This window comes from Garra rufa, chromosome 13 (assembly GCF_049309525.1).
Source record: "Garra rufa chromosome 13, GarRuf1.0, whole genome shotgun sequence".
NCBI classification, from domain to species: Eukaryota; Metazoa; Chordata; class Actinopteri; order Cypriniformes; family Cyprinidae; genus Garra; species Garra rufa.
The window spans coordinates 32,830,673-32,889,102 of NC_133373.1; the positions used below are offsets into that span (position 1 = coordinate 32,830,673).

Sequence of the window (58,430 nt, forward strand, 5' to 3'; positions counted from 1 at the left end):
ATATTTAGAAAGGATGCTCGGGTTCGGGTCGGGCTCGGACCAGTCACATCAGCGCGATAGTGCGCCTGTGTTCTAACGGCGTTTTTTGCCCCGTGTGCACTGATGCGCTCATCTGTTGACATTTCCGGAAAGCGGGCTTGACCCATATTCACTGTCTATTAGACGTATACATGTAGCCGTTCAATGGTCTAACTGATGTCTAGTCTATTCTTGGGCTATGGTTAGACGTCTATTCAATTTTCACTGACAGCCCAAATTCAGTCTTGTTTTAGTCTAGACCCATATTCACTGTCTATTAGACGTATACATGTAGTCGTTCAATAGTCGTCTAACTGATGTCTAGTCTATTCTTGGGCTATGGTTAGACGTCTATTCAATTTTCACTGACAGCCCAAATTCAGTCTTGTTTTAGTCTAGACCCATATTCACTGTCTATTAGACGTATGTAGTCGTTCAATAATGGTCTAACTGATGTCTAGTCTATTCTTGGGCTATGGTTAGACGTCTATTCAATTTTCACTGACAGCCCAAATTCAGTCTTGTTTTAGTCTAGACCCATATTCACTGTCTATTAGACGTATGTAGTCGTTCAATAATGGTCTAACTGATGTCTAGTCTATTCTTGGGCTATGGTTAGACGTCTATTCAATTTTCACTGACAGCCCAAACTCAGTCTTGTTTTAGTCTAGACCCATATTCACTGTCTATTAGACGTATACATGTAGTCGTTCAATAATGGTCTAACTGATGTCTAGTCTATTCTTGGGCTATGGTTAGACTTCTATTAAATTTTCACTGACAGCCCAAATTCAGACTTATTTTAGTCTAGACCCATATTCACTGTCTATTAGACGTATACATGTAGTCGTTCGTGTAGTGTTTGAACGGCTAATAGGCGTCTTTTAAACGCAAAATTGCTTGCTGGGTTACATTTGAGAACGAAAAACATTGATCTAGCATTAAATACTGCCAAACAAACTATCTAGCTCTAAAGGAACACTAATCTCTACAACGGTACACTAATATGAAGCTAATAAATAATTTCCGTAACCTTTTTTATGTACAATTTGGGATATTGCATAAACACACTGGATGGAAGCACCAAGATGCGCATAAATTCTAAAAATGCTCGTAAAAACGTATGTGCCAAGTAGGATAAAATTCTTATCCGGTAAGAAAACATGCACATAAACTCGATGGAAACACTTTTACCTAATACATTCCTTGATGCGCATCAAAAATTTGACGTGACTTTGCGATGTGATAGCGTAACTAGACCAACCAACGGACCGATCTCATTGCACAGCATCTTAAATTCTAGTTCCATCATTTTAAAATGCTTGAGAAATGTCTCAAAGTGCTTCGTTATAATAAACTCCCAGAACTGTTTTCCCAAACAGCATGCAGGCTCTGAAATAATATAACATGACTGCATTTTGTCTGCGCGCTCTGAAGCTCGTAATTTATTGTATACAAGAATGATCATAGGCTATAGTAATTAACATATTATCAAACCAAATAAAAAAACTGTGCGACATGTCTACACTGAGTTCTGGTTCATTTAGTGACCGCGCAGCAAGCTCAAGGAAACAGAGAAGGCTGAAAGCCCACACTTTTTCTTTATTTTACGAAAGCTGTTTTTATAGTAAGTGCAAATAGAAGTTAACCTTTTACAGTTCGGAATAATGTCTTATTCTTATTTATGTGACCAAAAATGACATATTTTATGTTGGTTCCGCTATAAGGAAAAAAATCTAAGCGATCGCGCTGGAGCCTCTAGAAGTGGAAAATATTTGTATTCTTGCAGAAAGATGCATATATGCGTTTCAGTTTCTCTTTAAAATCGTATATGGTTAGACTTTTGTATGGTGTTTATAACGAATGCCATAATAATTTGTGATTTATTTCATAATGTTTATATATAAATTTGTACTATAATCTTGTAGCTGCTCATATTTTTTATGTTCTTCTGTCTGAATAGGCTACCATAAAATTTAAAGGATTTGTCGACAACAACTGTTTTTTTAATACAATACAATTTTGTCTGATATGTGTATAGCAGTTTTTTTTTTAATTCATGCAGTAAGTGTTTTAAAACTAGTAAGTACGTAAATACGTTTTTTAACTTTACATGCTTTTAAGGAACTTTTAACTATAACTTTCTGGGTAGTTTAATGTAAAATATTGTCATGAATTCGTTGAATTCAAGAATATTGTTTTAGCAAAGTATATAGTCGCATATAATATTATAGTGATGTATCGATAAATTTTAGACAGTGCATATGTTAACAGCCTACACGATTCCTTAAAAAAAATTATCCATTTGCTCAGCTGCGCAATTAGCAGACATGTCTGTGATCGGCTATTGTTGAATATATATATATATATATATATATATATATATATATATATATATATATATATATACATATATATAGTACGTCTAATGTCTGTTTATGATATCATAAAAAGTGTGCCCCCCTATGAAAACGAAATGCCCCCCCAATGAAAATTTTCTGGCGACGGCCCTGCCTGGGCGGATGTCATAACAAATGTCAGTAGACTGGGACGATTTTAAAACGAGCGGTTCATTGAAAATGTAAGCTTATGCCGCGTTCCAGGCAACCCGTTACCCTTGTTTTTCCAATTTTCTACCCGTGAAAGTGCACTGGAACGCACTGGAACTTGAACTTCTTTTTTTTTAATGCAGGAAAAAATACAGGAAAGAGTTGACAGATTGTTTGCACATAATATACAAAGAAACAAATATATGCATTATGTCAACTGAAATGACAGTGTTAAGAATGAACTCGCCTTTGACCGACGTCAAATAGCCCGCGAAACAACAATGACAGCCCCTACGGATGCGGTGTTTATGCACGGTGAAAAAATAGACTTTAGGACAATTTAACGTTGGCATCAAATTAATAATGATATAATAATAATAAATGCTCAAGCAGTTTGGCGTGACTTGCCTGGAACGCTACAAAGTCGTGAGTCGTGGTTTGAAGTCGTGATTAACGGGCTCAAAACCCTGCCTGGAATTAAACATTACCTTCAGGCTGTGGAAAAAGCGGAAGACAGAAGACGAGCGCTGTGCTGAAAAAGGGCGAGGCTACATAAGGTCTGTATACAACAATCCAACAAACATAGGGCTATTTCACAATATATATAAGTTAATATTGAGTAAGTTACATTTAAGACACAATATTGTGTGTATTTAAAGTCTTTTTTCTGTTTTGCCAACTAAAATAGTTTAGAAAAGGCCATAACAAAATTGTGTGCCTCAGAGCAACACTGATGTTTCGTTCCTGAATGAATCTCTTTGATGGAGTCAAGTGAGCTATTGATTCAGTGTTCTATTCATAAACACAGGGCCTTCGGCATAATGTGCAAACTATCCATCCTGATGTGTTAGTAATTTTCAATACTATTTAGGGAAGATAGGGAGGATAGTATGCATTTTGGGATGCAGGGAAGCACTTGCTTTTAAATGAATCTGTTTTGAATGAATGGTTCAATGAATGATTCAATGAATCACTCAATGAGACAGCAACTTCCCACCACATATTGGCGGCTTTAGTGTCATGTTTATTTATCCATGTCAAGGCCAAAATCAACCAAAGTATCATTTAATTATCTTTATTGATAGGATAAACAAATGTTCTATAGAGCAAAAGTTTTCAACTTTTAAGAAATGTTTTACTGGAATAAGAAGTTTTTACATTTTGTTTCCCCTCTATTATTTGTTTCTCCATACTGTAGTAATGTGTGACAAACCTTTTCCATCTCCAGCTTAAAAGTGGTGTAAATTTCCTTGCTTAACAACCACCTACAGTAGCACCGTCTTGGCAGTTTTCTCCAGAACATTTGAAATCCTATTGTTTAGATGTAATCTGCCTTTTACACATAAAGCTTTGCATTTCATTTGTATTAGTCATATGACTAAATGTCTTTGTGAAAAAGAACATTTTGTAGGATTGTCAGGAGCAAATGTTTATTGGAGGATACTGAGAAAGTATTACAAATGGAAAAAGTCCTTATTACACACAAACAACCAGAAAGTCATACTTATAGTAAACTTTATAGTAAAAGGAACCTGTCCTACGACCAGTCTGTCATCATCTGTATTAACTTCTAAGGCCACTTCACACTACACAGACAGACACAAACCAACGCTAACCGAGTACAGTAGACCTACTTCACTTGTCAGATGTTCCAAGACTCAAAAAATGCTGATTCAACATTCAGTTGGCAAAAAGATGCTGACAGAGGTAACACACTGATCAGACAAAATTTGACATGTCTGTTGCAATCAACAGTCACTTCACAGTCTAACTACACAAACAAACTGATCTAGAAATGATCCACAAAAAAAAAATCTCCTTTGGTAATGCATTTCAGCTTAGCTTTTATTCGGACCCTTTGCAGGACCTTTCTTTTTGGCTGAACCTTGTTTTTTAGGCGGAGCTTTGGTAGCCTTCGCTTTGGCCTCTTGGGATTTTGGAGCTTTAGGTTTTGTCGCTGGCACTTTGGCTTCCTCAGAGGCAGCTGCGGCTTTCTCAACATGCTCCTCTTTGAGGGCCTCTTGTTTGGGTGGCTCTGGTTTAACAGCTTCATCTTTGCTCTCTTCTTTCACGACAGGCTTTGGCTGCTCCTCTTTGAGGGGCTCTTGTTTGGGTGGCTCTTCTTCAGGTACCTCAGGTTTAACTGCTTCATCTTTTCTCTCTTCTTTCACAACAGGCTTCAGCTGCTCCTCTTTGAGGGGCTCTTGTTTGGGTGGAGTTGGTTGGGATATCTCAGGTTTAACAGCTTCATCTTTGCTCTCTTCTTTTACGACAGGCTTTGGCTGCTCCTCTTTGAGGGGCTTTTGTTTGGGTGGCTCTTCTTCAGGTACCTCAGGTTTAACTGCTTTATCTTTGCTCTCTTCTTTCACGACAGGCTTCAGCTGCTCCTCTTTGAGGGGCTTTTGTTTGGGTGGCTCTTCTTCAGGTACCTCAGGTTTAACTGCTTTATCTTTGCTCTCTTCTTTCACGACAGGCTTCAGCTGCTCCTCTTTGAGGAGCTCTTGTTTGGGTGGCTCTTCTTCAGGTACCTCAGGTTTAACTGCTTTATCTTTGCTCTCTTCTTTCACGACAGGCTTTGGCTGCTCCTCTTTGAGGGGCTCTTGTTTGGGCAGCTCTGGTTGGGATATCTCAGGTTTAACAGCTTCATCTTTGCTCTCTTCTTTTATGACAGGCTTTGGCTGAGTGGATTTCTGTTCAACCGTCTCTTCAGTTTTTGTCGCCTCTTTCTGGATTGGTTCTTGTTTGACTGTCTGTTGTTCAGTGATCTCTGGTTGTGATTTTGTCTCAGGATTTGTGGGAACTAATGGCTTCTCTTCATTTATGTTAACAACCTCTGGTTTGTTTTCTTCTTGTGTTGATTCTGGTTTCTCAGCTGGTTCGGTGGACTCAAGTTTGGGAGCCTCAGGAATCGCTGAAAGCTTTTGGGCCATCTCTTCTTCCTCACTTTCAGATTCTCCGGCTTCATCTGGTATGGAACTCACCAAGGATGCTGCAAACTCCTGCAGACGGATCTGCTCGTCTCTCAGCCTCTTCATCTCTGCGGTCAACATGGGGTTGGGAGCCAGCTTAGAAAGTTGGGTGAGGCCTGGAAGCTCATCTTCTTGGGGCAAGTCCAATGCAGGTGCTAGAGTCGCCTTTTCTGAGGACCGTATGTCTTTAATCTTCTCATATAAAATTTTTCTTTCATCCTGCAGTGCTCGGCACAGAGTTTCCAGACGGTCGATTTTCACAGTGAAGAGTTCAAACTCTTTGGCCTTTTCTGATCTCTGTTGGAGTGGAGTTAATCAGTTAGTAAGTGAAACGTTAATGGTCAAATACTGACGAGTCGTGTGTGTAAATTACCTCCTCAATCATGTCAACAAGAGCTTTGTTGCAGCTTTCGAACCGTGTTTTCCATATGCTTGACTCCTTTTCCAGCTTTTTCATCTTCTTTGTCATCTGTTCAAATAAAAAAAGTGATCAGCATAAGACTTATATGCCTTTAAACAGACAAAGGCATTTGTGACCCTGGACCACAAAAACACTCATAAGTTTATTCATTTATTCATCAGCTAAATAAATAAGCTTTCCATTTGATGTATGGTTTGTTAGGATAGGACAATATTTGAAAATTTGTAATCTGAGAGTGCAAAATAATCAAAATACTGAGAAAATCTTAGCAATGCATATTACTACTGAAAAACTTTGCTATATTTATGTTAGGAAATTTACAATATCTTCATGGAACATGATCTTTACCTAATATCCTAATGATTTTTGGCATAAAAGAAAAATCTATAATTTTGACTCATACTATGTATTTTTGACAATTGCTACAAATATTCCTGTGCTACTCAAGACTGGTTTTGTGGTCCAGAGTCACATTTCAAGTTGTTCACGGCAAAAAATGATATTCCTAACAAGTGTTTTTGTCTGGTTTTGCATTTAAAATATAAAAAAAATGGCAGATGTCAGCAAAAATATTGGCAGATTTGTCACTTGTTATAAGTATAAACAAGTTAAAATCAAGTGAAAAAAAAGTCAGACATTGCAAAATACATTTTTTAATATACACTGCCGTTCAAAAGTTTGGGATAATTTTTTTTTCCCTCTTAGGCTCATCAAAGTTCCATTTATTTGATTAAAAATACTGAAAAAAGTAATAAAATGAAATATTATTGCAATTTAATTTAATTTTGCAATTTAACAGTTTTCTATTTTAATATACTTTCAGATATTATTTATTTCTGTGATGCATTTTGTCTGAATTTCCATCAGCTATTACTCCAGTCTTCAGTGTCACATGATCCTTCAGAAATTAGTATAATATGCTAATTTATTATCAATATTGGAAAAAAAAGTTGTGCTACTTAATATTTTTTGGAACCTGTGATATTTTTTCAGGATTCTTTGTTAAATAAAAAGTTAAAAAGAACAGCATTTGTTCAAAATATAAATATTTTCTAACAATATAAGTCTTTACTATCACTTTTTTTTTTAATCAATTTAATACAATCTTGCTGAATAAAAGTATTAATTTCTTTCAAACAAAAAAAGAAAGAAAAAATTGACTGACCCCAAACTTTGAACAGTAGTGTACAGTCGTGGCCAAAAGTTTTGAGAATTACATAAATATTGGAAATTGGAAAAGTTGCAGCTTAAGTTTTTATAATAGCAATTTGCATATACTCCAGAATGTTATGAAGAGTGATCAGATGAATTGCATAGTCCTTCTTTGCCATGAAAATTAACTTAATCCCGAAAAAAACTTTCCACTGCATTTCATTGCTGTCATTAAAGGACCTGCTGAGATCATTTCAGTAATCGTCTTGTTAACTCAGATGAGAATGTTGACGAGCACAAGCCTGGAGATCATTATGTCAGACTTGACATGTTAAAAGGAGGGTGATGCTTGAAATCATTGTTCTTCCATTGTTAACCATGGTGACCTGCAAAGAAACGCGTGCAGCCATCATTGCGTTGCATAAAAATGGCTTCATAGGCAAGGATATTGTGGCTACTAAGATTGCACCTAAATCAACAATTTATAGGATCATCAAGAACTTCAAGGAAAGAGGCTCAATTCTTGTTAAGAAGGCTTCAGGGCGTCTAAGAAAGTCCAGCAAGCGCCAGGATCGTCTCCTAAAGAGGACTCAGCTGTGGGATCGGAGTGCCACCAGTGCAGAGCTTGCTCAGGAATGGCAGCAGGCAGGTGTGAGCGCATCTGCACGTACAGTGAGGCCAAGACTTTTGGAAGATGGCCTGGTGTCAAGAAGGGCAGCAAAGAAGCCACTTCTCTCCAAAAACAAAAACATCAGGGACAGATTGATCTTCTGCAAAAAGTATGGCTAATGGACTGCTGAGGAATGGGGCAAAGTCATATTCTCCGATGAAGCCTCTTTCCGATTTTTTGGGGCATCTGGAAAAAGGCTTGTCCAGAGAAGAAAAGGTAAGCGCTACCATCAGTCCTGTGTCATGCCAACAGTAAAGCATCCTGAGATCATTCATGTGTGGGGTTGCTTCTCATCCAAGGGAGTGGGCTCACTCACAGTTTTGCCCAAAAACACAGCCATGAATAAAGAATGGTACCAAAACACCCTCCAACAGCAACTTCTTCCAACAATCCAACAACAGTTTGGTGAAGAACAATACATTTTCCAGCACGATGGAGCACCGTGCCATAAGGCAAAAGTGATAACTAAGTGGCTCTGGGACCAAAACGTTGAAATTTTGGGTCCATGGCCTGGAAACTCCCCAGATCTTAATCCCATTGAGAACTTGTGGTCAATCCTCAAGAGGCGGATGGACAAACAAAAACCCACTAATTCTGACAAACTCCAAGAAGTGATTATGAAAGAATGGGTTGCTATCAGTCAGGATTTGGCCCAGAAGTTTACTGAGAGCATGCCCAGTCGAATTGCAGAGATCCTGAAAAAGAAGGGCCAACACTGCAAATACTGACTCTTTGCATAAATGTCATGTAATTGTCGATAAAAGCCTTTGAAACGTATGAAGTGCTTATAATTATATTTCAGTACATCACAGAAACAACTGAAACAAAGATCTAAAAGCAGTTTAGCAGCAAACTATGTGAAAACTAAGGCCATGTCCACACTAATACGTTTTCGTTTGAAAACGCATCTTTTTCTCTCCGTTTTGGCCTGTATAATTTTGGAGGCTTTACGCATGCGCAGTAAGGCGAATTCGATGTTTTCCTACATTTCAGTGTGGATGAGAAACTTTTGGAAAACGCTTGGAAACGCTAGTGTGGACAGAGAGCGTTTTAAAACGAAAACTCCATTTTCAAATGTATCCGGATTAATGTAGACGTAGCCTAATATTTGTGTCATTCTAAAAACTTTTGGCCACGACTGTATAGTATATATGGTCTTTTTTAACATTGTATTCATCAAAGAATCCTAAAAAAGTATTACAGGTTCCAAAAAAATATTAAGCAGCACAACTGTTTACAACATTGATAATAAATCAGATAATATTAGAAAATTTCTGAAGTATCATTTGACACTGAAGACTGGAGTAATGATGCTGAAAATTCAGATTTGTATCACAGAAATAAATTCTATTTTAAGGGATATTGAAATGAAAAACACTATTTTAAATAAAGAATAATTAAATAATATTTTACAATATTACTATATTTTTAATGGAAAAAAAGGCAGCTGCAGCCTTGATGAGCAGAAAAGACTTAAAAAAACATTAAATATCTTCCTTATCCCAAACTTTTGAACAACAGTTTACTTTATCTGAAAAAGTCTTCGCATGCAGTTCTCAAGTAAATTTATCTTTTAGATAAACGGTATTTTCCTTTTAACTTTCAGCTCAAGACTATAAAAATGTGCATAAAACAACAAACCTTCTCCATCTCCTGTTTGAAAGTGACGTAAATTTCATTGCTTTTTGACAACGTGTTCTGGAACTCATCAAACTTCTGGGAGTACAACACAAGCTGTAAGAAGAGACTTAGAGTTAGCGTCATTTAGAAAAACATTGTGAAATAATGCCTAGGAGTACAGTAAGGAAAAAGGAACAAATTATTTTTAAATACTTTCTTTACTATTTAATAAATAAATATTTATATAAAGAATAAAGAAATACATGAATTAAAAAATAAATAAATACATATTTTCTTTATTCATTCATACATCCATTAATTTACTTCATCATTCATTCTTCTATTTACATTATGAACCTGATGTAAAGATGAAAGAGTTAATCACTGATATTGCAGCTGCACTGTACACAATCCATCTGCAATTAGTCAAGGCAAATGTTCCATTCAAAAACACAAAGCGTAAAATAAGTGAACATTTTCTGCAATGACTCAGTATGTAATGTGAGTCTTATTATTTATAGCAGCAGCAGTGTAACTCATCCAGGTCGTATTTAGTGTTCATCACTTGTGGCACTTGTGAACGATAATAATTCATTGAAATGATACATTTCTGTTGGTGTTGTCACAATAGAGCCACGAGAGAGAGGAAGCTTTCATACAGCCATCAACATAATTAACTCATAGAGCTTCATCTTTATAGATTCAGAGACAGTGAGATGTTGTCACGTTCATTTCCTTAAATAATTAATCAGTGTCTACATGATTTATCTCCTCTAAGACAGAATGTTAATATTTCTAAATATGCACCACTTTTATGATGCTTTTACAGTTGAGGTCAATGGTTTACATACACACTGCAAAATTGAGGGACTCATATGCAACTATTACAGATAGTTCAAATGCTCACTGATGCTTCAGAAAGAAAAACAATGCATTAAGCCAGGGGGTGAAAACTTTTTGAATTTGAAGGTAAGGGTAAATTTAACTTAATTTGTCTACTGGGAAATAAGTATCTTCTGTAGCTTCTGAAGGGCAGTACTAAATGAAAAAAAAAAAAAAGATATTTAGAAAAATGTACACATCTTTATTCTGTTCAAAAGTTTTCACTCCCTCGGCTCGTAATGCATTGTGTTTCTTTCTGAAGCATCAGTGAGTGTTTGAACCTTCTGTAATAGTTGCAAGAGTCCCTCAGTGTGAAATGATGGATCTTAAAATCATACAGTCATTGTTGGATAGGGTTCCAATACACAAAAATGCTGAAAAACCAAAGAATCTGAGGGACCTAAAGGATTTTTCTGAAGAACAGTGGGCAGTTTAACTGTTCAGGACTTATAAACAACTGTGGATCATTCAGGTAACAACACAATATTAAGAATCAAGTGTATGTAAACTTTTGAACGAGATCATTTTTATAAATTCAACTTTTATTTTTTCTTGCGTATGTGTAATATCTTATTCAGGTCAGTACTAAATAAAAAAAAAGTAACATGCATTTTGTATGATCCTTTTTATTTTGGTAAAATAATGTGCAATGTGCAATATGTATATCCTTTTTGTAGCTGGAAACCTCCTTATTTACTGTAAATGCAATAGAAATGCCCAATATATTCTTCAAAATTGCTCCTTTTATGTTCCACTGAAGAAAAAAAGTCATCCAGGTTTGGAACAACATTAGGGTGAGTAAATAAAGACAGAATTTTCATTTTTTTTAGGCACTTAAAAGTCCCTTATAATGGTCTACACAGAACTGTAAAGCTCTAATGATTGATTTTCATAAACATCCGCCTGTAATTTATCTATCCATCTCAGCTGAAATGTATTCAGACAGTGCATTTAGTGCAGTTTCACCTAATGGCTCTGAATCATCACTGTAAATTGCCTTTTAAAGATTGATTGGTTTATGTGGTTTGTCACACAGCTCAGCGAGAGAAAAGCCACAGCTAGAGAGGAGAGAGAGAGTTGGATTGTGGGTAATGCCACAGCGGTAGATATTCACCTGGGCCTGCATGACAGTGTGCTGCTCTTTCAGCTCTTTAGCCTGTAGTTTCCACTCTGCAGCCTGAGTGAGTAACTGGTTAAACACAAGACACACACACACAAACAGGTGAGAAAGACCGAGAACTCGGCATTACCTGTTTCTTCATCTGCAACTCCTGCTCCCTCATTGCGTAGCATTTCTTTGTTTTTTCAATAGCCTCTTTAAGCAACTAACAACATAAATGGTGAGATGTTAACATTTGCCAATTTGCCAGATATTGAGATTCAGTGAAACATTTTTATAAACAGGGTCTAAAATGAACTTTTTGCCACTCTTGAGAAAATGTAAGTTAATTATATAGGTTATATATATTCATACCCCTGGCAAATTCTGATTTAAAGTTACTTTTATTCAACCAGCAAGTTTTTTTTTAACCGGAAATGACACAGGCTTCTCCCAAAAGATAATAAGATGATGTACAAGAGGCATCATTGTGGAAAAAAAAATATTATTCATCTTTAATTACATTTGAACAAAAAGTGGCATCTCCAAAATGATTCATACCCTTCTCAATAATCAATAGAAAAGCCTTTTTTGGCTATTACAGCAATCAATTGCTTCATATAATTTCTGACCAGCTTTTTGCATGTCTCCACTGGTATTTTTGCCCATTTATCTTTAGCGATGAGCTCCAACTCTTTCAGCTTGGAGGGTCTCCTTGCCATCACCCTGATCTTTAGCTCCCTCCACAGATTCTCAATTGGATTTAAGTCAGGACTCTGGCTGGGCCCCTGCAAAATGTTAATGTTTTGTCTGCTAACCATTTCTTCACCACTTTTGCTGTGTGTTTTGGGTCGTTGTCGTGCTGAAATGTCCACTGGTGCCCAAGGCCAAGTTTCTCTGCAGACTGCCTGATGTTGTTGTTGAGAATTTTGATGTATTGCTCCTTTTTCACTGTGATTAGGTTCCCTGGTCCGCTAGCTGAAAAACACCCCCAAAACATTAGGTTCTCACCGCCATGTTTGACAGTGGGGATGGTGTTCTTAGGGTTGAAGGCTTCTCCTTTTTTACGCCAAATGAAGGCTACATCATTGTGGCCAAACAATTAAATTTTTGTTTCATCTGACCGTAAAACAGAAGACCAGAAGTCTTCTTCTTTGTCCAGATGAGCATTTGCAAAGGCCAAGCGGGCTTTTGTGTGCCTTATCTGGAGAAGTGGTGTCCTCTTTGGTCTGCGTCCGTGGAACCCAGCGGTGTGCAGTGAACGTTGGACTGTCTGCCTTGAGATGTTGCCACCAGCAGAGCCCAGATTCATCAGGATGACCTTGGTGGTGATCCTTGGATTCTTTTTTACCTCTCTCACTATCCTCCTGGCCACCCAGGTGTCAGCTTTTGGCTTTCGACCACGTCCTCTGAGATTTTTCACAGTGCGGAATGTCTTGAATTTTTTAATAATACTTTGCACTGTAGCCACTGGAACTTCAAAACATTTATGGTCTTATAGCCCTTTCCTGACTTGCCTGACTTCCTGAGCAGCCACATTTCGCAGCCGCAGGTCCTCAGTTAGCTCCTTTGTCTTAGCCATGACTGTCCACAAACCAACAGCAGTTTTTCACCTGTTGAGTTGATTAAAACAGCTGTTTCCAATGAATCAGGGTAATTAGGATGCTTTAGAACAGTTTGGACTATTTGGAATGGTATAGAACAGTGGTTCTCAATCCTGGTCCTGGAGGACCCCTGCTCTGCACATTTTGCATGTCTCTCTTATTTAACACACCTGATTGAGATCTTCAGCTTGTTAGTTCAGTTCATGGATCTCTACTAATGAGCTGACGATCTCAATCAGGTGGGTTAAATAAGGGAGACATGCAAAATGTGCAGAGCAGGGGTCCCCCAGGACCAGGATTGAGAACCACTGGTATAGAACTTTGGATTTTCCCATAGACTGTCACAGTTTGCAAAGACTATGAATAATTTTGGAGATGCCACTTTTTGTTCAAATGTAAATAAAAGCTGAGAAATATTTTTTTTCCGCAATGATGCCTCTTGTACATCATCTAATTATCTTTTGGGAGAAGCCTGTGTCATTTCCGGTCAAAAAAAAAAGTTAGAATATGCCAGGGGTATGAATAATTTCGGGCTTGACTGTATATTATATATATATATATATGCATGTATGTATGTATGTATGTATAGCCAGTGACTTTGTATCGCAAAATATTTTACAAATAGTTTATACCTTTATGTAAGGAATATGGACTCTTAGGGACAAAACAAAGATCGAAGATACATTTTTGGTGGAAAAATTTCCACTGAGAAGACTTGCAAGTCATGCCAGATGTTTTCTTTAGCTGACAGCTTCATTTGAATGACACATTCTTCTCTTCACTTATCAGGAAATTCCAGATTATCATTCTTACAGATCAAATTAATATATTATGTTGCAGTTTCTTAAAAAATGACTATTGTTACTTGCATTTGGCACTTGATGAGTGTTAATTTTAGACCCTGCTTGTAAATAAATTAATTGTAAGCACATGCAAATAGGTTTGCCCGCCCTTCATTTTACTTGAGGCAAATCTGAAGAGCCAGAATAGATCTGTGTGTCTTACATATTCCTTCTCTCTCTTGTGCTTCTCTTCAGCTTGACTGAGGAGCATGTTGGCTTCTTCCAGCTTGGCATCAGACAGTTTCTGCTGTAGATCTCTGTGTTTGAAGATCTTCTCTAAACTCTGGATAAAAAAAAGGGGGGAATATTCAATTTGATGTATTTATTTTATTTTATTTTATTTTTCATTGTCCAAACTACTTGTCTTGTGTAGGGTCACAATGATTTTTAAGTTTTTTAATTTTATTTATGTGTTTGTTTGTTTTTATTTTTATTTATCTATTATCCAATCCACTTGTCTTGTGTAGGGTCACACGGATGTAAGGATATTTATTTTGTTTTATTTATTTTTTATTTTGATAAAAAAATGTTTTATTTAATTTTATTTTATTCTCCATTGTCTAAATTACTTATGTAGGGTCGCAAGGATGCTTTATTTTATGCTATATTTAATTTGATTTATTTAATTTAATTTTATTTGTTTTCCATTGTGCAAACTAATTGTCTTGTGTAGGGTCACAAGGATGCTTTTTTATTTGATTTAATTTTATTATTTGAAATTGTTCTTTTTATTTTTTTAATTGTTATTTTATTTTAATTTATTATGTTTAATTTATTTTAATTTAATGTCAATTTTATTTATTTATTTATTTGCCATTGTCCAAACCACTTGTTCGGTCGCAAGGATATTTTATTGCAAAGATGCTTTTTTTATAAATTTTTTTATTGTTATTATTTTATTTATTTTATTTTATTTTGTAAAAATATTTATTTTATTATTTTGTTTTTTATTTTATTTTATTTTATTTATTTGTTTTCCATTGTCCAAACTACTTGTCTTGTGTAGGGTCACAAGGATGCTTTTTTTTTAAATTCTTTTTATTTTTTTAATTGTTATTTTATTTTATTGATTATGTTTTATTCATTTTAATTTAATGTCAATTTTATTTATTTATTTATTTATTTGCCATTGTCCAAACCACTTGTACGGTCACAAGGATATTTTATTTTACTTTACTTTACTTTATTTTTATTTATTTATTTAATTTATTTTTTTATTTATAGTCCATTGTTTAAATTTATTTTCCCACTTGTCTTTTGTAAGATCGCATGGATGCTTTATTTTATTTTATTTTGTTTTATTTTGTAAATTGTTATTTTTTTTTTTTTTCCACTGTCCCAACCACTTGTGTAAGATTGCAAGGATTCTTTATTTTTAATTTAATTTAATTTATTTATTTATTTTTATTTTTCCATTACCTAAACCACTTGTCTTGTGTAGGGTCGCAAAGATGCTTTATTTTATTTTATTTTATTTTATTTTATTTGTTTTTCATTGTCCAAACCACTTGTCCTTTGCAGGGTCGCAAAGATGCTGGATTTTATTTTATTTTTGTTGTTTGTTTTTCCAGCTCTAGTCAGTTCTTGGAACAACATTTAATGCAGCACAACATTTTAACACTGAACACTTGTTTGTCTCTATACACCACACAGTGTGATTATTCACAAGCAGAACATGTTCCAGGATCAACATCCTTTGTTGTTCTTGGAACCGCTTTCATATCAATCATGCCTTTACACCTAAAATCAGAGGGCGTGATTGGTCAATAGGGATGTTGCTCTGGGAACATGTTCTTCTTGTGTAAATCACATTAAGCATGATGCAATTCCCTCATATGGTGCGTATCTCTTCCGCAGCCAGCAGAGGGCAGTAGAGACACATGGCACAATTCGATCTCGAGTCAGTTAAATTCTTGGGGTGTTTTAGCCTAGCACACAGATGCGTGTAAGCAGTCTCTGTGGTACCCATCAGCATGACAGATTGAGCTAAACTTCCCCTCACATCAGGCATGTCATTCCACCGGTCGATCCTCGTGTGATTAGATACAGAATACAAGAGTGTTCTACGAGGTGCAATATTCACTGTCAAACCGAGCGTGAATCACTGAGTCAAAGTCAAAAATACAAGTATCTGCTGTGCATATAGCAGCTTTAGAAAGTGTGAGGGTGTAGTTTCCTCCGCCTTGTGTTGTGAAATTACAGCTCTGGCAGACTCCAGCTCTAAAAGCCGCATATGTTTTTATGCATAGTGATTGTAAAGATTGCTCATGTGAACAATAAGTCAAAAGTTGGGATAATTTTTTAATGTCTTGGAAAGTCGCTTGTGCTCACCAAGGCTGCATCAAAAATACTGTAAAAACAGTAATATTGTAAACTATTACTGTTGTAATATAATGTAAAATGTCATTTATTTTTGAGATAGCAAAGCTGAATTTTCAGCAGCCATTACTCCAGTCTTCAGTGTCACATGATCCTTCAGAATTAATTCTGTGCTGATAATAATTCTATGCTTGATAATAATTGAGCACTAAATCAGCTTATTAGAATCATTTGATGTCATTGTTAAATAATTATAATACTATTAATATTAAAATATTTGAGTTAGTGTTTTCATTCATTGAAATAAAAGAAAATCTAAATATTCAATGAATGGCCTATCCAAAAACGACTAAAATGACTAAAAACAGCAAAAATTACATTAAAGCTAAATAGTAATATATATATTTTAAATATTGAAAACTACAAATAAATGAATAAAAATTGTATTAATATTAAAATGTTTTAATTAGTGTTTTCGTTAATTAAAATAAAATTGAAATAAAATAAATATTCAATTAAGTACTTAAACAAAAAAACACTAAAGAATTACTAAAAACAAAAATAAAAAATACATTTAAGCTAAATAGAAATATTTTAAAATAATAATAAAAATATTATTAATATTAAAATATTTTAATTAGTGTGTTCATTATTTGAAATAAAGCTAAAATTAAAATAAAATATAAATATTTAATGAAGAACCTAAACAAATAATACTAAAATGACTAAAAACGAAAATAAAAAATACAATAATAAAAATATTACTAATATTCAAATATTTTAATTAGTGTTTCCGTTGTTTGAAATAAAGATGAAATAAAATAAATATTCAATGAAGTACCTAAACAAAAAACACTAAAGAATTACTAAAAACAAAAATGAAAAATACATTAAGGCTAAATAGAAATATTTTAAAATAATTATAAAAAATATTATTAATATTAAAATATTTTAATTAGTGTGTTCATTATTTGAAATAAAGCTAAAATTAAAATAAAATATAAATATTTAATGAAGAACCTAAACAAATAATTCTAAAATGACTAAAAATGAAAATGAAAAATACAACAATAAAAATATTATTAATATTCAAATATTTTAATTAGTGTTTTCGTTGTTTGAAATAAAGATGAAATAAAATAAATATTCAATGAAGTACCTAAACAAAAAACACTAAAGAATTACTAAAAACAAAAATGAAAAATACATTAAAGCTAAATAGAAATATTTTAAAATAATTATAAAAAATATTATTAATATTAAAATATTTTAATTAGTGTGTTCATTATTTGAAATAAAGCTAAAATTAAAATAAAATATAAATATTTAATGAAGAACCTAAACAAATAATTCTAAAATGACTAAAAATGAAAATGAAAATGAAAAATACAATAATAAAAATATTATTAATATTCAAATATTTTAATTAGTGTTTTCGTTGTTTGAAATAAAGATGAAATAAAATAAATTAGAAATACTAAATGAAGTGCCTAAACAAAAAATACAAAAATTACTAAAAACAAAAATAAAAAATAGAAATATTTTTAAATTCTAATAAAAATAAAATAATAAAAATATTATTCATATTCAAATATTTAGTGTTTTTGTTATTTGAAATAAAGCAATATATTCAATGTAAAACCTAAACAAAAATACTAAAATGACTAAAAACATAAAAATACATTAAACCTAAATAGAAATATTTACAAATAATAATAATAATAATAATAAATACAAAAAGCACATAATAAAATTACAGAAAATTAAACCAAATTAGCATATTAAAATAATTTTTTATTTTTTATTTTTTTTCACTCATAACGTTGCACATTTTCAATCATGCTCTTTAATTAGAGTGTTGTCTGTTGTTAAGTCGTTGTTAAATAAGTCTAAAATAATTAAAAATATTATTAATATCAAAATATTTTAATTAGTGTTTTCATTAATAGAAATAAAGCTGAAAAAAATGCATAAAAGCTAAATAGAAATATTTTAAAATAATAAAAAAATACAATAAGCATATAATAAAATAATTTTTTTTTTTAACTAAATCAGTACATTAGAATTATTTAATATTTCACAAAAATTACTGTTTTTACTGTATTTTTAATCAAATAAATCCAGCCTTGGTACGCATAAGAGACTTGACATAAAAAAAAGAATATATAATATTATTCAGAACTTTTGACTGTAGTTTGAGTTTAAAATGAGTTTGTACATCCAATAATGGCTCATTAAAGTTTTTAGATGGACCAGAGTAAAAAAAAAATCTAATTTGATGCATTATCAAATATATCACAATCACTTATGGTGCCCACTTACTTGTACCAAAACCTAATCTCGACTGTGCCTTGGGGTGCAGCTTTAAATGGATTTGTGACTGAATCGCTTTGACAGATGTGTTAGATACTGGGGTGTTTGAAATACTCAATTCATTTAGCTGGCTTTCACTGCACAGGTCTTCAGTCTGCTTCACACCACAAGCACATATTTATTTTAGGGCCCATATTAACAGGTTACAGTCTTCACACTGCCCACATAAACAGCACAGTGCTGTGTAGCTGAAAATACCTTTCTGTGAAAGGTGGCCTGCTGTAGCTCTGCTTATGTGTGGATTTAATGCATTTCAAATCTAGATGCTATTTGTATAGACTTAATGTAATGTGTGTGTTGATTTCTCAGTCAGTACCACTTCTCTCCGCTCATATTGCTCTATGATGGTCTTGAGTTTGCTGGCCAACTCGCTGTTCTCTTGGCACAGCTTGTTGTTGCGGTTACTGTGCTGCTCGATCTGGTTCTGAATGTCCACCAGCGTGCTCTGGAAATGAGCGGTGATCTCCTTCCGCTTCATTTCATCCTCCCGCAGCCTTTGCAGACTCTCCTCCTGCGGGGAGAAAGAGGAAAGGAAACGTGTGGGAAATCTGGAAATAGGCAGCCTTAAGTGATGAAAGCAATCTAGATCTAGTATTACGTGAGGGTGTGAGATGGAGCTGTGATTAGATGGTAAAAGTCAAATAATGTATTGTGTTTGATGGCATTTTGAGGTAGAAATGGCAGTGATGGGAATTACACTACCAGTCGAAGGTTTTTGAACAGTAAGATTTGTCATGTTTTTTTAAAGAAGTCTCTTCTGCTCACCAAGCCTGCATTTATTTGATCCAAAGTACAGCAAAAACAGTACAATTTTGAAATATTTTTACTATTAAAAATAACTGTTTTCTATTTGAATATATTTGAAAATGTAATTTATTCTTGCGATTTCAAAGCTGATTTTTTAGCATCATTACTCTAGTCACATGATCCCTCAGAAATCATTCTAATATTCTGATTTGCTGCTCAAAAAACAACACACCTTGGGTGTGCATTATTTTATGATAATTCAATGGGCCGAAGTCAATTATTTGTTAAGTATGTGACATTTTGATTGATCACAAGTGATATTCAGCTTGATTAATTAAAATAAATCTGAAATAAAATAAAATATAAATATTAGATAAAAAACCTAAACTTAAAAACACTTAAATGAAAATGAGAAATGTTGCATTGTCAACTATTTGAACTAAATTGAAGTACTAAAATGACTAAAACTAAAACTGATATAAAATGTATGAAAGCTAAGTAAATAAAAATATTAAGAACCAATAAAAAAAAAAAAAAAAAAACATTATATTTTTATGAAGAAAAAAAAATATCACTGGTTACTGCACTATTTTATTAAACTTTATTAGTGGCATATACATTTTTATTTTTTATCGTATGAAAATGATTGATAAATGCACAATGGTTAATGTTTTTCATTTCTTTTTAGATTCTAAAAAATACATTATATACATATTAAATTCACCACCTTGGATGTGCATTATTTTATAATAATTAAACGGACCATATTCAATTATTTATTAAGTGTGGCATTTTGATTGATCACAATTGATATTCATCTTAATTAATTAAAATACATCTGAAATAACATAAAATAAAATATAAATATTAGATTAAAACCTTAACTTAAAAACACCTAAATGAAAATGAGAAATGTTGCACTGTCAACTAAGTTAACTAAGTTGAAGTCCTAAAAGGACTAAAAATAAAACTGATATAAAATGCATTAAAGCTAAATAAATATAAATATTAAGAACCAATAAAAAACATAACATAAAATAAATTAAAAATATTAATAAATACCACAATAGCATAGGAATAGCATTAAATATCACTGGTTACTGCACTATTTTATTAACTTTATTAGTGGCATATACATTTTTATTATTTATAAATGCACATTAATTCATGTTTTTCATCTCTTTTTAGATAAAAAAAACATTATAAACATATTAAATAGCATATTATATAATTCTAATATTTACATGATGGATTTTTGTATTTCACATAAACACAAATTGAAAATCTGTGTCTGGAATTATTTAAAATAAAATACATAAAAGGCATTTGAGAAGTAACCGAGTTTTAAAGAGAGCTTAATTCAAATTTAAATGTATTATTTTTAATAAAGTAGTACGTGAGTAAAGGACAACTTTTTGCAAGGGGCTTTTATTATATATAGCAAAAAGTGAAAGGAAATTGAGAATATAGAGGGAATGGACATGTTATAGACCAGACTTGAACCTGAGTGACCCACATACTACACAACTACACTGTTTCTACCTTACAAGGTCTAAACGGTGAGCATATGAGCATTTAATCAAACGTTGTTAATGACGTATTAAGCTATATGAGATCTATATTTGTGCCACTAAATAAATAATATCTCTTTTTTTAGTATCTGCGATTGGACGTGTGAATGCTAAGCAGGCCTGCCATCCAATGTGTGTGCTTTGTAAACATGAGCTCCTGTTTCAGAGGCGCCAGTTTCCTGACTCAGCTAATCGTAAGGAACCCGAGCATGGAGCGTTCTCCAGGGCTGAATCTGTTTGCTAGCCTGTGTTTACACATATCATGAGTCTCAAGCTCCCATCTGGGAAAGGTGAAGCTGTATTACCACTACGCAAGCTCATCAGGGAGGTGAATCACTCACATAAGCGCAAAGGAAATGACCCCAGATTAAATCTAATTTACCGTCCTCATAGCTGAGCGTCGCACCTCCACACGGGGCTTAGATGTTCAGCTCTGACCCGCTCATTAATGGCTTCCATAATACTTGAATAAAATTGATTGGGGAGTGAACAAGGTCAAAGCCAGCCTCTAGGGAAGGATAGCATTGACTTCCAAAGACATGGAGAGTTCATATTAGAGCAAGAGTTTAATATCTCCAATGCCTGGAGGAGAACAAAACAACACAAACGTGATTAGAAAGCTCCTCTGAGTCACCTTACAGACCAAGAGAAAAAAGCATGTGTGTGGATGCTGGGACAGAAACCGCTAGGTTTTGTTACAAAGTCCTCCAGCACCTGTTCAGTGAATAGTACAAATGGACTGAAATCAGTTGCTGAGAAAATGGCTCCAGGTGCTTTGCGCAAGATTCATAACATCTTTCATATTATGTACACATTCACCGAATGGAGGTGAAATTGTCTCTTGGAAGGCAACGTAATTGTTTGGCAGAGTGAAAGAAATGAGTGGACCGCTATATCCGACAGCTGGAAACATTTCAAGTGCTGCATAACATTGTAAAATTACAAATATGGCAGCTCAGTTCAGAGAGGCATTCACAAATTAGGTTGCAGTTTTTAATATTCAGAACCGTTTACATGAATCAAAAACATGCAGCACGACCAGTGAAGTCCAATTATTTGGTAATGACTCTTATGAGTCAGTTCTTTTTATTTAATCAAACACATAAAGCGCGACTGGTCAAGGTGTTGATGGGAGAAACAAAGCTTTTTTTTAAACCCTGAATCATTTGCTTTGCAAAATGATTCATTGTTTCAATTCTGTCAAACACCACAGAACGGAGGCACCTGCTGGTCAAAATAGTGTAAATGCAATGACAACTCATCCTGAACATGTATAATGGCACCTTTTACAAATGTGACCCTGGATCACAAAACTTAAGAACTCAGAATATTAAGTAGCACGGGTATATTTGCAACAATAGACAAAAATGCATTGTATAGGTTAAAATTATCGATTTTCCTTCCTATATTAGGATATTAAGTAAAGATGTTCCATGAAGATTTATATAACTTAATTTTTGATTAGTAATATGCATTGCTAAGAACTTCATTTGAACAACTTTAAAGGCAACTTTCTCAATATTTAGGTTTTTTGCACCCTCAAATTCCGGATATTCAAATAGTTGTATCTCAACCAAATATTGTCCTATCCTAACAAACTATACATTAATGAAAAAGCTTATTTATTCATTACGATTAAAAAAAAAAACCCTGACACTTATGACTGGTTTTGTGGCTTTTGTATAACTCACACATGTTAAAATTCATTACACTTAAAAATGAGCCTACATTATCAAACTGACCTAATATCAGTTAAAACCATCTTTCGTTGTTCGGTTCATGAAATGTGACAAACTATAAGAATTTTGAAATGTTTCAAAACTAAGGCTTGAAATCAGGGTAGATTGTTTTTAAAATGAGAGTGGGAACACTGTTTAATATAAGCTATTTCTGAAAAAACAATACCTTTATGATGTAATATATAAAGATATGTAATTTTCCAAAGCAAACTTGATCATTTTGTGTTCTTGTTTTTGTGTTTTTGCTATATTTGTCATAAGAACACTAAATATTTGTGGCACTATTTTGTGGTAGTTTTCTATTTAAATATATTTTAAAATGTAACTTATTCCTGTGATTTCAAAGCTGAATTTTTAGAGTTGACAGAGTTTATTTTTTTCAGGTTTATTTGATGAATAGGAAGTTTAGAAGAACAGCATTAAACAGAAATCATTTGTAACATTATAAATGTCTTTATCATCACTTTTGATCACTTTAAAGCATCCTTGCTAAATAAAACTATTAAAAAGTATCAAAAAAATATACTGACTTCAAGCTTTTGAATGGTATAATGTATAATGTTACTTTTTATTTTCAGATAAACGCTGATCTTTGGATCTTTCTATTCAATACACTGTTTTACTCAACTGTTTTAAATATTAATAATAATAATAATAATAATACAAATGTTTCTTGAACAGCAGATCAGAATATTAGAATGATTCCTGAAGGATCATTACAGACTGAAAATGATAATGAAAATTTAGCTTTGATCACAGGAATAAATTACATTTAAAAATCTAAAAGAAAGCAGCTGTTTTAAATAGTAAAATATTTCACAATATTACTGCTTTTGCTGTATTTTGGATCAAATAAATGCAGGCTTAGTGAGCAGAAGAGAATTATTAAAAAACATTAAAAATCTTACTGTTCAAAAACTTTTGACTGGTAGTGTATCTAGATAAAAATCACAATAAGAAGTTGTTTTTAGCTGGTCACATGATCTTAGTATGATAAATGTAAAATCTCATGTAACTGTACTATTAATTTCTTTATGTGTGTAAATCGTTTTAAGGAGTTGCTTAGGTAAATCCATTATGCAGATTTAACCTTGGAATTACCATGGAAAATACAAAAACCTCTACAGATACTCTCTGGGGTGTAGATGTAGTCACTGTAGCACCAACAGAACGCAAGTACAGGAGGCCACGGCCTCTGCAGTGATTTGAGCCAGTGAGACATTCTCTTTGACTTTTGATTTATAAAAGAAGGGCAAATGTCACTGAAGCTCGGTAACACTATCCCTCTTGTCATAGTGACCTGTCAGCAGCGCTTTGAGTCTGAGAAGTCAGTGTCTCATCGAGGCAGAGACGCAGAGTCACTGCAGTAATGTCCCACTGGGCTCAAAGACGCCGTCTCCTCAGAAGGAAGTTGAATCGACTCAATCTCAGCAATCAAAATACTGACACGGGTAACAGGATAACAGGAAAACAAGTCTGACGCTCAAAACTCTCCACATGTCAAACAAGAAGTTGCTGTAAGGTCTGTTATCGTTGTCTTGCTCTATCTATTTCAGCTAAATGTACTCCTGAAGGGCACATAAAAACACAACCCTGATCGCTTTACATGTCATTCAGACAGCTCTTCTTTCTAAGCAATATTTTTAGGGCTGTGACGATAAATCGATGCATAACGATTCATAGAACGATTCTGATTGCAATTCTTTCGTTTTTAACAGCAGATGGTGCTCTAATCACCTCTAAACCTACTTCTCACAAAAAAAAAATGTACAAAATAATACTGTTAATTCAACACTATCTCACGATCAATTTGCATATATTTTACGAGGTGGCTAATTCGTACAAATTTGTATGACGTGCCTTGTACGAATTTGTACATTTTGTGAAAAATCATACGTGTTTTACAAAGTGGCAAATTTGTAGGAATTCGTTAAAATGACTACCACTAAACCCACCTCTAACAGAAAACATACATAATAATACTGTTTATTCAATGCTACAGTGAGGGAAAAATTATTTGATCCCCTGCTGATTTTGTACATTTGCCCACTGACAATAAAATGATCAATCTATAATTTTAATGGTTTATTTTAACAGTGAGAGACAGAATAACCACAAATAATCCAGAAAAACACATTTAAGAAAGAAACAAAAATTGATTTGCATTTTAATGAGTGAAATAAGTATTTGATCCCCTATCAATCAGCAAGATTTCTGGCTCCCAGGTGTCTTTTATACAGGTAACGAGCGAAGATTAGGAGCACTCTCCTAAAGGGAGTGCTCCTGATCTAAGCTTGTTACCTGTATAAAAGACACCTGTCCACAGAAGCAATCAGTTAATCAGATTCCAATCTCTCCACCATGGCCAAGACCAAAGAGCTGTCCAAGGATGCAAAGGACAAGATTGTAGACCTACACAAGGCTGGAATGGGCTACAAGACCATCGCCAAGCAGCTTGGTGAGAAGCTGACAAACACCGAAACACAAAACAACTGTCAATCTCCCTCGGTCTGGGGCTCCATGCAAGATTTCACCTTGTGGAGCTTCAATGATCATGAGAATGGTGTGGAATCAGCCCAGAACTACACAGGAGGATCTTGTCAATGATCTCAAGGCAGCTAAGACCATAGTCACCAAGAAAACAATTGGTAACACACTATGCCATGAAGGACTGAAATCCTGCAGCGCCAGCAAGGTCCCCCTGCTCAAGAAAGCACATACATGCCCGTCTGAAGTTTGCTAATGTACATCTGAATGATTCAGAGGAGAACTGGGTGAAAGTGTTGTGGTCAGATGAGACCAAAATGGAGCTCTTTGGCATCAACTCAACTCGCCGTGTTTGGAGGAGGAGGAATGCTGTCTATGACCCCAAGAACACCATCCTCACCATCAAACACGGAGGTGGAAACATTATGTCTTGGGGTGTCTTTCTGCTAAGGGGACAGGACAACTGTACCACATCAAAGGGACGATGTACGATTGTACCATCAAATCTTGGGTGAGAACCTCCTTCCCTCAGCCAGGGCATTGAAAATGGGTCGTGGATGGGTATTACAGTATGACAATGACCCAAAACACACGGCCAAGGCAACAGAGAATTGGCCTAGCCAGTCTCCAGAGCTTAATCCTATAGAAAATCTGTAGAGAGAGCTAAAGGTTTGAGTTGCCAAACATCAGCCTGGATACCCTAATGACTTGGAGAGGATCTGCAAAGAGGAGTGGGACAAAATCCCTCCTGAGATGTGTGCAAACCTGGTGGCCAACTACAAGAAATGTTTGACCTCTGTGGTTGCCAACAAGCGTTTTGCCACCAAGTACTAAGTCATGTTTTGATAAGGGGTCAAATACTTATTTCACTCATTAAAATGCAAATCAATTTATAACTTTTTTGAAATGCATTTTTCTGGATTTTTTGTAGCTATTCTGTTCTTTAACTGTTCAAATAAACCTACCATTAACATTATAGACTGATCATTTCTTTGTCAGTGGGCAAATGTACAAAATCAGCAGGGGAACATTTCTTATTATTTTCAGTGTTAAAATTATAATGTTTTTGTAGAAGTCAATATTTTTTAAGACTGTTTTAATGAATAAAAATGTTAAAAGAGTAGCTGACTCCAACTGACCCTAAACATTTGAATGGCAAAAGAAAACAGGCATGTTTATTTTAAAGAGAATGTATTCAGACCAAATAAATACTGTAATTTCTTATCCTAAATACATACAAACATACCCAATAAACCTATCATAGCTTCTTTCACATCTCAGTCTCTTAGTCAGTAGATCGTGTTCTCACCTTCAGTGTCCTGTTATGTCTCTGAAGCTCCCTGCAGAGCATCTCCAGCTTGCTGCGGGCCAGGATGGCACGACTGTGCTCGAACTGAAGCTGATCTCTCTGCTTGACCAGAAAACCCTGTCTCTGCTGAAGCTGCTCCAGCTGTTTCTTGTCAGTCCTGTGTTCCTCCACCTGCACCATATGCACAAAACACACACAGGTGTGATCCATACATCATCTTATACATTGCTTTAACACCTCTAAAGCTGCTTTAGATAATGTCTGTCTGGTTGTTCCTCGAGAAGATTTTGGAATGGCAGACTTTTGCAGTTTCCCACATAAACAGAGCCCTTAGATTGTATATTTCTGAGGTTTTGTCAGAACTGGGAGAATTACTTGTAGTCTTCTGTCATATGTTCCTCTCTATGTGCCCCTGACATTATCTCTGTGTTCTGAAATTGAAGCAAGTGTTGTGGCTTTCTTGTGTGGCATATGGCCTTGTGTTCAGACTAGGCTTATTCAGCCCAGGGCGTTGAATATTTAGGTCATCGCAGTATCAGTGAAACCGCTCTTAACATTACACCAGGCATTCTTTTATTTTCTCTCCGTGTCAATCCGGTTTGTGTTCTATTTGTTTCCTCTTAACTGTCCTCCATACATTGTTGTTGCCGGCGGTGAAAACTGTTCAGAGAGCGGCATCTCTCATGGGTCTGGATACTCACCAGCTCAGTGTATTTCTTCAACACCATTTCCACTTTCTCTTCTGGTGAGCCGAGCTTGTTCAGGCTTTGCAATAAGGATGCGGCCTCTTTACCTACGAGACAAGCGTTTTCCGTTCAGATCAGAGAATGAAAAGATAAAGAAGATGAACTGAAGCCCACAAGGGAGAGTTCTGCATGCACGCTTCAAAATAAATCAACGAGAGAAGTGGTGAAATCACAGCGTGATAGCGTTTACTACGATAAAATAGTTGAGAGAAGCAAACAAGGCACAAGACACATACTCAGCCTTAAGGGGATGGTTCATCCAAAAATGAAAACTCTGTCATTATTTATTCACCCTCTTGTCATTCCAAACCTTTAAGTTGTCTTTTTACATTAGAAATCTCCAAAAAGCAGCACTTTAAAAGTGTTTCATAACATTTTTGTCCTATATTCCAAATCTTCAGAAGCTTTAAGACAGCTTTGTGTAAGGAACAAACTGACAAGCAGTGTTTTATTCATTGATCGTAAAATGAATTGTTGAGCTAGTTCACAGAACCGGTCTGAATGATTTGTTCACAATTTAGACTGGTCTAGTTTTTCAGTTCAGCAATTTGACCCATTGAATAACTTGGCTGCAGTAGCTACCAGCCAAATTTATCTGTGACTATTCTTATACAAAACTATTTATATTATGTCAGAAGACTTGAACTATAGTGCATGAGTCATATGGACCACTTTTATGATACACTTGATCCTTTTTTTATGTGTTTTTTTATCTTAAAGGGGACATTGGATGCAAAATTCACTTTTACATGGTGTTTGCATATACATGTGTCTTGCACATATTTTTTTTTTTTTTGGAAACAACAACCCTACAGTGATAAAAATCTATTCACTCCCTTTTTTAATCTCCAGTAATCTCAGCAACCCAATAAGAATAATTTCTTTTAACCCCATTTAAACAAACAAAAACAAGCCATTTTGATTTTCTGAGCATTATGACATCATAATGCTCAGGCCCCGCCCATGGCTACTGATGGACCATCCCATATTAGCATATTTCCTCCCTCAGCCAGTTGTAATGTCTCATACGCAATGCAGGTGTTTTGTAGTTGGATGTAAATTTGAACATAAGAGGCTTCATTTTATCCCGACATCAGAGCCACAGAGGACGCAGTGGATTAGTTTTGTTTTTGATGGTAATGCACTACTGAACACACAAAAAACAGAATAGGGGGTGGGGTGAGCAGTAGCTCATTATCATTTAAAGAGCCATGCACCGAAACAGCTCGCTGTGAACAGAGCTGTTTTTGATAAAAATGTCAAAAAAGTGTTGTTTTACATGACCATTGAGGAATTTTAACCAAAGTGTATTATAGATATTTCATGAAGACCCTAAAGAATCATACCAACTTGTGGAAAATGGGCATCTGATGTCCCCTTTAAAAGCTCCAACAACCATTCATTGTAATTAAATTGAAATGAGTGACCGGTACTTTATACATTTTTTATTCCACAGGGGGAAGTCATGCAGGTTTGCAACAACATGAGGGTAAGTAAATGATGACAGAATTTTCATTCCTGTGTAAAAATTTCCTTTAAACCCAGATTGTGTCAAAAAAAAAAAAAAAGACTAAGTCAAGCACTATAGCGGTCCACATTTGCTGATGGTGAAGTGGGCTTTAGTATTGACATAAGGATTCTTTCCTTGAGAATGGAAATTTTCCAAACAGTTGATTACTACACTCATGGCACTCGACCATCCTGCTGCTAGAAAAACCCAATCACTGTTTATGGCTCCATCTGTACGATTGAGAGGTGCTACATACGGCATTATTTTTCAAACATAAAACAGTAATCAGTTTTCTCTCTGAAATCTCTGCTCTGTGGGTCATTTAACAAAATGGATGTCATTTGTGTCACCCATTCATACATTACTGCTCAAATATTTGGGGTAAGCAAGATTTTTTGTTCAAGAGAAATTAACACTGTTGTTTATTTAGGATGCATTAAACTGATCAAATATGACAGTGAAGACAATATAAGCTCCTTTCACACATAAATTACCAGTAAATTACCATTAAAAGATTGTGTGTGAACAGGATGATCTAAAAAATACCGGTAAATTCGTTCTGGCAATTTACCGGTATGAGAAGTTGTAACATTACTGGTAAATTGTGAACGCAGAACACCCTGACGCAAGCATCTACTCTGGGCCGATCATAACGTTCTGACACAGATGACGCATTTACTCTACACTGTGTAGTTTGATTTGAAGTTATCTAATACAATGTCTCTGGGCCAAAAACAGCTCCATGAGTGTGAACGTTTGACACAAAAGTTACAACTGAACCCCATGAGCCGAAGGCATTTCTGGTTAATGATGTCATAGAATTTACCGGTATTTTGAAGCTGATGTGCGAATGATGTTTTACCGGTAAAAAGATGGAACGTCGTTGCCTGTGTGAACAGTGCATTTTTAACGATAAAGTTGGTAATTTTGGCAATTGACTGGTATTACTGTGTGAAAGGGGCTAATGTTACAACAAAATTAATTTCAAATTGTTAACGCTGTTCTTTTGAACTTTCTACTTATCAATGAATCCTGACAATGATGTATACATCATAGGAATATTACCACAAAATATTAAGCAGTTGTTTTCAACATTAATAATAATAAAAAAATGTTTTTTAAGCACCAAATCAGCATATCATAATAATTTCTGAAGGATGTGACAATGAAGTCTGGCGTAATGGCTGCTGAAAATTCAGCTTTGCATCACAGAAACATTAAAATACTAAAAATATTAGGTCACACTTTATATTAGGTGGCCTTAATTATTATGTACTTAAAGTCCAATGTACTTAATGTGGTCATATTGCATTGCAAAACACTTTTGCTTCTATTAAGGTGGGATATGGGTAAGGTTAAGGGCAGGTTTGGTGGTATGAGTAGGTTTCAGGGTGGGTTAGGGTGTAAGGGTTGGTTCAACAGTGGTAATTACAGAAATTAATTACAAATGTAATTACATATAGGTTTTTAAAAATATATAAATACAATGTAAAAACATGTATGTACACAATAAGTACACTGTACCAAATTATTAATTTAAATGTAAGTACATAGTTGTTAAGGCCACCTAATGTAAAGTGGGACCAAATATTAAAATAGAAAACAGTCATTTTACAGTCAACAGTCAGACTGTTTTACTGTATTTCTGATTAACTTGATATGGAAGTTCACTTCCAGAACAAAAATTTACAGAGAATTTACTCACCCCCTTGTCATCCAAGATGTTTATTTTGTTTCTTCAGTCATAAAGAAATTATGTTTTTTAAGGAACACATTTCAGGATTTCTCTCCATATGGTGGACTTTGAATTTCCAAAATGCAGTATAAATGCAGCTTCAAAGGTCTCTAAACAATCCCACCTAGGGAAGAAAGATCTTATCTAGCGGAACGATTGGTTATTTTCTAAAAAAAAAAAAAAAAAAAAAAAATTTATATACTTTTTAACCTCAAATGCTCATCTTGTCTAGCTCTACGATGTGCATGCGTACTCCGTAAACTAGACAAGATGGGTATTTGAGGTTAAAAAGTATATAAATTGTCAATTTTTTTAGAAAATACCTGATTGTTTCGCTAGATAAGACCATCCTTGAGATCTTTGAAGCTGCATTTAAACTGCATTTTGGAAGTTCAAACTCGCGGGACCATAGAAGTCCACTATATGGAGATAATTCCTGAAATGTTTTCCTTAAAAAACATAATTTCTTTACGACTGAAGAAAGAAAGACATAAACATCTTGGATGACAAGGGGGTGAGTCAATTATCTGTACATTTTTGTTCTGAAAGTGAACTTCTCCTTTTAAATGACACCTATGTCATAGAATGACCCATGTTCTTCACTAATTATTGACTGATTTTTGCTGTATAGAGTTTTATGATACTGAGCAAAATGAAAATTCTCTTTGTGAGGTTTAGTTTTTTACTTTGCTTACTCCCAAGGCATTTCTGTTGTTAATTAAACGAACAGAAGAAAGGCAGATTCCTCACCCAGGCCCTTGAGGAGTTTCTTATCAGCTATCTGCTCCTTCTCTGGACTGGCACCAGCTTTTTGTGGGTCAGCCTCTTCATCAGCCTTTGCCTCTTCTTCCTTTTTCTCCTCCTCTTCTTTTTGCTCCTCAGACTCCAGGATGGAGATCTGCTCCTGCATCAGGCTGGATGCTGTTCCATACGTGTTGATTATATCCTCTAGCTGCCGGCTGAAGTCCTCCATTGGGTCCACTGGCTGCTCCTCGGGGCCAATGACTTGTTCATTGGTGTTCTGGTCACTGCCCTCCATCGTCTGCTGCAAAAATCAAGTTAAATATATCATAAAAAAGTGCTTCGTAAGAAGGCAGATTGATTAGCAGAGGTAGAACAGCCAATTCCTTGATTACACTCTTGGCTTGATGCTGAAATGAGACTGTTGAAATTAATGAGAAGTGATTATGCATTACTTGTAGAGAGGTTTGATATGACTCCCTGAAATCACCAGCCACTAAAGTGAAGACGGATGGCTTTTGGCCAGTTTGTGGTATGTTTGCATAAATAGAGGGAATTTATGTTTGAAATGCATGAGGTTGTTTGTAAGAAACGGGAATTTAAATTCAAGGAAATGAAAGAACATTTGATTAATGTATTTGCCTCAGGCAGAAACAATACGGATAATAGAGAAGTGACCTTGAAAAATAAATATTTGCAGAAACTTAAAACGGAGAATTGGAAAATACGGAAATACGAAACGATTTGTCTATGTAATAACGATGGCCAGTAATTTAATTAGTTCTGTCTGTTTATTTGTCTTGTTGATACTGTTGCCTACTAATATTTTATATATATATATTAATAGCAGTTCAAACTTTTGGAATCAGTAAGATTGGTAATGTTTTTGAAGAAGTCTCTTAAGCTCATTAAAGATCCATTTATTTGATGAAAAAACATTATGACAATAATATTGTAATCTAAAATAACAGTTTTCTATTTTAATATACTTTCAAATATAATTTATTTCTGTGATGCAAAGCTGAATTTTTATCAAAATAATTCTAATATGCTAATTTGTTATCAATGCTGAAAAAAGTTAATATTTTTTTGTAACCTGTGATATTTTTTCAGGGTTATTTGAACAGCATTTATTCAAAATAGAATCTTTACTATCACTTTTTATCAATTTAACACATCCTTGCTGAATAACAGCATAATTTCTTTCAAAGAAAAAAGAAAGAAAAAAAAAATGTTCTGACCCCAAACCTTGAACAGTAGTGTTCATTGTTATAAAAGATCTCTATTTTAAATAAATGCTGTTCTTTTTAACATTTTATCCATTCAAGAATCTAACTAAAATTATCACAGGTTACAAAAAAATATTAAGCAGCAAAACCATTTACAACATTGATAATAAATCATCATATTAGAATGATTTCTAAAGGATCATATGACACTGAAAACTAGAGTAATGATGCTGAAAATTCAGCTTTGCATCACAGGAATAAATTCTATTTTAAGGTATATTAAATTAAAAAAACACTATTTTAAATTGCAATAATATTTCACAATATTACTGTTTTTTCTGTATTTTTAATCAAATAAATGCATCCTTGACCTATGACTTATGCTGCATTTGTTCGAAAGTACTGTACAGTAAAAATTGTGAAATATTGTTACAATTTAACAAATATATTATTTTCTATTTTAATATATTTCAAAATGTATTCCTGTGATGGTAAACCTGAATTTTCAGCAGTCTTCAGTATAATATGATCCTTCAAAAATCATTCTAATATTCTGATTTGGTGCTGATTTCTTATGCCCTATTTTATTTTATCTGTACAAGATACAGAACTGGCTACAGATTTTTTTCTATTTATTGAGTTATTGATCTACTCAGTGCTAGATGGATAAATGCAAGCCATAGATAAAGTGTTACATCTGATCGCTAAGCTGCCTCTACGTCTGGTGGACATCTGAAGAGTGGCAAGGAGCCGCTTGTGACACGAGGCTAGAGGGGGGGGGTGCGGAGAAAATAGCACAAATCACAGTGGCAGAGTATCGTTGAGCCTCTAAATCTGATGTGTCACAGATAGCGCCAGGCCCGAAGCCCTTCAGCTCTACACAGCTGATTTCATGTGGAATGAACTCTGAGATTCCAGAGCTTGTTTATGTCCTAGCTCGGTTGCTTATCAGGTTAAAATTATAGCCCCCATTCCAACCCCCATGTGCATGTATCCACCCCTCCTTCTCCTCTTCCATCACCCCTCCTCCTTCAGCAACATGGCACCTGTTGTGAAGCCACACGCTATTTTTGGACCCTCTAAATATGGACAAGCTATTTCTTAGTCTAGCCACGTACACTCTGATGTCAATGGTGGCAGTTTTACGCAAAGTGGAAAAAACAATGACTATTCTAAACATCGGTTTACATCTAAACACGACTCAGAACAAAGCATATAAGACTAATGTTGGCACGTTTTAAATTTGGCAAAAATCTGAGTTTAAAACTGAATTATTGCATTGGAATTGGCTTCATCTTCATATTACTTAATCATAATGCTAAAACCAAACTAGAATGACTGAAATGAAATGTACACTAAAATACATCCAACCAACTCAAATGTTTCTCAAACACACACTGGTGGCATTCAGCTCAACATCAGATACAGTTAAATAAAATAGAGAAGCTTAAGACTTACCCCACACGTGTCTGTTCGGGTTCAAATAGAAAAGGAGGACAATGAACCAGTCAGTCCACAGTTTTATCAGAGTGAAAGAGAGAAGTGAGGAGGGTCCAGAAGGACTCAAGACAACAGCTGACAGCACGAGCCCCTCAAAATAACCTCCACGGGAACACCAATGGAAGCGTTGTCCAAACACTCTGAATGAAACGGCCTGTCGTCGAGAAAGATCTTTTCTCAGGCTTTTCAGGAAGACAGCTGAGGAGCTAATTTTGTAGAATCCTTTGAAAGGCTTCAGACTTGTTATTGTAGATAGTTATCATAGATCTACTAATATAACATTCATTCTGGTTTAGCACTAGAAGTAAAAGAAAATGTTGATTTGTTATTTTAACCCTGTAAAGCCTGATATATCATGTAATATATATACAGTATATATATGTTTGATAGTGAGAATATGGAGCTTTTACTTGAGAAGGTAGAAAATCTCAATTGATGCTGATATTAATATGGCCAAAATAAATCTGAAATTCGGATAGCTTGTAATATAATCAATGAGATATTTATAACAGTATAGCGGACTACTTATAAAAAAGCATTTAAATATCACTTGTCCTCCTATATCTCCTAATAATAATGTCTTAGATAATATTTAAATTCTTAGTTGTAGGATCAAAACTCTGTAGTTATATAGTGTTTCACATTTACTATAGACTATCAAATGTCATAGTAATCAAGGAGTAGGATAACTTACGTATATTGTACGTAAATGTTATAGTAATCAAGGAGGAGAGTACAAAAACTGTCCGAGGAACAAAAGGCATTTGTGGTTGGCCAAACTGAACCAGGACTTCCATGGCAAGAATCTTGACAACATTCGTGTTTGTTCTTAACATTTCCGGTCAGGTAGGAAATATTAGGCTAATATCTTACGAATATCGTACGTATCTTTACCACCTATTAACTTTAGTTTGTCAAAATACTGCGCCCTTTCCTGCTTATTAAGTCCTTCTCTATGATTTATCAGCTTCCGCACGTTTTTCCGTGGTTTAGACAATATAAATTAGCAGAACAACATATTCAGTAGTACATTAACCTTGCAATCCATGCTGTAGTTTACATCCGATTATCGCAGCGTGCTGCATCCAGGTAACTGAACAAATCGTGACCTTTGGCTTAATTCTCAAAAGTGTAATGTATCATATTTGATTTTAACACGATTTTTCTAAAAAGTCATGTATGGATAATTAAGTAAACCTAAGTTGCTTTAGGCACTAAATGTTAGATCGCGATCTCAATTCAAACACCCACATGATCTTATTTCTAAATGACAACGATTCTATTAATTCAACCAGTCTATTAAACCTTTGACAAATTCATATCGGAGCATTCGAATCTGTGTTCACAAGGTAAGAAATAGCTTCACAACACAAACTTTTAACCACATAGTATTATTTATGTCTCGTGTCTAAGTACTGGGATTAAAGTTTATAGTTCAGATATAAACACTGATGTCTATGGTAGCGATCAAAATCTGTAGGAAGTAAAGTAAATTTTTGCTTCAAATTGCCGGTTCAAATTACGTTTGTTGATTACAGTGTTGATTACATTGTGACTTAAAAAATGTATTTGTTATTGAATCATACATTTAAAAGATTCGTTAAAAACCAATCAGTGCAAATTAGGTATTTATGAGTGAGAAATTGAATCGTTCATTAAAACAATTTTATAAAAATAATTCATTCAGATCAATTAAACATTTATGAATAGAATGAGGCAATTAGGATTTTGTCACAGCCTCTAGTAAATTACATGATATTTTGCTTGGTTCAGAATCGTTATTTTCAATTTATCCAGAATCGTGCGGCTTTAATTATTCTTACGTTTACTTTATAAAAGTCAGTAAAGATTTAGATGTAAAATCACATATGTACCACAACCTGAAGGTGGAGGTTGCTATCAATCAGCCGACAGAAGGCATGTAAGTTGTGTACAACAGTTTTTTTCAGCCAAATTTTAATTATATAGAGGATTTGCACTTACATCATGGTTTGGTCAGTTACCCAGATGCGTGGCCATATTGGAGATGTAAACAGCAGCATTGATTGCAAGATTAATGTACTACTAAACTTGTTGCTCTGCTAATTTATGCTGTCTAAACCAGAAAAAAAACATGTGGAAGCTTGGTAAGTAGGAAAGGGCGCAATAGTTTGACAAACTAAAGTTAATAGGTGGTAAAGATGCGTACAAGCAGTATTAATTAAGATATTAGCCTAATATTTCACCTACCTGACTGGAAATGATAAAAACAAACACGAATGTCATCAAGATAATTGCTCTAGAAAATCCTGGTTCAGTTTAATCAACCACAAATGCCTTTTGTTCCTCAGACAGTTTTTTTTTGCAGTCTTCTCCTTGATTTGTTATAACTTTTGTCAGTCGTTAGCACTCCAAATGTTTTTCCTAGTTCGACCGATTACAGCCCAAAACATGACAATAATTGACCATTTTCAGCAGTAATAATCAGCCAAATATGCGAGTTTTGTTGAGTTCAGTGGCGCCAATATGGATGATTGATGACGTGTTCTGAAAACACTCTATTCATAATGTAGACCTCTTCAAAATTTGCATATTAAATGTGACACACGTGGCTTTATAGGGTTAACATGCAAATCTGGGCGGCCCTCTCAGTTATTGACTTGTGTACTGAATGCCTGAGGACCAATTTCTTGTAACAATCTGCTTAGCATTGGGTTTTCACAGCTCCTATTAGCATTTATTATCACATTTGTCCACCATAATTCCAGTCAATTGCACTCTAATCACTTCAAATCATGCAAATGGAGAATTGTGAAGTGATTAGCATCTCCAATGCAACTCACTCCATAACAGCGTTTTGTTGGCACATTTCTAAATATTTAAAAATATTTGGCACGCAACTGTGAAATCCAGCCACCCATCCATTCATCAAACAATGCCATGGGGTCTTTAATGTTTGACCTATGTAGTGTGGTTTTAAATGCTGATATTATCAAATTTGGTCATTAGAATCATCATTTTGCTATTTGCAATAGCTCTCTAGAAGCACAAATGAGTCAAATGTTTTTGAGGGTCATGTTAAGGATTTGTAAAGAGTGGTGGGCGATAGTCTTTAGCGCGGATCGTCTCTCGGATAATCCTCACCCTCTTTGGCTTTTATTAGGGAATCTTTTTAATCACCAGATAGAAATGATTCTGACATTGGCTCCAGGCTTAATTATTTCTCTCAGCCCCTGCATCTCAATTAATGATTGTAACGTCCTTGTTCTTTGAGAGTTCTTTTGCTTGGATGTTTTTATAAATGTCTCTTTAACCTTGAGGCGCATTTCGCCGCAACTGTCAATGTTTCTGGCCTTGTAGGTTTTGCTGTTACAGGCACATATGAGCTGGTAAGAATGAGCGATACTTCTTCAGATTGCTCTTTTCCTGTTTTCCATGGCATAGGAGTCTTATGACAAAGTCATAACAGAATCTTGCCCAGTTTTTTTTATTATTTATTTTTGGCTTGAGAGCTCCTCTAAATGAGCTGCTGACTCATGCAGTCAAATTAAGTCAGATCTGTCCACGTCTCCTCCTGCCTCGCTTTCCCTTCTCTCCAGGTGCTGTCAAAAGCACTCTGATCCTTGGACTGTTTTGCACAGACAGGAACATCCATATATCCTGCACATAATTTGCCCTGTCACACATTGTATTTAATGGTTGATAATGAGGCTTGCAGTATTCTAGTCTGCCATTTTTAAATTACAGATTTGTTGTTAAAATAAATAGCAGATGGTGAATAGTAAAAATAAATCTTACAGTCACAAAATATTTTTTTAATTACATTTTTTTTAATTGACATCCCTTTCAGAATCTGCAAAATGTTATGACCAAAAGAAGAGGTCATAGATCATACAAGATCATACAAAATACATGTTATTGTTTATTTAGTACTGACTTGAATAAGATATTTCACATAAAAGATGTTTATATTTAGTCCACAAGAGAAAATACTAGTTGAATTTATAAAAATGACCCAGTTCAAAAGTTTACATGCCCTTGATTATTAATACTGTGTTCTTGCCTGAATGATCCACAGCTGTTTTTTGTTTAGTGATAGTTGTTTATGAGTCCCTTGTTTGTCCTAAACAGTTAAACTGCCTGCTGTTTTAGAAAAATCCTTCAGGTCCCACAAATTTATTTGGTTTTTCAGCATTTCAGTGTATTTTGAACCCTTTCCAACAATGACTGTATGCTTTTGAGATCCTTTTTTTCACACTGAGGACAACTGAGGGACTCATATGCAACTCACTCACAGCTCACTGATGCTCCAGAAGGAAAAACCATGTATATCACATTACTGTATATCACAAATTTGGTTACCCTACAACATAATTAGATCAGTTTTTTAAAACTTTTAGAGAAAAATTTAAAGGAATACCATTAGAAAAATGGAGCTGAAATACAGATATCTCTGAGTAAAGTGAATATCTTATTTTTTAGCTTGTGTTTTATTCACTGGGCAGAGATGGAGCAGCATTTGATGGGAAGATGTGTCATACATGCATGAGGCACAAGCTAACAGAGAAGATTTCTCCTCACGCTCTCAAGAAGACACAATCCTGCAGTTCTCCTGACATTGTATGTCACTGACTTGTTTGTAGGCTACAGTTTCTCCTTGGAATGCAGGCTGGAGGAGGTGTCTGGATTCACAGTAACAGAGACTGGAAAGCACAGGGGGGCTCAGAGCTGACTGTTAGGGATGAGCACAACCAATATTCCCACAGTGAAGGCAATTATAACAGTCAACATCCCTCTGCGTTGACTTTAATGCAATTTGCACCCAGTCCTCCAAGAGCAAAGGAATGTGGTATGTACAGAAGCCGAATCTGGACATTTTATCCAAGAGGCGGGATTCGATCAACTGCACCATATGTCGGCTCACTGCCTCCAAGGCTATTGGCGCCGACACATCTCGCACTTCTTACTTTTTTCTCACAATTGCGTGTTCTAAAGTCAGAATTGTGAGATATAAACTTGCAATTCTGAGAAATAAAGTCGCAATTTTGATTGCGAGATAAAATCAGAATTGCAATTACAAACTCACATTTGCAACTTTATTCCTCAGAGTTTATTTTACAATTCTGAGGAAAATAGTTAGAATTGTGACTTTTTTCAGAATTGCGTGATACCAACTCACCGTACTATTCTGACCTTTTTCTCAGAATTGTGAGTTATAAATATATATATGGAAACGCAGCTAGTAAAAAAAAATTTTTGGCTCGCATGAGGTGGTTTTTCAGGCAATTCAAAAAAGGAATATTTTGCGAAACAGCAATGGAAACGTTTTTTTTTTTTTTTACATTTACAGGTCACATTCGGTTAAATATAGCCAAAATCCCACAAAAATCCATTGCCATGACTGCTGAAAAAATATGCTTCAGTCGCATAACATCGGTTAGTGGAAACGCCGCCATTTCGCAATATTTTTTAATCGACAATTATAAAGTAGCCCCAAATTTTTTTGCACAAATCTGTAATTCTCTGGCTATGAGCTCTGGTTTAATTGCAGACTTTGAATACAATGCGTGACAATTGTGAGTTCTCAACACTAGATGGAGAAAGATGAATAAGGGTTAATCGGATAGTTTACCAAAAAATGAAAATTCTGTCATTAATTACTCACCTTCATGTTGTTCCAAACCAAGACCTTTGTTCATCTTCAGAACACAAATTAAGATATTTTTGATGAAATACGAAAGCTTTTTGACCTGGAATATACAGCAATGCAACTGACATGTTAAAATAGTCCATTTGACATCAGTGGCTCAACCTTAATTTTATGAAGCTATGAGAATACTTTTGTGCAAAACAAAAATAACGACATAAAGCTTCAAAAGCTCTGGGATTTCATCAAAAATATCTTAATTTGTGTTCCGAAGATCAATGAAGGTCTTGGTTTGAAATGACATGAGGGTGAGTAATTAATGACAGAATTTTCATTTTTGGGTGAACTATCCCTTTAAGGCAGTCTCAATTTGCTCTCCATTTAATATCATTGCTGACCAGGACCAGACATATCAAAGAGATCTCATTTGTGATTTTTCTTTCATGGGTGATGTCAACTGGGTCTCCTATTGCGCTTCCCTTTTTTCTTCTTTTCTTGATCTTTTCACAAAAAAATCCAGCCCTATTCATTTGCTGGCTCACAAGAACTATTTCCTTTAGGAAAAGGCAAATGGGGAAAAGAATTACTCTCCAACATAAGTGCTTATCTAAGCAAGCAAAAAGGAACAATTACACGTCTCAGAGGAAGATATCAACAGCAGCCATGGCTATGAAGCCTTATTAAATGAAAAAATACCTCTTTAGCCTCTAAAATGGCGTGATCACAGACATGACAGCCGTGTCATGTTAATGGATACTGTATGTTGATAGGGCCCATGTAAGTGTCCAATGCTCTTTCATGCAGTGCAGTGACAGCATCTGCAGTGCATTAAGCTGTAAAAACATGATGTTGTGAAACTCACCTCTCAGCAGCAGGGCAGAACCTCCACTGACAGACTGCTATAATGGATCTCACTTAGTATATTAAACAATGTCACAATCCAGATCAGTGTCATCTAGCGTTTGCCTGTTTACAGAGTGGTGTACACACTGATTTAGTGTCATGACTGTGTTAGCAGGATGATTGATAGCCTACTGTATAACAAAAGAACACCCTGATCTCATGATGAAAATGTACCTGTGGGAAACTTTTTGCACGACGCGAAATATGTATTAATAAGTACATATCACTGCAGATTTCAACAGAAATGAACGCTAGAGGCAGTGAAACAGCAAACACTTGTAATCATTTTCATACAGTTATGATTACAGCTCTATATGTTTTGCTTTTCAGACATTACAAGCTTGCTCAGTAGCTCAGTTGGCACGATGCTTGTGATTGCGTTTTTACTTTTACATTTGCTTTTGTTCATACTATAGGGTAGGTTTCCCTGCTGAAAAAAAACAGCATATGCTGGTTAGGTATGTTTTGGTACTGGGATGCTGGTTTTAGCTGGTATATGCTGGTCGTTTGCTGGTTTATGCTGGTTTATGCTTATTTTAAAACGTCAGGAAGCATTAGAGTTATAGCGCCACTCAACGGACATTTCCAGTCAGAAATGTGGTGACAAGTACAAAACCAATGTAACATAAAGCGTACCATAGTACGTCTCATTCTCTCCGAACAATCTTTTAGCGCCACTCAGTGGACATTTCATATCGAATATGTCACAAAACGTAGGCCTACATGGATGTGCATATTTCGCGTCTTGTTTCGCGAAAAAGTGCCCACAGGTTTCGTCAGGAGATCAAACAAAAATAATATTTTAGAACATGATCAAGAGCAAAAGGTCAAAGTTTTGACAAGTTACTTACCAGGTCTAGATGTTATAACTTTACCATTTGGTTTGAATTTTTTTTTTAGAATTGCGAGTTATAAAGTTAGAATTGTAAGATATAAACTGGCAATTCTGAGAAAGTAAGTCAGAAGTGCGTGATATAAACTCGCAATTGCATGTTGTAAAGTCAGAATTGCAAGACATAAACTTGCAGTTCTGATAAATAAAGTTGTAATTCTGACTTTGTAACATGCAATTGCAAGTCATTATGTCAGATTTGAGATATAAACTCGCAATTCTGAGAGCAGCTTTCTTCCCTCAAAATTGGATTTGGACTGGAAAAAAGTCAGAATTGCAAGATAAACTTGCAATTGCGAGGAAAAAGTCAGAATTGCGAAATACAAACTCGCATTTGCGAGAGTTTATCTTGCTATTCTGACTTTATTTCTCGCAATTGTGATTTTATAGCACGTAATTCTGAGAAAAAAAGATAGAATTGTTAGTTTACATCTCACACTTCTGACTTTTTTCTCAAAATGGCATAATACAGAATTGTGAGTTATACAGACATAATTGTGAGATAAAAACGAAGTTTTGACAAGTTACTAACCAGGTCTAGATATGTTATAACTTTACCATTTGGTTTTAAAAAAAATCACCTGTTTACATAAACAAACAACCATTTAAAAACAGTAAACAGTATATGTGACAATAATTTTATATGTATACTATGATTAAGTATGATTAACTATGATTAAGGTAGGTAAGATTATTTAAATGTTTTTGAAAGAAGTCTCTTATGTTCACCAAGGCTGCATTTATTTGATCATAAAATACAGTAAAGCTGTAATTTTGTAAAATATTTTATAATTTGAAATAACTATTATAATATCATTTAAAATGTAATTTTTTCCTGTGATGGCGAGGCTGAATTTTCAGTCTTCAGTGCACATGATCCTTCTAATATTCTAATATGCTGATTTGGTACTCAAAAAACTATTTTTAATATTTTGGTGGAAACCTTCATGTATATATTTTTAGGTTTCTATGATGAATAGAAAGTTTAAAAAAATCAGCATGTATTTGTAACTTTATAAATGTCTTTAATTGGGCTACTTTCATACTATTGCCGGGGGTTGTTTTTCATGTCCGCGGGTTGAAGGGACCCCAATAACGTAATATTTAGCCCCTGGAATGCTAATTTTACCAGAGGAACCCCACCACAAAACTTGTATTTTACCCCCTGGAACACTATCAAAATGCAATTGGGCTACTTTTAGGCTAGTTTTGAGTAGTAACTGGGCGGGTTTTGTTGTGAAAACCTGGCAACCCTGGTGATGAGCCATCCTGTTTATTTTAGCCGCATTTAGCCCAAAACTTAATAACTAGCACATTATTAGGAAAGGCGATTTGCAAACAATGGCGGTCTGACTGTTCACAGCTCAGTCAGGGCGGGTCTAAGGTAAGACGGCCTTGTCAATCAACTATATTGGGATCGGCTTTGGTCTGTGTGACGTCACACAGTCAAGAAGCTGAGAATGGCTTGATTTGAAAAGTGGGATATTATTTATAGGGATTTAAAAAATACCACTGGGTGGATTTTTATCATTATAGGTGTCATAGTTCTGTCTGTTTGTAGTCTTGGTTTATCCCATTGTCTCCCCCTGTTGTTCTATGGACTTTGGTTTCTTCCTGATTGTGTTCACCTGTCTGTAATTATTAGTCTGTCTTTGAGTTCAGTTTACTGTCGGTCTTTGCTTAATGTTTTACGTTTGGTGTGTGGAAGTTCTTCGTGTTCCTGATCAGTCTGTTCCTTGGATTATATTAAAAGACTTTGTGTTTGTGAAATCGTGTTCTCCTCTCGTCAGTCCAGCACTGCACCGTAACAATAGGGTGGTAGTGTACACACACTGCCAACACACATTTATGTTCAAACAACTTGTAAAAGTGAGTATGCACCCAATGACAACTTGTAAAAGTGAGTATGCACCCAATTACATTTAAAAAAGCCCCTAACTTTTTTAAATGTAGTTATTTTTTTTGTTTGTTTTGTTTTGGTGGTGGATTTGGTATTGTGTGTTCCAGTGTGATTAGTCACATGACATTTACAGCTCACGTGTTTTGCTCAGAAAGTTCAGTGGTCCCATTGGTGCAAAGATCTCCTGGAAAAGTCTGTTTTAGTACTATATAGTTTTACTCTATTTAAAGGTTAAGTGTCTCTATCAGTGAAATATGCATGTAATAGTTTAAATTTATATGCTACAGATCATTGATTACATGCAATCGTTGATTAAATTTGTGAGCAGAGTATATCTGACACAGTCAAATTATTTCCCCAAAATGGATTTCGTATTGAAGACAGACATTCACTGGAGCATTTGGCATTCCACTTCCATTCCTCCTTTCTCAATAGCGATGCCTATGTGTTTCCATAATTACCATTCTTACTTATCTCTGCCCTGCTCTGTAAATGTAATTTCCCTCGTCGCAAATAAGATGGTTTTTATTCTCCTCCACTTCCACCAGTCTGTCTCGGTTTTTTTATTGTTTTTTTTTTCAACTAATTCTGAATGAAGTGGCAGAATTTGAAGTTCTGCCAAAAATCTGAAGGACAGCAGACCTTGAGGAGGAGCGTGTGCCCGCATATTCTCTGCAAAATTCCTCAGGGAGTCTTCTGACATTTCCGTTTTATTAGTCTCAATTATTGATATAAGCTGTGTTTAAAACTCTTTTCAAATTAACTTGCTGTAATGGATACATAATGGTGCTCTGAATAATTGCCTTTGCAAGAACTAATGAATGAAGGAACTTGAGAACTTTGCCATCAAGCACACACAGTTTGACTCCACAGGCTTTTCACCTGAAGGTCTGCTTCACATTTAGCAGGGGAGCAAGAGGTTTTTGATACCCTGTTGGTTTCTGCTATTAAAAATGGCATTACAGAAACATCCATTATAAGTCAATATCACCACAGGGAACCACTGGAACTAGAATTAAAGGGCCATCGTTTGAGAAAAACGGAACATAAATAATTCACTAAGGGACTTAAGATGAAAATGAGTGGTTCATTTTTGTAGTATTTATATTGAGAAAGATTTTTAAAAAGTTTTTAAATTATACTTTGACAAAATGTTTAAATCTTTAATCTGGATTTTTTGGGTAAAAATTTAAAAAATGTAGAAAAAATACACTACCAGTCAAAAGTTTTTGAACAGTAAGATTTGTAATGTTTTTTAAAGAAGTCTCTTCTGCTCACCAAGCTTGCATTTATTTGATCCAAAGTACAACAAAAACAGTAAAAACTTTGAAATATTTTTATTATTTAAAATAACTGCTTTCTATTTGAATATATTTTAAAATGTAATTTATTCCTGTGATCAAAGCTACATTTTCAGCATCATTACTCCAGTCTTCAGTGTCACATGATCCTTCAGAAATCAGTCTAATATGCTGATTTGCTGTTCAAGAGACATTTTTTAATTATTATTATTATTGTCAATATTTATAACAGTTTAAAAGTTTTTTGGGGGGAAGAAATTATAGAAATTAATACTTTTACTAAGCAAGGATGCTTTAAATTGATCAAAAGTGATGATAAAGACATTTATAATATTACAAAAGATTTCTATTTCAGATAAATACTGTTCTTCTAAACTTTCTATTCATCAAAGAAACCTGATTCCTTGAAACCTGTTTTCAACATAATAATAAATGTTTTTTTGAGCAGCATAATATTAGAGAATATTAAAATGATTTCTAAATGATCAAGTGACTGGAGTAATGATGCTAAAAATTCAGCTTTGAAATCACAGGAATAAAGTACATTTTAAAAATTTACAGTAGAAAACAGATATTTTAAATAGTACAAATATTTCACAGTTTCACAGGTTTGGCTGTACTTTGGATCAAATAAATGTAGGCTTGGTGAGCAGAAGAGACTTTAAAAAAAAAAACATTAAACATCTTACTGTTCAAAAACTTTTGACTGGTAGTGTATGTACTGTTAATGAAAGCTACTTGTTCTTAATATAATGCTGTCATCATTTAATCATCCTTACGTCATTCTAAACCCGCAAAATTTTGGTTAACACAAATTAAAATATATTTAATTAAATGTTCCTCCATTGAATATTCAGAAAACCAAAACTTAGAAGACACAAAAAGATCATATGCAGTGTTAAATGAATTCATATGAATCTAATGGTTTCATCGTAAAGCGTCCATTTAATAAATTAAATCTAAATAATCATATAAAGCAAACTCATCTCTTTCTAACACTTAAAAATCGCTCAATTCATATGGATTCGTTTTTTAATGCTTTTTTTTTTAGTTACCAGAGACAGAAACCTCTTAGGTTTCATTAAAATGTCTTAATTTGTGTTTTGAAATTTAACTAAAGAAAAGGGTGACTGAATGTAGCAATTTTTGGGTTAACTATCTCTTTTAAAACAAAAATCTAGACATTTTAGGCATGACTAAACCACTAGGACTTTTATTACGTCAGCATTTAAAGTTTCTAGTGCAGACTGAATTTTAGAATCATTTGCATAATCATATTTGCATTACATATAACTGTAGAAGAACATTTTGAGATCATTGTTAAATACAGTTCTGGGTGAGGATGAGCTCTTATTTCCCACTTTGGTATATCTTGAATTCCAAATTATGCTAATGCTCAGTCTAGCAGCCCTTGATGGTTTTTTTAGACTGTGCTTGGCACTAGTAAGCTGACAACTCTGAGAAGCTTCAATTTCACTGCAGGACAAACTCTGCTGAATGCTACCTATTTGCATGATAATTATTCATGCGGTGAAACTGGACGCTTTACCCAGCACTTGGTCTTGCATTTTAATACACATCTACAGTGGGCTATTTTAAATGTGCATAATTTTTTTTTTACCACAACAAGACATGGACAAGCTGCCTGAAGTGTCACGTGACTTCATTTAAAGAGAGGACTATAAAAGGAGGATTCTCTTGCTTGATATTTATGTTCACTTTGAATTAAATGTTAATTAAGAACCAATTAGACTCATTGCATATACAGATTAATGAGGTTACAACAAAAACACTGTATTGTGTTGATTAGAACAGAACTTTAATTGTAAAACTGACATGAATAGAACATCATCATTCAAATTCGGAATCATAAATGATGCTGACACCCAAAAAAACAGGGCATTGACTTCAGTAATGAGCCTCTGCTGCTTTATTCATGTTTGCAAATTAAAATATAATAAATTAACATTTTTTTTTTCTAAAAATATACAAAAATACTGTAAAACTTTCCTAGAAAGCCTCAACACAGTAGTATTGCCATGTACCGCATACTATAATAAGCACAGTGGTCTATCTATTTTTGAAAACCGATGAAGATGAAACTCTTCTGTGTTGGGATATTTCCACATTCCCTTCCTTTACAACATTCCAGACTGTGACATTCAGGATCGGAATGTCTTTTCGATACACCGCACATAGAGTAGCCGGCAAATGCACACTCTCGCTCACATTCGTATCACTTCCGTATATGTTTTAGGCTCTGATATACACACACACACAAGCATCATGGAGGCAACGTGGGCCTGAGTAGATGTAGAAAGGGTGGAGAGAAGAACAACTTGAAGCATCTGCTCACAGTTCAGGTGAATCTCTGAGCAGCACAGGAATCTGGTAAATATGGCCACTAAAGTTTATAGTACATTGCTGATTGAGACAATTACACACTATTATCTACAATCATGTCACATAACCACCAACATTATTTAGAATATGCATTCACTGACATCACTGGAGGTCTCATGTTAAAAGTGTCTGAAAGAGCAAAACGTGATTTTTTTTGTCTATTTTGTCTGCTACATTAATACTGAACAGAGTTTTCTGGGATTTCCTTGCATTTCTCACTCTCCAGCCCCTGCGTATGTGATGCATAGCATGACTCTTGGGTGTCCAAACCATCCTCATGCAAAACAAATCCATTTCTGTTACATAATGGCATGAACCAGCTGATGAAAGTTTACTCTGGAACGGTACTTCCATGGCTGTTTTGTAGGTTCGTCAAACAGATTTCAGGGTTCCCACGCTTTCTGACTAATGAATTTACATGATTTCTCTAGTTATCGGTGATAGGAAGGATTTTTAAAAATATAGAGATCGCATTCATTTTTTGTCAATGTAATAATTGAGCATATCTAGAAAAATTGATATCGACTACACAAATTTCCATGACCTTTTACATTTTAATCAATCCTCAAGACTTTTTCAGGCCTGGAAATAAACTTTTGAAACTCCCTGATACATCCAGGACTGTGGGAACCCTGTGGTTTATGGATCTACGAAAACACCAGTAATATCAGTCTCATAAAAAAGGAACAAAAACGGAAAAAGGTGAGATTAACAGCTCACTCGGCTGGGCTGTTGCTTGCAAACAAAGTCTGTCATGAAATCAAACTCGTTCTGTCCCAACCACAGCTCTGGCAGCTCCTTTATTCGGTCCAAGCCCATTTCTATGACCAGTGACATCAAGACCTCCTCGTCAATAAAATCCGTGTCGATAACGTTGGGGGGCAGCATTGCTGCAGGCATGTGGTGGCCAGGCAGAGGAACCCCAGACGTGTTCTGCTTAGCGTTACTGTCTCGAAACTGCTGTCCTGTCCCGTTTAACTGGTGGCTGGCGGGGTGCAGTTCGTGCATGTAATGGTGATGATGGGAAGGGTGCGTGTGGTGACTGTAGTAAGGCGTGTTGAGCTTCTGCAACTGCATGCTGGCAGCGAGCTGCTGCTGTCCGACATACTGGGAGTTAAAGCGGGCAGGCAAGTTGCCATTGGGGATCCCTCCGTTTATATTATTCCCAGAGGCCATGGAATGCCGGATCCCGTGGTTTGCGTTTACATTCCCTCCCGCGTAATGCATGTGATCTCCCATGATAACGTTATAATGCTGCTGCTGTGGAAGCGCGTTGGAAAACTGTCCCATTCCCATCCTGCGCGCAGAGTGTTGATGCCCGTTCACAGCATCTGGGAAACGTCCATGGTTCATTGCCATCATGCGGTCTACCATTCCACTAGAAAACAGTTTGCAAAAGTTAACACGGCAATTTGCGTAACATACAGTGTAAATAAATCGTCAGGGTTTTTGGTTTATAAACAGTTCATCATTAAAGCGAAGCTTGTTTGCAGTACGCACGATTAAACACACTCGTCTAACTGTGTCATGAGCATTCGTAAGCAGGCTAAACTTTGTAACCTTTACCTCTCTGCTTGAATCTGCTGAGTGCGTCGCACCGCAGTCGGCAACAGCAAAAAGTAACTGACAATCCCACAGATGAAAGAGTTTACAATCCCTCCTAATCCAAGTCAATAAAAAGCGTATGCTCTCCAAATACAGACCGCATTCAGCGCCACCCTCCGCATCAAAAACATTACGAAAAAAACTGCTGCATGCTTCTCGTCAGCACTCATATACAATCAAGCCAGGGGCGGAGCAAAGCCAACCTTCAATCTGACTACATTCACGCCTGTGGCAAGCCGGTTTATCATGTAGCCTATTCACTTGAGCTACTAAGAAACCAGTTTTACTAGTCAGTGTTCCTTGGGGATAGGCAACACGATCTCATGGCAATTCATACAAATTAATCCAAATCATATGATGCATCACCAATTGGCCATATTGTTGGCACTGATCGTAAACAGTGCCACTGAACCAAATGGACCTTGAATATTTTGCTGATTAATGCTGCTGAAAATGTTCATTTATTGTCTTGTTTTGGGCTGTTAATCGGTTGGACCGGGAAAAACATTTGAAGTACTACAGACTGCCAAGTTATAACAGATCAAGGAGAAGAGTGCAAAAAACTGTCTGAGGAACAAAATAAATTTGTGGTTGGCCAAACCGAACCAGTGTTTGTTTTTATCATTTCGTGTTTGTTTTATTAAAATAGTAGGAGTGAGGTAGTAAAATACGTATGAATTGGTTGTGAGATGCTTACATTTTCTGCTTCTGCTAAATCTGTTTTATAATAGATAGGTGTTCCAGTGTACTTACACTGTATTAAAAAGGAGTGTGTTTCACAAATGTTTATGCAAGAATTAAAAAAATAATAATAATTTCACATTGAATTCAATGTGTTATTTGTGATTTCTTTATAATTGTTTGTAACCATGTTTTCGACATTTTTTTTCAGTGTAGTAGCAATTGAATATAGACTGGTACCATTTTATTAGACACTATTGTGTGTTCTAATTGTTACTAGTAATTAGTTTTTAATATAAATATAACATTTAGACTTTTCAGTAAGCATACGTTTGACAACAATGTACAAAAAACAGACATTTTTCAAGTTTTTTCAAGGTATGCGAAGATTACTTAAAATACTGTATTATGCATGCCAGGCCAGTAGTTGGCGATGTCACTTTGCAGAGAAACACTAAATGTCGGGGAACATACCTTAAGACTGAATATGTAATGAGCATGACGTCACTGTTTTCGCTTACATTTTTGTAGCTTACATTGAAACTGATAATAGTATCAGTTTAAAACTTGTTAAAAGTTTGCACTTTCAGGCAGCCAAAATGCTGTTGTTGTGTAAATAAATGACCAAAACACATAAAAACTTGTTCGTTTTTAGATGAGAATGGGTGTGTAATCACCTTCTAAATGTGACAAAGAATAAAAAGCAACTGTAACTAGTGAGATAAAAATTTAAGGGCCTAGTAAAAGTATCAACATATATACTTATCTAGTCAGTAAGTAGTAGAAGTACTGAAATTGAAAAAAAAAATTAAACTGAATAGATACTAGTCACTATCGGAATAAGTACTAGTAGTATCTTTTAAATAAGTAGCTTACTGGATGAGCTTTGTAGTGTTTAATGAAAGACTAGTAAAACTGATAAAAAGTGCTATGTACTATTACTTACACTGAAACAAATTTGGTAAAGAAGCAAATTTTACTCAGAAATTGCTAGTAAGTTTAAAAAACAATAATGAAATGCAAGTAACATGCTTTAAAATTATATAAAACAAACTGAAGTATTTATTGTAAAACATACTCAAATAATCATTGTTTTATTTACAACTTACAAAAATATTTTACAGTGTGCTATTTAAAAAAAAAAAAAACTTTTTCTTCAGTGAGGAACTAAGCCTATGGGTGGTTGATTATCTGCTATAGGGAAATGAGAAGAATAACAACGTGCGGTACATGGTAAAACATTTTGCACTACAAACCAGTGTGTTCATAATTAAGATAATACATTAAAATAACATGGTAAGACACACAAATACCAATTTGCAATATCAAGAAGCAAAACCAGCTGTTTTGTACAGCTAAAAATAGCTGGACGCGAATGAGACCAGAAGCCACACCCACAATATTTCGATTGACGATTAACAAAAAAATACACTATAATGGCTAACTTAAATGTTAAAACGGCTTGCCGCAAAAGTCTGGATCTGGGCTCGTGCAAAACGTGGAGCTGAAGCGCGCGACCAATCGCCTTCCGCGCGCATGGAGCAACACCGCTGCACACATTACCTCATTGCGGCTATTTCTGTTCAAGGCAAGAGTGAGCAAAACATGGAATCACGTTTCACAGGTTTTTAAAGGCAGTGTGCGTGCTCGAACATCCATTAACACCACACACTGATTGAGATAAACAGGGTTGGTGACACTTTACACTGCAGTGCCCGTGTCACACATTTTTCATGCACATGTAATTTTATACCAACACTTAGCAATAATATGAGCTGTATTGAGTTGTGACACAATGAATTTAACCAATTACTGAGTTAAATAGCGAAAGTAATACATGAGCATCATCTTAATGAGGTGACAGTAAGTTGAAAGTCTCTAAAATAAAAGGATTTACAGTGCAAAAAACTATGTCTAACCAATCGTTAGTATTTATCAAATGTTCACATTGTAACTTGAACACTAATGCAAAGTGCTAGTTTGTCCTCAGTCGAATTTAAAGTGCAAAAAAACAGGACAAGAAAAAATGAGCAGCAATTAAATCCCAGGAGTGCTGATAAAACGAGTCTGTTTGCACTGCTGCCAAATAATCTTCACGTTCTGCACGTCCAAACCAATACGCCTGCTGAGAGACAGTTGGCAGTGGGTTTGATCTCAAAAATCATGTAAACAAATCAAAACGTTGAGATATGTAAAATGTTATCATGTGTAATCATCCATCAGATGTTCATAATGCTCTCAAAACCTTTTACTGCATGGAAAAGTTAAAAAATTACACTTTCTGAGCTGTTTACTTTTCCAACGTGGAAGGCATGTCTTCTTATCACTACAAGTTTGTAAATTATTATTTGAGAAAATTACCTCTAAGGATGATCTCATTGTGAGTGTCGATAGATAGATACTACCCTAAAACATGTTCTGGGAGATAAACTTGAAAAGAACACCTGCTTTAAATTCAACAGCCTCGTAATAATGTCAAAATTAATTGCAATCTTGATCAGAGCTTCATGCATTTTAAACATCTCAACTCTAAATACAAGCCATTCCAGTTCAATTATAATGTATATGTGTTTACAGGAAAGCAGCACCATTGGCTGATATGATCATTTGTTTAATGAGCCCATTAACACGGTCATTAATTAATCCTATTGTGGCCATCATTACTTGAATGCATGTTTGAAATGTTTTGCCTCAGCAAAGCATCCAGTGTGTGATGTGTGAACGTGACCATTGTGCTCTTGAGAAAGGCACATGACCTTATATTCCTAGTTTTTAACACAAAGGGACAAACATTTAACTTGACTGAGGGCTAACCAAACGTAAATGTTGTGATCTATGCAATTATATTGAAATGTTAATAAACTAAAAACCTTTAAAATATATGTTATTTTTTTTTTTCTTTTTTTTATGGCATGGCGGAGCAAATCAAAGTTCACAACAGGCCAACTTTGGCTTTTTAGGAACTTGTTAAAAATGTTGCTTTTGGATGATTTGTGCTTTCTTTTAATGGGGGTAACTTGGAGAATTATTTCATTATAGGATTAAAAATGATACACTATTTAAGTATACGTACAGCAAAAACAGTAAAATTGTGAAATATTTTTACTATTTAAATAAATGTTTTCTATTTGAATATATTTTAAAATGTAATTAATTAATTAATTTTTAGCATTATTATTTCAGTCACATGGTCTTTCAGAAATCATTCTAAAATTCTGATTTGCTGCTCAAAAACATTTATTATTATTATTATTATGTTGAAAATAGCTGAGTAGAACCTTTTTAGGTTTCTTTAATGAATAGATAGACCCAAAGATCAGCATTTATCTGAAATAGAAATATTAGAAAAATATTTTTGAACAGCAAATCAGCAAATTAGAATGATTTCTAAAAAATCATGTAACACTGAAGGCTGGAGTAACGATGTAGAAAATTTGGCTTTGGTCACAGGAATAAATTACATTTTAAAATATATTCAAATAGAAAGCAGTTATTTTAAATAGTAAAAAATATTTCAAAATGTTTGCTGTACTTTGGATCAATTAAATGCAGGATTGGTGAGCAGAAGATATGTATTTAAAAACATGAAAAATCTTTTGACTGGTAGTGTATAGACAAGCATAACCGAGAACACAGTGTATTAATTCCAAGGCTAAATCCCTAATTCTGTCAAACAAGAACAAGTATCCGTATCTATAGAGTTTGTAAGCAAAGAATGACCTGGACCCATCCAAGTGTTCATTCAGTTTTGGAGGCTGCTTAGACAATAGCATTCCAAAAGCCATTTAATCCCAAAGTCATGCCTGAATCCGCCTCAGTAGGGAAACTAACTAATGAGCTTTGCACCCTCTAAGCCTTATGTTCGAAACCTATTGCACATTTGTGTCACAAGAAGACACTCATTGATTTGGGAGCTTTTGTTTTGAAAGCAAATGGAACATGCTCTGTTAGTATTTCAATAGACTTTTTCTATTTGGTTTATTGGATCTAATTTAGTGGCTTAACCTTTAAAAAAACCCACTGTCTTATATTAGATGTGGTGTAATGATATTCTGTAATCTCCCTTTTGCGCATTATAACCCACCAATAAAACCGTCAGGGGCCATATGATTTTATTTTAGAGAACTGGGTTTATTATGGACAATAAATTACACATAAATTGCTGCCTGTGCTATACTCCATAATGTTCAGGTTTAATTTGAAGATCCTGAGGATATTTATTTCATGTTAGTAAAAATAAAATATCTAATGCCTGTCTTTTCCACCCTTCAGTGGAAAACATCACATGAGATCATATACGCTAAGGAGAGTTTTACAACACAAATAAATGAGCTGGTATAGAACCTCAGTTGAACTGTTTGCACCTGGGACACGTGGTGCATTGGACTGTTACATGATACCTATTTACCCTTTTTAGATCTGGAAATGTCAATAAAAATCTAGCCATGCTTGTGTGTGAATGATAATGACAAGTTAAATAACAACTGAAAACTGAAAGCATAACAGCAGCACATGTAACACCCATGTGTTCCTTATCTCAGGATCACTCCAATCCGTCTCTGTTGTTTTTACTTCACTGCACATGTGAACAGTCATGCGTATCCAGTACAAGCATTTATCACGTTGATTAGATAAACTTGAGGATGCTACGTTTGTGGAGTAGCTTTAGCACCCCATTTAAATATTTAACCTGACTTTAATTTAATTTTTGATCATTTTAATAACCTCACTTTTAATGATTTGTTTTTTTTAGATATCATTACATGTGAACATAAACATATAAATAATAAAATATATATATGTAACATGTTTTTGGCTTGAATTAAATCTTTAATGAAGTACTTGTCATTTAATTATTTAATTTATAAATTAATGTAGATGCATAACTCTATTAAATGCATACATCCCATTTAAATTTGATTTGTACATTTTTATTTGGGTTGGGACTATGTGAATAAATTATGTTTGTGTAACATATGCAAAAAATGTAGAAATGGTGTCAACATTCACTATAAACATCCATTTTAGTTATGGGTAAATAAATGCCAGTTTTATTTACCCCATTTTAGCAGTATTTGGACAGTGAATAAAGCAGGAACTCTCTGGACTACCATCGCTGTGTAAAGATGTTTTCAGAGACAGAACATTATAGTAAAGTACAGTAAACTCCACTTCTGTTTACCTAAAGGGCAAAGGCTGGTAATATTTTATAGAACTGGCACAAGGCCAGCTTTATGTGGGAAATGACGCAATATTTACTACTCATGCATCACCCAATCATGAACGTTTATTTTATAGATGATAAAGGTGCAAATGATCAGTTAAAAATTACATTATACGACAGGCAAGCGTGCGTAGTTGATGTGTCGTTTAGAGTGTGTATAAAGGTTGGATTTCCGCGTCTCATCATATAGCTACTTTATTGGAATCAACCACAAAATGTCAACAAAGACTGCCAGCCAGAGAATAAGCCTAGGCCTAAATAAAATAAATATACTACTAAATATAAATTCTAGTGAATGTTTTAAACAAACAGGCTTCTGGTACAGTTTAAGCATAGAGAACAGGTTTAAAACGAATAGAAAATACCACATAAGCAGAACTAGCGAATCGATTTCGTTTGTAAATGAATCACTTTTTTGAATCGGTTCTTTCTAACGAATCGGCACAACGGTCTGAATCGCTTCGTAGTTTGAATCGTTTGGAGCTCGTTTCGCTGGGTGGACAGTAAAATAACATAATAGGAACAAAACGTGCGTAAAAAGTGATGTTTGAATACAATCCATCGAAACCAAACCTGCACATTGTCGTTTTCCAGTCATTTAGATTTAACATTAGGCTACTAACTGCCAGTGCACATCGTGAACGCCTCTGAAGGTAAACACTAATTCAACACAAGTGTAGCAAAACAGCAACACGAAAATACTAAAATAGTACCACAGCTTTATTTTACTTAAACCATGGTGGTTAATATTTGAAATACATTAAAGCAACTGTATGTAGATTTGTGTATTTATGCTACTTTGGAGTCCCCTCCATTACATTAAGTGAGTGGAATTCACTGTCGTAGTAGATAAACTGTATTTGTATTTGTATTTCGCCCTTTTCGCAGAATTTAGTATCAGCTCATCAAACAACAGACGTGGGAAACAGAAGCCATTCAAGTTATGAGGAGTCAGCATGCCATCAGAATGCTTTTGAAACGGATATTTCAAGGTAAACAACTTGCAGTTGTTTTATTTGGCAGGTAAATATCGCATGGAAATGATATGGTGTCTGTCAAAGTACAGCTGTAACTAAGTTTTGTTTTATATAATTAATAACATTTATAGTATTGGCCACCCCCATTTATTTATGAAGCTTTTTCTCTGAATTTAATCTGGCTGTGATGTGCTGAGCCTTTCATGTTGTAAATTAACTATTTATGCCAATGGTAAGTAAATGTGTTGTGGCATTGATGAATATGATTGTATAGATAGATAAATAGGTTAATGTGTATAGCAACAGCACCAAGGCTGTTTTTACTTGTTATTTAGTAAATATTATACTAAAGAAAATATCAGTATTTCAGAATATAACTTACAGTTTAGCATATAAGCGGGTCAAATGAAGGTGAAAATAAGCAAGGTTTTTTGGGTCAGTCAGCTCTGGTGCATTAAGCATGTATCAGCCTGCCTTTCTACACGTAATGTCTGGCATATTATGGTATGAAGTCTGTCTGTCTGTGGAATAGACATTGACCCATTTTTTCACTCTCCACTCTCATATTTTGACTCAGTGTATTTATTATCTTTCTTTCTTACTTAATTTTTTGCTTTCTTTCCTTCACTTACATATTAGCTATATTTTGGATCTAGTGAATATATATCAAAGCCAGCCAACTGTGTAACTGCCAATTATGAGTCAAATTTGTGCTTGTATGTAAGGAGAAAGCACTACATAATGAACCACGATATTTGCATGCTTTAGATTCTCATGCGTACCTTCACAAACTCCTTCACAAACATGACAAAACATGTTTGCTAAGCTGTCAGCTTTGAAGTTGTTTCTATTCACGTTTTGCCAGTTTGCCAAAAATGAGCCAACATCACAATATAGTTAGTAGATAGTAGAACTTCTTTAAATATGATTTTCAAGTTAAAAAGCATTTTTGGTGGACCTAGCTAATTCATATTTATACTTTTGAGTAAAGAGGTTTCAAATGTTAAGGATTGATTTTTCACAAGCGTATTTATTTAAGCATGTAATTTCCTTGAGTACAAATGTGACCAGTGTTTGTTGTTAATGAACTGTTAAACTATAAGTCATGTTTGTGTATTGAAGGTAGGACTGTTCATTTGAGATCCCCTATGAGATTCTGACATCACATTAGAGAGGGGACGCCATGTATTGCCTTTGCCATTGCTTGACATGTTTGTCAATATTCTCAAATGATTCATCTACAGTGTCATCCAAGTGTATTGATTTATACTGATGTGTGAAGCAATTTACCAGCACCGTTTTTCTAGAATAGAATACATTTGACAATGACACATTTTATTTGGCCGTGCCTTTGTTTTTAAGTCATTCCCATATATTAAACAGCAGTTTTCATGATCTGATTCTTACGTAACGTGTAAGTGGCTGTCATGGAGAATTTGTCCAAATTGCTAGTTAATTCCTCTGTGTGCAGTTTCCTTTTATGTCAGTCTGGTTTTGACGGTGCATGTTGCACATCCAGAAGGTGTTTCTTTTTTGTGGGACTTTTCCACTGAGCAAGCTGCTCCAAGGCGGTCTGGAAGATAATTCCGATGGACTGCGGGAGGAATGTGTGTATGTGATCGCCATATTCCAGCCATCCCATAGTGGGAAGGCAGAACGGGTTTTCAACCCTTCATTTGTTCATTTTGCAAAGACAGGATGTTTACAGACTTTGGAGCCAATTTTCGACAAAGTCACCATAAATCAATTTATTTAGCCTTTTAAGTGGTGTGTGTACGCATGGCAGATGTGGGGATAAGTTCAGTCAATTAGAAAGTGCTGAGGCATGAGGCAACTTTTGCAACAATTACGCCTCCACAGTTCATCAAGGTTCCCATTGATTTATGGAGTTGCAAGTGTTGTTGTTGTTTCCAGCTTGTCTGTGAGGTCAGGGCAGACCTGCTTTAGCAGTTTAGATACCCGTGTCTGATGTTGAATATAGATTTAATCTGCCTTTATTTGCATGAACTGCTTATTTGAGTCACTAGTTACATTCCCCTCACCGCAGTTTCCTCAGGCAAAGCTGTAAAACTGTTTTCTGCTGTCTCAATTAACTGGCATGTATTTTCGAGACTTGAATACTGAAACATGAGCAGCCTCATGTTGTACATCTGTATCGCGCTTCCTTTTGTTGCAATGAGATTAGCTTGTAAAACAAACTGTTTACACTCGGCATTAACATCATCTTTGTACACAGTGCTAGTAGTGGTGTGCGATATTGACAAGAAAATGAGTGTGTGTTTTGTACTGGTACCTTGGCTGGTTTGCCTGTCATGGATATATAAATATAACACTTAAATTGACAGTAGGTGGCGAGTCTGTTTCTTAGTGAGCGATTCATTCAATCATTCATTCACATGATTCATTCAAAATCACTGATTCATTTAGAAACAAAGCAAGTGACTGCCTTTATGAATGATTTGTTCAAAAACAGATTCATTCAGGAACAAAGCACTGCAGTGTTGCTCTGATATTTGGCTGTCAAACGATTATTATCTGAAATAAAAGTAACAACAAAAATAACATATTTTTCTTAAATGTATATATGCTTGTGTGTGTGTGTATTTATATATACATAATAAATATACACCGTATACACACACACACACACATACACATATATATATACAGGGGTTGGACAATGAAACTGAAACACTGGCCAATATAATGTTGGAGGTTTCATGGCTATATTTTTGCAGCCTGGTGGCCAATCTTCACTGATTGCACATTCCACCAGTAAGAACAGGTGTGAAGGTTGACTATGTGCACCCAATGGTTCAGACATTGTACTCTGAAGGTGGTGCCATGTATCAGGATGATAATGCACCAGTACACACAGCAAGACAGGTGACAGAGTGGTTTGATGAACATGAAAGTGAAGTTGGACATCTCCCATGGCCTGCATAGTCACCAGATCTGAATATTATTGTGCCACTTTGGGGTGTTTTGGAGGAGCGAGTCAGATAACATTTTCCTACACCAGTATCATGTAGTGACCTGACCCCTGATCTGCAAGAGGAGAATGGCTCAAAATGCCTTTGGCTTAT

General features: G+C 34.9%; 2 protein-coding genes across 3 annotated transcripts; both read right to left on the minus strand.

Annotated features, from left to right (window-relative positions):
• Positions 1-3,557: 3,557 nt before the first annotated feature.
• Positions 3,558-33,912, minus strand: txlnba (taxilin beta a). 2 transcript variants are annotated; one of them, XM_073853196.1, is made up of 10 exons: positions 33,791-33,912; positions 31,113-31,407; positions 27,073-27,164; positions 26,372-26,542; positions 18,835-19,029; positions 13,990-14,109; positions 11,396-11,470; positions 9,421-9,513; positions 5,910-6,005; positions 3,558-5,833 (listed from the first exon to the last, which is right to left on the minus strand). In XM_073853196.1, exons 2-10 carry the CDS (start codon positions 31,399-31,401, stop codon positions 4,406-4,408), a joined length of 2,559 nt encoding a protein of 852 aa, XP_073709297.1. In that variant the 5' UTR covers positions 31,402-31,407; positions 33,791-33,912; the 3' UTR covers positions 3,558-4,405. The 2 variants fall into 2 exon arrangements, with proteins under 2 accessions (XP_073709297.1, XP_073709298.1); XM_073853197.1 differs by lacking the exon at positions 11,396-11,470 and adding an exon at positions 11,532-11,606.
• A 12,449-nt stretch (positions 33,913-46,361) lies between these two features.
• Positions 46,362-48,606, minus strand: cited2 (Cbp/p300-interacting transactivator, with Glu/Asp-rich carboxy-terminal domain, 2). The gene is made up of 2 exons (XM_073816692.1): positions 48,424-48,606; positions 46,362-48,235 (listed from the first exon to the last, which is right to left on the minus strand). The coding sequence occupies exon 2, from the start codon at positions 48,229-48,231 to the stop codon at positions 47,566-47,568; it is 666 nt and encodes a 221-aa protein (XP_073672793.1). The 5' UTR covers positions 48,232-48,235; positions 48,424-48,606; the 3' UTR covers positions 46,362-47,565.
• Between the last annotated feature and the right edge of the window lie 9,824 nt (positions 48,607-58,430).

Excerpts from the sequence above, each read along its gene's own strand:
- txlnba (XM_073853196.1), bottom strand. The coding sequence starts at position 31,401 with ATGGAGGGCAGTGACCAGAACACCAATGAACAAGTCATTGGCCCCGAG. Across the intron at positions 11,471-13,989 it reads ACAAGAGAGAGAAGGAATAT|TTACTCACTCAGGCTGCAGA; the intron begins GTAAGACACACA and ends GTGTTTAACCAG. Across the intron at positions 9,514-11,395 it reads ACACTGTCATGCAGGCCCAG|CTTGTGTTGTACTCCCAGAA; the intron begins GTGAATATCTAC and ends CTCTTCTTACAG.
- cited2 (XM_073816692.1), bottom strand. The coding sequence starts at position 48,231 with ATGGTAGACCGCATGATGGCAATGAACCATGGACGTTTCCCAGATGCT.